Source organism: Linepithema humile, chromosome 4, assembly GCF_040581485.1.
Source record: "Linepithema humile isolate Giens D197 chromosome 4, Lhum_UNIL_v1.0, whole genome shotgun sequence".
NCBI classification, from domain to species: Eukaryota; Metazoa; Arthropoda; class Insecta; order Hymenoptera; family Formicidae; genus Linepithema; species Linepithema humile.
The window spans coordinates 12,817,599-12,889,687 of NC_090131.1; the positions used below are offsets into that span (position 1 = coordinate 12,817,599).

General features: G+C 32.5%; 7 protein-coding genes and 1 long non-coding RNA gene across 11 annotated transcripts in view; 3 read left to right on the plus strand and 5 right to left on the minus strand.

Annotated features, from left to right (window-relative positions):
- Positions 1-1,592, minus strand: part of LOC136999342 (tetra-peptide repeat homeobox protein 1-like) — a 4,488-nt gene extending 2,896 nt beyond the window's left edge. The window contains exons 1-2 of the mRNA XM_067353050.1: positions 286-1,592; positions 1-199 (exon numbers count right to left, since the gene is read on the minus strand). The exon at positions 1-199 is cut by the window's left edge and continues 271 nt beyond it. Of these exons, the coding sequence (XP_067209151.1) occupies positions 1-199; positions 286-307 (221 nt within the window). The 5' untranslated portion in view covers positions 308-1,592. The remainder of the gene's footprint in view (positions 200-285) is intronic.
- A 3,032-nt stretch (positions 1,593-4,624) lies between these two features.
- Positions 4,625-9,306, plus strand: LOC136999534 (uncharacterized). The gene has a single exon (XM_067353875.1). It carries the CDS (start codon positions 4,625-4,627, stop codon positions 7,931-7,933), a length of 3,309 nt encoding a protein of 1,102 aa, XP_067209976.1. The 3' UTR covers positions 7,934-9,306.
- An 11,374-nt stretch (positions 9,307-20,680) lies between these two features.
- On the minus strand, positions 20,681-26,027 carry LOC136999254 (uncharacterized). Its single transcript, XM_067352828.1, has 2 exons — positions 21,598-26,027; positions 20,681-21,522 (listed from the first exon to the last, which is right to left on the minus strand). Exons 1-2 carry the CDS (start codon positions 22,316-22,318, stop codon positions 21,299-21,301), a joined length of 945 nt encoding a protein of 314 aa, XP_067208929.1. The 5' UTR covers positions 22,319-26,027; the 3' UTR covers positions 20,681-21,298.
- Positions 26,028-26,042: 15 nt separating this feature from the next.
- LOC136999255 (uncharacterized) lies at positions 26,043-27,756 on the minus strand. The gene is made up of 2 exons (XR_010889607.1): positions 27,026-27,756; positions 26,043-26,271 (listed from the first exon to the last, which is right to left on the minus strand). It is a non-coding gene; the product is annotated as an uncharacterized lncRNA (long non-coding RNA).
- A 2,313-nt stretch (positions 27,757-30,069) lies between these two features.
- Positions 30,070-35,432, plus strand: LOC136999252 (uncharacterized). The gene is made up of 2 exons (XM_067352827.1): positions 30,070-34,515; positions 34,591-35,432. The coding sequence occupies exons 1-2, from the start codon at positions 33,795-33,797 to the stop codon at positions 34,812-34,814; spliced, it is 945 nt and encodes a 314-aa protein (XP_067208928.1). The 5' UTR covers positions 30,070-33,794; the 3' UTR covers positions 34,815-35,432.
- Positions 35,433-43,499: 8,067 nt separating this feature from the next.
- Positions 43,500-43,988, minus strand: LOC136999535 (protein FAM200A-like). Its single transcript, XM_067353876.1, has one exon. The coding sequence runs from the start codon at positions 43,986-43,988 to the stop codon at positions 43,500-43,502; it is 489 nt and encodes a 162-aa protein (XP_067209977.1).
- An 8,216-nt stretch (positions 43,989-52,204) lies between these two features.
- Positions 52,205-53,774, plus strand: LOC136999536 (uncharacterized). The gene is made up of 2 exons (XM_067353877.1): positions 52,205-52,344; positions 52,856-53,774. The coding sequence occupies exons 1-2, from the start codon at positions 52,205-52,207 to the stop codon at positions 53,772-53,774; spliced, it is 1,059 nt and encodes a 352-aa protein (XP_067209978.1).
- Positions 53,775-55,349: 1,575 nt separating this feature from the next.
- Positions 55,350-57,817, minus strand: LOC105676931 (odorant receptor 13a-like). Of its 4 annotated transcripts, none has more exons than XM_067353366.1 (9): positions 57,686-57,817; positions 57,410-57,532; positions 57,067-57,184; positions 56,725-56,986; positions 56,507-56,626; positions 56,341-56,431; positions 56,134-56,270; positions 55,855-55,949; positions 55,350-55,750 (listed from the first exon to the last, which is right to left on the minus strand). In XM_067353366.1, the coding sequence occupies exons 2-9, from the start codon at positions 57,476-57,478 to the stop codon at positions 55,539-55,541; spliced, it is 1,104 nt and encodes a 367-aa protein (XP_067209467.1). In that variant the 5' UTR covers positions 57,479-57,532; positions 57,686-57,817; the 3' UTR covers positions 55,350-55,538. The 4 variants fall into 4 exon arrangements, with proteins under 4 accessions (XP_067209467.1, XP_067209466.1, XP_067209464.1 ...); XM_067353365.1 differs by having other exon boundaries at positions 56,725-56,797; positions 57,600-57,787; XM_067353363.1 differs by having other exon boundaries at positions 57,600-57,787.
- Positions 57,818-72,089: the final 14,272 nt, after the last annotated feature.

The window sequence follows — 72,089 nt, forward strand, 5'->3', positions numbered from 1 at the left end:
GCTTGGACGGGCGCCTGGACGGGCGCTTGGACGGGCGCCTGGACGGGCGCGTGGACGGGCGCGTGGACTGGCGCCTGGACGGGCGCTTGGACGGGCGCCTGAACGGGCGCGTGGACAGGCACGTGGCCGGGCACGTAGTTCGGTACCGATGAACGTACCGAACTACGTGCCGGCGATGGTACTTGGCCTTCACTTCTGACTGCAACAATAAAAAAGATATATTAATAATTTCACTTATTACAATTATGTTATACATAATATAAATACAGATATAAGAATACTTACTTTTGCGAGTTCGTTTCTCCATAGCGTCGTCACAGAAAGCACAGAAAGAACTGACAATGAGCGGGAAGACCACGCTAGCAGCACCGTGGTAGGGGAAGCACGCAACAAGCGAGAATCGCTGACGTCACACGTCCGTGTGCGTCCGACCGACGGGTGTGTAGAAGCGAGCATACATCTATCTCGCTTCCACCGAAGCTTCTAAACACGAGCCGACAACAGCGTACGATAAATGCTAAAAAGCAAGCGTATCTAAGGTGAGTGGGCCGAGTAGCTAGAATATTAGAGATCCCGTATTTTATATCTTCTTTTGAAATGTTACAAACAAATGCGAAAAAAAGTTGCAAGAAGCACGTTTCGGACACGGAATCTCTAATATTGTACCTACTCTGCCCACTCACCTTAGAAACGCTTGCTTCTTAGCATTTATCGCTGTTGTCGGCTCGTGTTTAGAAGCTTCGATGGAAACGAGACAGATGTATGCTCGCTTCTACACACCCGTCGGCTGAGCGCACACGGACGCGTGACGTAAGCGATTCTCGCCTGTGTGCGTGCCTTTCCTACCGCGAACGGTACTCTCGATGCTCTCGATGTAGTACTTGAGATCACTGCATTGATTTTGATGATTGCATTATTGTTACATACACACGACTTCAATAAATGTCTGTGTATAAATTAATTTCACAAATTCACAACACTGACGTTCCGCGTAGGCTGTTTGATTTTTAATAAATTGAAAATAATATATAATAATTGTACATTATTTTGCATATTGGCTGCTAATTGCAAGTACTTCGTAGAAGCGAATTAATTTGAATAGCTTAGCAAAAGTAAATTTTCTGTATTACAATCAAGCAAAAATGAGATTAAAAAATGAAGTACATAACATTTTTTAGCGTAATTATCTGCTCGCGATCTTACTTGCAACATCTTTTATAATTTTTTACTCGCTCGCTCTCATTCTTTTTTCTTTCGCATGTTTACTCTTGCACGTTTATTAAATAATTCTTGTTCTTTCGCTTCTTCGCATTATTTTACCCGACGTTTAGATAAATACTTGCCATAGTAATATAAGAGAAATAACGGGAGCGAACATGTAAAAAAATATAAAATATGTGTGGATAGAGCAAAGGAGATGACCACGCAAAAGAAATGTTAGGTACATAATTTTTTAAACTCACCATTTATTTATTGAAACAAAAAAATTTAATAATGAATATTGCAAAGCTATTAAAAAAATTTGTATTAACAGAAGTACTTGCAATCAATTAGCAACTAATTTACAATATATCGTATAATATAATTATTTCATATTATTATTAAATTTGTAGCGTTTTTTAAACAAATTAAATGACAATGTTTTCTTGCGTAAAAATATGAGAGCAAGTAACATTTGAGTCGCGTTTTCATTTTTGGGGCACGGCACAATCCTGTACACTACTGAATTTAAAAACAGTAGAACGGATAAACATGTGTTGTGCTTGCACAGCGTGAGTGGTCGCAACCGATTATCTTTACGCTGTCGAAAGTGTATATCTTGCGATACAGATATCTTCTGTGTGTGTGATTTGTGATTTGACATTTAACAAATATACAAGATGGGAAGATATTTGCAGAGAGGCAAATTATTTCTTTCCTCGCACAGACACTCATCAAAGAAAATAAATAGAAAAAGGTAACGTTATTATGTATTATGATTTATAAGAATTGCTTCAGCATCAATTAATACTTCATATCAATGACTACAAAGTTTGAAAGAAACAAAAAAAATTTTATTAATTATTTATTTTTCAATTTTTATGAAAAAACGATTCTGGAGCAATTTCGAAATTTATATTGCAAATATGTTTGTTATTACAATGTGTCAAAGCTTCAGAGTTAAAATTTATGTGATTTTTGTTTTATAAATTTTGAAACATACATATATATTTAACAGCTGCTTGAGGCTATCTTCAATGAGATAGATAATAGTAAAAATACAATGTTCATATAATAAATTAAGAGAAAGCCAACTCTACCTTCAAACATGTCAGTTGACAGGCAAATAATTACAAAATAATATATAAAATTTTTTGTTATAATATGATATCAATTTTACTATTGTTCATGAAATAGAAGATGAATAACAAGTTTTGCCTCTGAAGTCTTGAAATACTGTTACTAACATTATTAATTTTTTCAGCCATAATTGCATTTTTAGTGCATGTTCTTCTAACAGATATTGAATTATTTTCGAAATGGTATATCATTTTTATGAATCCAATTTTTCTGCAATATTTAGCGCGGAATTATTGTTTTCTGTCCTGAAATGTATATGTGTAAACATAAACATGTAAGATTAGAAAAGTAAAATCATTGAAAACTTTTCTGAATTAGAATTGATATAATAAAATATCTAATAATTTTATTATACCATTTTAAACATGTCTCAATATCGGTTACAAAAACATGCAGTAATTAATGTATTTCAAAATTGAATTTACAGGATGTCTCATTAGAATTATTGCATGGAAATATCTTGTACATGACACATTTTCGTGGAAAAATGTTTTATATAAAAGTTGTTTGGTTCGAGGGGGGAAAAAAGATGGTGATATTAATTTAAGCTTTTATGGAGGCGCTTCGGGGAGATTTATCTTGATTTTTTTTTAATGGAACCACAAAAATTTTGTAGACTATGAAGTATGTCATTAAATATTCATTTTTCAATAATCTTACCCAAACAATTTTATGTAAAAAAAAAGGAGATAAATCAATTGGTGTAGAAAAAACAGTTCTGTAAAAAAAAATTTGTAACAGAAATAAAAATTAAAAAAAAAAATTTTTTTTTTACATTAATTGATCTCTCTTTTTATTTTGTGCATAAGTGTTTAGGTAAGATTATTGAAAAATAAATATTGAACGACATATTTCATAGTTTATGTAAAATTATGTCAAATTAAGATAAAAATATATGAATTATTCAATTTTTAGCCATCCTTTCCTTCAAACTTTTTACATCGAATTTTGCAAGGATTCTATTAATATTAACAAATTTGAGTGGTTCCATTACAAAAAAATAAAAATGACCTTCAAATATCCAAAGCGCATTTATCCAAAGCTAAATTATTATCTCTTTTTTCCTCCTTGCAATGAAACGTCTTTTATATGAAACTTTTTTTACGAAAATGTGTCTACATGATATTTCGACGCAAACTTTTACATATGACACCCTGTATTAAACAACTTTAAAAAAATAAAAAGAATTCAATATGACTGAATATTTAAATTACTTATACAAATTTCGACTTATATTTGAAAATAAAGTTTTTTCATGTTCATATTTAAAGTTTTATAAATGTAATATTATTTTATCTTACAAATTAATGTTTTATTAAGATGTACAGTTTTGTTATGTTTATATTACTGAAAATATTTTTTATATAGCTATTAAAAAATAGGATGTGTAATATACATGAAAGCAATCTTTTCTTTTATATTTTTTAGAACAGAAAAATTTACACATACACATAGATTGACTTGCGTTGTGTAAATAATTTTTTTCAGTACTTTGTAGTATTTTGTAGTGTTAATTAAAATATGTATAGCCAGAGGCGGTTTTCTCGTGGACTGGCATTAGAGAATTCTTATTCTTGTCTTCAAGTCAGAGGCGGTTTTCTCGTGGACTGGCAATATGGAATAAGACAAGCCAGAGGCGGTTTTCTCGTGGACTGGCAATATGGAATAAGACAAGCCAGAGGCGGTTTTCTCGTGGACTGGCAATATGGAATAAGACAAGCCAGAGGCGGTTTTCTCGTGGACTGGCAATAGAAAATAAGACAAGCCAGAGGCGGTTTTCTCGTGGACTGGCAATATGGAATAAGACAAGCCAGAGGCGGTTTTCTCGTGGACTGGCAATAGAAAATAAGACAAGCCAGAGGCGGTTTTCTCGTGGACTGGCAATATGGAATAAGACAAGCCAGAGGCGGTTTTCTCGTGGACTGGCAATAGAAAATAAGACAAGCCAGAGGCGGTTTTCTCGTGGACTGGCTGTATTATAAATATAATTTATTACATAATATATTATATAATGTATAAAAATGGAAAAGTGATTGTTTGCATGCTTATAATTAGAAAAAATATATTAAGTTACAGATGCCTATCTGACTATATATATAGGTACTATGTGTTATTATATTAAAAAAAAGAAAAGACTGCTTTCATTATTTTAACAATAATATTACAAGATATATCTTTTTAAAGTATATTTGCGTGTAGTATTAGATTGATTTATTAAAAATTTATGTTTTATATATATATATATTTATGATTAATTTTATTTTGCAGGCGTGAAATGCTGAAAATGCAGAAAAACGCACAAAAAGAAGAAGGCACGCTTACTACTGGTATTGACGAATCATCACGTGAGGAATTACACGTGACAGATTCAAAAGTCAGTACCGAAGTAGTGCAGTGCCTGGAAAAAGAAAAAGGTACGTATAATCAAAATGTCGATTTATGCGAAGATGACAGTTTTGTTATCGACGACAAGGGTGTTTCTGATGCATATGCTATCAAAGAAAGCATGCCCGAAGGTCGTCGCATTGTCGACATTTCTTTTATGTGGAATGAAATCCACAGAGTATTTGATAATCATGCGCGAGGAATTGAGTGCCAATTTAAAGATTGGAAACTCATAAATTCTCGTCGCCGTGGATTACTGACGCAATTGTTCTTCAAGTGCCAAATGTGCAACTATGAAGCCAACATATGGTCAGAACCCACAGAACCTGAAAAGTTGGATATAAATAAAGCTGCTGTAGCTTCAACTATAACAGTTGGGAATGGTTATGCCCAACTGGAAGAGTTCTGTGCGGGTATAAATATTTCTTGCATGTCTGAAAAGACTTATATAAAATATCGAGAAAATCTAGTCGATGATTTTCAAAAAACAGCCATGGAAAGTATGAAAATGGCAGGCGAGCTTGAAAAACAACTCGCTCTGGAAAGGAATGAAACAATAAATGGCATTCCGTACATAACAGTTGTAGCGGATGGTAGTTGGTTAAAGAGATCGTACGGCAACGCCTACGATTCACTTTCCGGTGTTGGTGCTATAATTGGTTATCGCACAAGGAAAGTCCTCTTTATTGGTATCCGCAATAAATTTTGTACGGTGTGTGACATGGCGGAGCGAAATGGTCTGAAGCCAAATAATCATAAATGCTACAAAAATTTTGACCGTAATGCTAGCTCTACACGTATGGAAAGCGACGCCATTGTAGAGGGTTTTCAAAGTAGCTTTGAAATGCATGGATTGATATACCAAACAGTTATTGCTGATGGCGACAGCAGTGTATATCACTCCATAAAAAATAATGCACCGTATCGCGAACAAATGGTGACTGTAAAAAAAATAGAATGCACCAATCATTTGCTTCGCAATTTATGCAAAAAGCTGAAAGCTGTTGCAGAGACAGTTCAGCCAAAACAGCAAAGAAAACGTGGCTTTGTTGAGCTACGAAATGTTGTAAAAAACAACATTTTAAAAATACGGAAAGAAGTATTACAGGCAGCTACTCTGCGAAGGGCAGAAAAAGTACCTCACCATAGCAAAGCTACGGAATTACAAAAAGATATTTTGAACATTCCTAGCCATATTTTTGGTGAGCATAAAAGATGTAAAGAACGCGGCCGTATATGCGACGAAAACCGTGAGAAAATACAAAATTATGTACCGCATTTGAAATTCCACGGTTTATATCAGAAAATTGAGAGTGCTGTTATGTACTTGAGCGCTTATTCAGATAGTTTGTTGTTAAATTTAACAAACAATCCTGCAGAATCGTTTAATTCTATAATCTGCAAAGAAATAGGTGGAAAGCGCATAAATTTTGGCCTACGAGGTTCTTACAATGCTAGAATTGCGGGTGCTGTTGTACAGCATAATACTCGAGAAGTACTAACGCAAGTGTATGAAAGCATGAAAAAGGATGTTCCTCTAGTTGTTGAAAATTTAGAAAAACGACGACAAATTAAAGTTTCGAAAACTAGAGAGTCTAGAGAAATGCATGACAAGCCCAAAAAATTTAAACGAGAGGCTGGGACAGATTGTTATTATGGCCCACAATCTCAAAAGCCAGATCTTCCGTCTGACCTATACCAACAACTTGAAGAAAATTATATAGAAAAGTTGGTAGAAAACGCGGAAAGGAGGCAAGAAATTGAACTAGAGACAAGAGAGCAAAGTGAATGTCAACTATGGCATTCATTGAGGCGTGATATGCTAACAGCATCCAATTTTGGAACCGTGTGTCGCATGAGACCAACAACGTCTTGTGCATCAACTATAAAAAGCATTTTGTATCCTCCACACATTGACACTGCAGCCATGAAATATGGTCGCGATAGGGAGGAAATCGCCAGAATAGAGTTGGCTGCAAAATTGAATAAAAAAATTGAACCATGCGGATTATTCATTGATTATGAAAATCCATGCTTGGGCGCTACTCCCGATGGACTTATTGATGAAGATGGTCTGGTGGAGATTAAATGTCCTCAATCAGCTGAGAATTTAACAGCTGATGAGGCTGTACAAAAATTGCCTCTATTAAAAGCTATATTTGAAAAAAAAGATAATGATAAAATGAATCGGAATCACCGATTCTTTTATCAAGTTCAAGGGCAATTAAACATAACACAGCGAAACTATTGCATATTTGCAATATGGACCCCCAAAAGCTTAAAAATTGTCGTTGTTAATAGAGACAATGACTTTTGGGAAACTAAAATGCTGCCTTTCCTGACACGTTTCTATTATGACTGTATGCTTCCAGAAATCTTGGATAGCCGTCATAACAGGCATATGCCTATTAGAAACCCACAATATATTATAGATGCTCAAGAGAAAGCATTTAAAACAAAAGTCTGCTACGAACTAAGTGTACAACAAAATAAAGTGCAAGACAGAAAAATTGTACAAGATAAAAAACTGAACGTTTTGTCAACAGACGCGACAAACGTTACTGCTGTTCTGAATGCAGAACAAGATAGCGATTGCATCATAGTCAGTTGTTCAAAACAGAAAAGAAATTTGACTAAAGATGAAATAGCAAAACGTAAAAAAGTTTTAGATGATACAATTGTTCCTCTTTCTTTGGTGAGAGAGAATGTTCTGCCTGTACAGAATCAATTAAACGATGAATCGTTAGATACATTCTTACGCATCGTTACAGAAACTTCTTCTTTCGAAACGCAAAGCGTTCAGTACTTGCAATTCCCAGATATAATAACAGCCAGTGATAGCGATAAAAGCTTACAAATTATTGGAGGGAATTGCACTAATCATTGGCGATGTATTTTCTTTGACGGGTCCAAACTGCATGTGTATGACAGCTTACCCGGTTGCACATACGAAAAATTGGCAAAGATGGAGAAAGATTATATTCGCAAACGTTATCCAAGAATAAACGTAAGCGATATAATATTCGAAAAAGTCCAATCACAACCGGACGGCACAAGTTGCGGAATTTATGCAGCTGCTTTCGCTACAGCTGTAGCCTTAGGAAGAAATCCTACTGAGGAAAAATATTCTAATGACGTTCAGCGCATGAGACGTCATTTTATTACTATAATAGAAAGTAATAAATTGTTTCTATTTCCGCAACAATAAACGGTTTTTTGCGCCTACAGCCATTTAAAAAAATTTATTTTAAAATAAATGACTTTGATTTCGCTAATACTTTATGTATGCTTTCATCGTTATCACTCGCACTTTTTCTTTTCACAAAAGAAGTGCATAATTATTCACACGCTACGTGTGCAAAATCGGAGAGACAAAAAGCATTTATTGGTTGTGTCTCACGAGAATGGGCGGTGGACGGGGCCCATTCTATATTATTAACATTTATGACAAATATTAATAAAGCCAGAGGCGATGTAACGTGAACTGACTTTTTTTTATAAATACGTATTTCGTAATTCATTTGCTACACTGATCTATAAGTGATGTGGAGTAATTTGTAAACAAATATTCGCACATATTTTTCTTGGACTCAAATTCCATCACAAGGCTCCAATGTACGAAACGAAATAGACATATACAATGTGTAATAAATATAAAGTAAAAATGAAAATATAACATTTGACACATATAATAATATAGACTATATATTATATATAATTAATGTCGCTTTCCTTATTTTTATCCTTATATAATTAATTCAAAGTTAATTATTATTTATTGAGTATACAGATATTGAACATAATTATCTTTATTTTGTATTTTATAGAATAATGATAAAAGTGTTTTACATATCTTATATTTTATATATATACTGAATACATTTTTTGAATATTGTAATATGCATTTATCGTTTCAGTCATTATGCTATGAAATCCAAAATAAAGATAATTACATATTTGTGCAATATGTGTGTATACGTTTAAATTAATTAATTATTTAATTAATTTATATACTTATTTATTTTGTACTTATTACATAAGGAAAAAAGGAAAGAATAACTTTCTTTTTTTAGTGATATGTACAGTATTATGTGTGTGTACTGTACATATAACTAAAAAAAGAAAGTTATTTCCTTTTTTTCCTTATGTAATAAGTACAAAATAAATAAGTATATAAATTAATTAAATAATTAATTAATTTAAACGTATACACACATATTGCACAAATATGTAGTTATCTTTATTTTGGATTTCATAGCATAATGACTGAAACGATAAATGCATATTACAATATTCAAAAAATGTATTCAGTATATATATAAAATATAAGATATGTAAAACACTTTTATCATTATTCTATAAAATACAAAATAAAGATAATTATGTTCAATATCTGTATACTCAATAAATAATAATTAACTTTGTATTAATTATATAAGGATAAAAATAAGAAAAGTATAAGACATTTTTCTTCAGTGATATATATAGTATTATATGTATATTTTTCATTTATTATTTTGTCATATTTAGTTTGTATTTATTTGACACCTTGTATACGCCTATGTTTTCTCGGACATTATATTGCAGCCTTGCGACGAAATTTCAGTCGAGGAAACAAGCGCAAGCATCGTTTGTTTACAAACTTCCGATGACACACGTACACAGACCACACGTCAGTGTAGTGAGTTACCACTACAAACAAATGCGTACACACGGACCTACGCGGCGTAGGCTACGCCGATAATGTCGCTTCATTTTTAGTACCATCGAAATGATGGCGCTTTCGCGTCGGAGTTCGGCTGCCACTCCAGCATCCCCTTAATACCGTAACGAAAAAATGTAGACGGGTATTCTAAACATTCATCTTTCTTAAAATAAACAAATTTCTTTCCACGTTGACTATCTATCACGTTGGCTATCTTTAATAAAATTTAAATAATATGATATTTATTTCTGCATAGTAAAAGAAATCGTAGTATCGAAAAAAAGCAGATTGCTATAATTGTATTTATTTAATAATCTTTTTAAATTTTTAAATTCTTTCTCTCTCTCTCTCTCTCTCTCTCTTAATTGTTTTGCGGTTTTTAATAAATGTCCAACGAAAAGAGATTTGGTCGCCTTGAAAAGGGCGGATTTGTCTTATTTTTATAACAAATGTTCGAAATGGCCTCCGTCCATCTCAATGCAAGCTCTCAAGCGCCGTATTATATTATGTTGCACATTCTCCAACATATCTTCATCAATACTCCAAATTGCTTCGTGCAATTTTGCGTCCAATTCTTCCATATTTTCGGGAAGTTTCCTATACACAATCTCCTTACAATAACCCCATAGGAAAAAATCCAGAGGGTTGAGGTCCGGAGATCTTGCGGGCCAATTTATTGGACCATACCGGCCCATCCAACGCCCAGGAAATTGTCTATTTAAGAAATTGGTCACAATTCTTGCGTTGTGTGGCCCGGCACCATCTTGTTGGAAAACAATATTGTTCCTCTCGAGTAAAGGAACTTCTTCCAAAAAATCGGGCATTGTGTTTTCCAGGAAGTGAAAATAATTTGCGCCATTTAAATTGTCCGGAAGGTAAACGGGACCGAATATTTGTGTTCCCATTATTCCAGCCCAAACATTTCTCTTCCAACGAGTTTGGAAGCTCCTGAGACGGGTGCATCGTGGATTTTTATCGTTCCAACAATGATTATTGTGCGAATTCAAGATTCCTTCTCGTGTGAATAACGATTCATCGCTAAATATCACACGAGAAAGAAATCTTGGATCTCGATCCACCTTCCTCAGGAAATCTTCGCAAAAATTTCATCTTCGAGGATAATCTTCTGGTCGCAAATGTTGCACACGAGTGTAGTGAAATGCGTGCAACTTTTCTTCCTTAAGTATTCTTTGCACTGTGGAATACGATAAATCATGATCGCGAGCAATAACTCTGATACTAGTATCAGGTTCTTGCTCGATAGCATGAATTACCGTTTCCACATTTTGCATTGTTCTTGCCGTCCGATTCCTTCCAACATCATGCTTGTTTGACAATACGCTGCCAGTTTCATACAATCTGAATTGTAATAAATACTAACGTTAATGATAAATAATTACATTATCATTCTTATTTGTTAAAATGCTGTCAGTTTTATACAACCTCTGAGCTGCGGCGAGTATCACATTCGGCGGAGGATGTCGTGCTCGGTTTGGATTTAATTCGGCGTATCTTCTAGCAGCCACATGATACTGCCCTTGACACTCACCGAGTGCCATCAGCATATCATAATATTCTTGCGTTGAATATGCCATTTTTTTCTTGTGTCTTAATCGATGGAGGATGATTGACACAGATATCGATTTTGTCACATTATTTATATGATCGTTGCTTTGCAACCGCAACATAATGCAACAAACTTCAGCGAGCAATTTAAATAATTGAATAAAACATAAAAATTTAAATATTTACAATATACAATTTACAATATTTACAATATACAATATACAATTATGGTTCTTTACTCGCCGGTTGCATGCAACCTGAATGTTAAATAATAATGTTACTATTCTTATTTGTTCAGACGCTGCCAGTTTCATTCAACCTCTGAACTGCGGCGAGTAAAAAATCATAAAAAATAAGAATAGTAACATTATTATTTATCATTCGGGCTGCATGCAACCAGCGAGTAAAAAACTATAATTATATGAAAATATTTACATTTTTATGTTTTATTCAATTATCCAAATTGCTCGCTGAAGTTTTTTGCATTATGTTGCGGTTGCAAAGAAATGATCATACAAATAATATGACAAAATCGATATCTGTGTTAATCATCCTCCATCAATTAAGACAATAAAAAAATGGCATATTCAACTGAAGAATATTACGATATGCTGATGGCACTCGGTGAGTGTCAAAGGCAATATCATGTGGCTGCAAAAAAATACGCCGAGTTATATTCAAACCGACATCCTCCGCCGATTGTGATACTCGCTGCAGCTCATAGGTTGTATAAAACTGACTGCATCTTAATAAATAAGAATGATAACGTAATTATTTATCATTAACATTATTTATTACAATTCAGATTGTATGAAACTGGCAGCGTATTGTCAAATAAACATGATGTTGGCAGGAACTGGACCACAAGAAATTTGCAAAATGTTATCGAGCAAGAATTTGATACTAGTATTAGAGTTATTGCTCGCTATCATGATTTCTCGTATTCCACGTTGCAAAGAATACTTAAGGAAGAAAAGTTGCACGCATTTCACTACACTCGTGTGCAAAAATTATGATTGGAAAATTAAACTTAAAAACGAAATTTTTGCGAAGATTTCCTGAGAAAGATGGATCGAAATCCAAGATTTCTTTCTCGTGTCATATTTAGCGATGAATCGTTATTCACACGAGAAAGAATCTTGAATTCGCACAACAATCATTGTTGGAGCGATAAAAATTCACGATGCACCCATCCCAGGAGCTTCAAAAACTAGTTGGAAGAGGAATGTTTGGGCTGGAATAATGGGAACACAAATATTCGGTTCCGTTTACCTTCCGAACAATTTAAATGGCGCAAATTATCTTCACTTCCTGGAAAACACAATGCCCGATTTTTTGGAAGAAGTTCCTTTACTCGAGAGGAACAATATTGTTTTCCAACAAGATGGTGCCGGGCCACACAACGCAAGAATTGTGACCAATTTCTTAAATAGACAGTTTCCTGGGCGTTGGATGGGCCGGTATGGTCCAATAAATTGGCCCGCAAGATCTCCGGACCTCAACCCTTTGGATTTTTTCCTATGGGATTATTGTAAGGAGATTGTGTATAGGAAACTTCCCGAAAATATGGAAGAATTGGACGCAAAATTGCACGAAGCAATTTGGAGTATTGATGAAGATATGTTGGAGAATATGCAACATAATATAATACGACGCTTGAGAGCTTGCATTGAGATGGACGGAGGCCATTTCGAACATTTATTATAAAAATAAGACAAATCCGCCCTTTTCAGGGCGACCAAATCTCTTTCGTTGGACATTTATTAAAAACCGCAAAACAATTAAGAGAGAGAGAGAGAGAGAGAAAGAATTTAAAAATTTTAAAAGATTATTAAATAAATACAATTATAGCAATCTGCTTTTTTTCGATACTACGATTTCTTTTACTATGCAGAAATAAATATCATATTATTTAAATTTTATTAAAGATAGCCAACGTGATAGATAGTCAACGTGGAAAGAAATTTGTTTATTCTAAGAAAGATAAATGTTTAGAATACCCGTCTACATTTTTTCGTTACAGTATTAAATTGCCTAAAAATGAAAATAAGACACTCTCATATCTCGCGCCAAGCGCGTTCGCAAAGCAACGTACGCCATAGCAAGATCGATAATGTTATGATCACGTTATGATCAATCAACGCTGAGAATCCGCATCCGCTCTTTTCATGCAATTACTCTACCGATACTTACATCAGTGCTATCTCGTGAGTGTGCAGTAGAACTACGTATGCGACGGTTAAAAAGTAAACAAACAATAACCTTTATAAATAATAATAGTAAATCGGTCGTATTTTACCGGTCGTAAATCGGTGGGATTTTGTGCCTTAAAGCCATCGTACAAACTTTTCCGTAACGCGTTAAGTTGCGTTAAGTATTTCAACGCACAGAAAAAATCGTAACGTAGCGTGTATACACGCTTATGCTACATTATGACTTTCTCTGTGCGATAAAGTACTTAACTCAACGTAACACGTTACGGAAAAGCGGTGGCCCTTAATCTGTGCGGGAATTGATATTTACGAGTGTAACTCGTAACGAGTGTTTAATCACAGTACTTTACTTGTATAATACAGTGATGTTTTGAAATAAATTGTAAAGTGTCAAGTAAAATTAAGAAGCTGTTATTTTCAAGACGGACAATCGTCACAAAAAATACAAACTCGTCAATTCTCTCCAAGGTAAGAATATTTAATCAAACTGCAATTATTACTTCGTCTTCGCTTTATATTTTTAGTTAATTTGTCACTTATGTAAAACTCGCGTCATCAAATATTTCACTTTGAAGCATTACGTTATAGCCCCCCTAAACGATCAATAATAATTGTACAATATTGTATAGGAAATACACGAATAATCTAAACTTCAATGTAAAATCAAAATTATCAATAATATTATGCAATATAAAATATTATATAATAACATTGACCGTGTAGGGGGGCGCTTGTCTTATGACGCGTCCCTGCCTGCCCGTTGTATCGGACTCGTAAGTAGCGAACTATTTTTCGTTATAACTCGAAAACTAAGCTTCGGACAAAATTTTGCAAAAGGAAAAATCGTCTTAGAATTCGTTCAAAAATATGACATTTCAAGGACATCAGGTTATTTCGAATCACCCTGTATATATATATATATATATATATATATATATATATATATGTTTGTAAAAGGGCAGATTTCAGGACATTTTCAAACCTTATGTTTTTTTCTTCGTATTTTGTAGTACTTTCTTTAATAATACATATCCAACTTGAATTTTTTTGATATTGCTGATAGTATCGAAAATATACTTATTAATATATTTTATCGCACTTTTCAGGACTTTTGGATTGAATGGTATTTTTCAAGACTTTTGATATGTATATAGGCAGTTTTCGGGACTATATGAAAGGTCTTGAAAAACACCATTAATCCAAAAGGGTTATTGATATATATATAAGCAGTTTTCAGGACACAATGTATTCCATTAGTCCTGAGAACTGCCTATATTAATAGTCTTGAAAAACACCATAAGTTCAAAAATCCTAAAAATTGCCAGGAAATACACCCAGAAATGTATTAATTATTGTCATAGAGTAACAGCTATTATATGATGATAATTTGCATAAAAAATGAAAAACTGTGTTGATCAATTAAAACAAAGGTTTGTATATCAAGCTTGGTTGCATTTAGTACATAAAGTATACTCATACTGCTTCAATTATTTAACAGACGTAGAGCTAATCGTAAATCGAGACTGAAGATTGACTGAAGACTGAAGATTGAAATCGAGATTGAAGATTTTCAATCTCATACAGGCATTAAGATAAGAAAAGACTCAGTGTTCGGACATGTCCTAATGTTCGGACAGTCAGTGAAATATTAATAATTTCTACAATATAAACAATAAAAATAAATCTGTCCGAACACTGGGTCTTTTACCTTAATAAAAATATGCACAAAGAACTATATAAATTATTATAATCAGCTCTGCAAAAGGTAATAAAAGTTATAATTCTATTGCAGAAATTGAAAAAAATTTATTTATTTAATACTTAGTTACAAATAGATTATTTGCTTAAGAAACATATATTGCAAAATATCTGATAAATTTTAAAGAATTTTATTTGTATACAAATTTATTAACTAAAGAAGAAAATGAGAATATTAATGTTGACAGTGATAATAATGATGAAAATACTGAAAATTCTAACGCTGAATTTAATGTCAAAAATGAGGAAAAAAACAGATAACACTTACTTTCAAAGTGACATATCACAGGAAAATATAACACATACATGCTATCTTTTAACATCATCAACATCCAAACTATTTGGCATACATTATAAAATTAAGAAATTTTTCAACTAATAAATTTACAAAAAATTATACTTGAAGACAGAAACGTACATATTTTCATCATTATATTCATGTATGCTTACTGTATGTTGATTATTATTACTTTTATTTTGTTTATCATTCTTTTCTTCAATGTTATAATTTGTTATATCACTATCGGAACTTGGATAACAATGACTATTATCCTTTTTATATTCTTTCTAGATCGGTAATATTACAGTCAACATAATAAATTATCAGTACTAATATTATCACAATTAAAATTTGCTAATTGAGTTAATTAAATAAAATTTTTTTATTACATTTTGTTGTGTAGAAAACAAATTAAAAATATTATATATTCTTAAAAATAATTTACTTAAGTTTAAAATTTAATTAAGATTTAATTCATTAATTCTGTGAGATCTTACATATAGTGATAAAAAATAATTTTTAAAATATTTATTCAAATTTTTTCAATATCTTTAATATTTTATTCAAAAACATTGTTTTAATTTTTTTTTAAATTTATAATTATGAATATATAAAGAAACTTCATGTTTTACATTTTTAATATTTGTCATTTCTTATAATATCAGAATTTCTCTCAATATCACTGCTGCTGTTATCTTTTTATATGTGCATTTGATATTATCAAGAAGTAATAACCTAAATATTTTGTTTATCTACAAAATAATAATTCTTAAAAAAACTATTTTTAAACTTATTTTCGTTATCAATATCATCCATAAACTAAAATTATTCTTGGTCATTTTTTAACTCTTATTCCTTTTCATACTTTTATTTGTACGCTTATTTTTATTTGCATTGTCCTCTTTACCAATAGAATTTTTTGTAATATTATAAATTAGATCAAAGGTTTGACCGCGCGCGCGCGAATATAACTGGAATCTTATTATAATAGATTTATATATAGAATCTTATAATAAACTTATAATAGACTTATAATAGAATCTTATAATAAACTTATAATAGACTTATAATAGAATCTTATAATTATAATAGACTTATATCAATAGAGTTAATTTTTCCATCAAAAATAAGTACATCACATAAAATTGTATCATTATTATCATTTTTAGCATATGTATTATTTCTATTAGCAATCTTGTCAGTGCAAGATGTATCACAAATGCAAGTTAATTCCTGTCTATAACTAAATAATTGCTTGTAACACAGCACTTTTTTACATCTGGAGAATCATTAAATGTAACATCAGTTATTATATTATTATTTTGCTCATTATATATACTCTCCTTTATGATAGCAAAATTTAACATGGCATATTCATCATTATTCTCTATATGACTTGGATTCTCCGCATTATCAGTTTTCGACATTGTTCGTTGAATAATTGTTATCTCAAAGTATATTTTTTTCAGCAATATTGTTTATCATCGTACATAGAGCTGTAAAAAAATTATTAGATAATTATGAAAAATAAACATTATTATATAATACTAAAAAAAGTTCAAGATCTAAAAACTTATTCTCAATTTTGAAATAGAGTAAATATGTAACATTGCATCGAGTATATTATTAAAACATATATTTATTTGTGCATACTTTACCTTCATTACTATTGTTGTTCATTATATTATAAGAATTATGTATTAAATTTGTTTATTCATCATCAGTATTATTTTTTTCTTCAGTATCACATCTATTTAACTTGTTTTAATCATTGCAGGATTGCTATTTAAACACATCTTAGACACTATTACCTATTAAACTTTTCACCTCTGCTATCTTTTTCAAATATATTAAATAATATCTCATAATTATTATTATTATTCATATGTATATTACCTTCTGCAATATATCAACATAAAAAAATATATAACATCGTTAATGTATGTCATAAATCATGTAACTATTTATTCATCCATAATTTTTTGATGTGCTCAATATACCTAGAAGTATGCTTAACTGTATAGCCAGCTGACATAATTTTAATTGCAAATCTACATCACAATACTACATATACAAAAAATTTTGTTTATTACTATAATATTTTACCCAAATAAATATTCTTTAATTTTACTTGAGATACGGTATTTAATTTGCTGCAACATCCAAAAGACATTTTTTGTCATCTGAAAATTAATAAACATTGTAAAATCTTACATACAGTTTATTATTAACCTTCCGTTAGTCGCAATAGATATATGTTGAAATTATTTTTGTGTTTATTTATTTTAAGTCACAGTAACATTTTTTTAATCCATTCTAATACTTGTCAATTTGTTCTCCATGTACTATTTCTTTATGCACTTTAGACTATAGTCTATTAAACCAAGTGCAAATGAAAGAAAAATTGTTTCAAGAAGCAGTGGAAAATTATAGAAAAATTATATCTGTGAGAAGCATTGCGATCATTCATAGATAAAAAATATTGCGACTAACAAAGGGTTTAATATTGCTTACGTAAAAATTATGTAAAAAGCTAAAATCTTTTTTCAAAATAAATAAAAGAATTAAAGAATTATTTGGGATGTAAAAATCAAATGTTCAAAGAAAATCTTTGCCTTCTTATATTTTTATATAAAAATAAGACTCGCACAAACCGGATTATTTCCTGGTATAAATGACAAGGTTAGATGTACATAAATATATTGTACATATATATAAATATTTAACGGACACATAATATCGATTATATATAAAAGTGTGTTAATGATGTAAATATGTATATTAATAATGTCAATGGATATATACACAAACATTGAAATTAAAAAAGTGTCACCAAAGTATACAATAAAAATGGTGCCGAAAAGCTTTGTGATTTTAATTGTTTAATCGATAGCTCTTCAATATTATTTACTTATTGCTACGAACTATTAGACGGCCTCCTCGTTTGGCACAAATGTTTTTCACATAAAATTTACCATTACCATACAACAATAGTGCAAACATCTTTATATTAATATAATATTGCACAATATCACAATTTGCGCACTATTGCCGCAAGATTGAAGTAAACAGAAATTCGTTTCCAAGGTAGATGACATCAAGAGTTCGAAGTCCTTTTCCAAAAGTAAAACGTTCACCGTTTTCACCGAACAGAAAGAATCTCTAATTCTTATGGAAAATTAGAGATTAACGGACACGTTTCTTGCCACGTGTCAGTGCGTTAAGATTGGTTTATAATAGCCGTCACCATTAACTTAGGCCGGTGCCGTAAAAGTTGAAAGATAGGAAACCCGCACTATCGTTTATAATCAAATTATAAACGATCAAATTATAAACGATAGTACGGGTTTCCTATCTTTCAACTTTTACGACACCAGTCTAAGTTAATGGTTACAGCTATTATAAATCAACTTTTACCCGCATCCTATATAAACAACAGGCTTAAGGCTGGTATTACATTTACGAGATAAAAAGACATAAGATTGCAGCATTATACATATCCACAGATATAAGCTATGCACATGAGTATATATTTATGTTTGCATCAAATTGAACGCATTGAAGAAATTTAACTAATTAGGACAAAAGAGTCGAAAAATTATTTTCATTATCTTCATACGTATACATATTACCTTCTACATTAAATTTCCATTTTCAATCTCAATATACAACGCATAGTCTGATATGAACTTTATTCACTCTATACGCAGCAAGTACGCGTGCATTTGTACTTTATCCGTAAATAATATAATTATATATATGATTCAGCTATATAGCGTACACTTTAATTGATAATGTTGATGTGAATCGAGATCAAAATTGTTATTTTCCTTCAATATTTGCAACAATATAATTTGCAAAACAAATATATGTGCGCTGAAATGGATCTGACAAAAGTATCAAATTATAACAGCATAAAAATCGCTCGTACTTCATAAATAATCATTTTAATGCTAATTGCGTAAATTTTGTAAATTACAATATATTCTCGAAATAGCGCGCAATGTCTCTTTTATATAGATTAAATTACTGTCAAAAGTAACGTGAGTGAAGGTAATTATTCAATCAAGCAACAACGCGTAGATATCTTTGCGCACAATGTTTTCTCCCGACAGCACACGCACATACTTAAAATAACATGTTAATGCAAGTTCCCGCGTGACACGGTCAAAGCAGTGAATTTGACGAAGATAGAGATAACCTTGTTAAAGTATGTCAGAGCTTCGCACAGTGCGCTATTTCGAGGTTCCACTGTACATTATTTTTTTTTTTTTTAACAGTATTGCTTACTATCACATTGTATTTTTTATTATAAAGCTACGAATATAAAAAACGAAAAAAAGTCACACACACACACACGCGCGCGCGGCCCGCGACCTCGTTGATAGTAATATTACGTATAATTGTCCTCCTTGTTATTGGCTCTAAATTGATATACGTAAAGGCTTATTCAGACACAAGACACATTTGAAGCGGAATGCCTATTTGCAGAAAATTCAACCACAATTTTTCTATACGCAGATTGATACGGACTTAACGCATTGATATATGCATTATATATGCTGGACCCATAATACATTATTATCAGTACAGGTTATAATTTTTTTTTGTTTTTGATGTGTTGAAAATTGTGATAGATTTTTCTGCGGACAAGCATTCTGTTTCGAATTTGCCTGAATAAGCCCTTACGTATACCAATTTAGGGTCAATAACAAAGAGGACAACAATACGTAACATTATTATAAGCGAAATTGTATGAATTTTTTTCGTTTTTATTTATTTATTTTTTTTCTATTTTTTTATGTCCATAGCTTTAAAATGAAAAGTGGAACGCGATAGCAAGCAATGTTGTTAAAAAATAATTTTACAGTAGAATCTCGATACAGCGGCTTTGCCGAGTTCTGACACACTGTAATGAGGTTATCCAGATTTCCGTCAAATTCATCGCTATGGTCTCGCGCATGACTTGTATGAACACGTTCTTTCAAGTAAGTTGCAAAGAGAGAACATGCGCTCACAAGTATCTACATGTTGTTGCGTGATTAAATAACTACATTCATTCACGTTATTTTTGAGTGTCTAGCTGTGTGAAAGAGATGTGCGCTATTTCGAGAATACATTGTAATCAAAATTTACGTAATCGGCATCAAAATGATTATTAACGAAATACGAGCGATTTTTATGGTGCTAGAAAGCATGATATTAAATATTTTTATTTTATTCTAATAATATTAATGCTTGGAATAATAAGAATATATTTCCATGCTATTGACATATTAAATCATATTAAATCCAAATTGATATAAGAATATACGGAAAGATGATTTAGACTTCTGAGTACTCGCCGCTGCTGATTATGCAATTTGCGATGTTGGATTGTGACATCAGCAAAGTGACACGTTAGAATTGTTGCGTGCCATGTTTAAGTAAAAAAATATTTTGAAAATAACACTACTTATAGATTCCTTTAGCACACTTGTGTTATAAATTATACATTCATTTTACGGTTATTAACTGTCAAAAGAAAAGTTTTTAAGGATAATTTTACAAAAGTGCTAAAGTGATCTATAGTGTCCTTTCATCAAAATATCTTTTTATTTAACAATTTGCCATTTTCTTTTTTTAAAAATAAAATAACAATGTATTCTGGCAAACTAAAATTTATTTTTTTGTTATTACACACGTTATTTTGTTATTACACACGTTATTACACATGTTATTTATATCGTTAAAGTAAAAAGGTCAATATTAAAAATTTAATTTGATGTTAAATCCTAATCACATATATTGGAATTACATTGGAGTTACATCAGAGAAACTCAGAATAAAAATTATTTTTTTTAAATCTATTTTTTAATTTTTATATAAATATTTTATGAAATAATTTTTAAAAAATACTGTTTTTTTATATTCTCTTATTAAAATACTCAATAGCATACGTACCATATATATGTGTATATATATATATTGACCTTTTCTTCATAATACAAATATATATCTCATAAAAATATTGGAAAAATACAAGAAAGAAAGAAAAATAATAAAATAATATTATAATGTATGTTTTTTAGTTTTTCCAGATATATGATTATGTATCCATGTTCGAATTTGAGCAACACTTCTATTTTGTAAAACTGGATTGTTTAATTTAACGCGCAGAATATCTTTTGAAGATGGCAGTTTTGAATTAGATAAAAAAGTATTAAATTCTTTATAGACAATATCACGTTCATTTATGGTCCATCTTGTCCTTTTTGTTCGACCATAAGGTGACGCTGAAAAATACAGTGAGATTTTTTTATATGTTATCTGCATAATAAATATATTGTTTCATAAATTATTGTACTTACTACTACGTCGTTTCCTATTCTCATTTATTGACATGTCTTCTTCTGTAGAAGAAAAATCTGCTTTTAAATTTTTATGTTTTTTTGTAAATTTATTAGTTGAAAAATTTCTTAATTTTATAACGTTATGGCAAATAGTTTGAGGTGTCGACGATGGCAGAAGATCGCATGTGTGTATTATATTATTCCGTGATAATATGTTATTTTGTAAGGAAGTATTATCTATATTTCTTTCCTCACTTTCGACATTAACTTCATTATTTTCATATTTATCATCATTATTATCATCACTATCATCATTAAAATTCTCATTTTCTTCTTCAGTGCCTCCTTGTGCTGCTTCTAAGAATTGTGTGATGCGTATTATCTCTAGTTCAGGTATTGGTTGCCGGTAATGACTTTTGTGTATATTTTTATCATGCCCCATAAAATTTGCCAAATCAGTGACTTGATCTTCAGATAAATTCAAAGTTATACAACATGTGGCAATATGTTTACGCAGTTGCGTACCTCTCAAAGAACTAGGTAATTTTGCACCACAATCTTCAGAAAATGTACGTAATAAAACACATGCTCGTAAATACTTAAAGCGCTTCTTATTATCACTTGGAATGCCAAACAAAAATGGATTTTGCGGTGGTACTTTGGCGTCATCTCGATGTTTCAGGATCATTTGTAAACATTCCAGTAATTGAGAATGTAAAATCACTGGTACAGTACGCATTAGTTTACCACGAATTGAAAATATTACATATTTTTTTACAAGCTGAAAAAATTGACATTAGCTGCATTCAGCAGAACAAACCGCTTAGTAGCAATCGAACGTGATTGGCTCTTACTTTTATAACCAACAAATCAACAGTCGAGATTCAACGGAAAGTCTACAACTGTTGAGTCTGCTGAACGCAGTCATTGTCTCTTAAATACACATTTATATACACATATATTCTATAGTGATTATTATTATTATAAAATAAGTCACTCTAAAATAGTAAATAAAAAAAATTATCATAAAATTTAAAGTGTGTAATGTAAATTATAAATACAAACATAAATATAAAAAATATATAAAAAAATCTTTATACATAATTTTGTAAATAGTCTGTATAAATGAAATTCTTTAAAACTCATCAGAGATTTTATATATATTTTTTAAACAAAGAATCTATTTGTAGCTAAGTATCAATTTTTTTAAAATTTTTATAATAGGATTATAACATTTATTACCTTTTGCGAGGCTGATGATAATGATTTATATAATTCTCTGTGCGTATTTTCATTAATGCCTGTATGAGATTGAAAATCTTCAATAAGAACTCGCTCGATTTCACCAGCTCTACGTCTGTTAAATAATTGAAGCAATATAAGCATACTTTGTGCTAAATTCAACCAAGCTTGATATACAAATTCTTGTTTTAATTGATCATATGCTGTTTTTCGCTTTTGATGTAAATAATTATATAATTTTTTAATATCACTTATGCTTGGCAATATAATTTTCTTTTGTCTTCTTTTCTGTGCCTGAGTTTCCTCAACTACTTTATTGATAGTTGTACCATAGTCTTCTTGTAGAATTTTTAAAAAATTCTCAGCATTTTCTTTTCGTTTGTAATCATGAATTTTTATACATTCTGTAATAAATAAATTACCAACTTGTTTTAATAACGTGCCTAAAGAAGAGGCTGTTGCCGGTGCTTTGTAGATGTTGCAATCTTTATCTAATTGTGCAATTTCTTGAACAGATTTAATACAGTCATCGTAATGTAATGGATCATAAATAGAACTAAACTGCTCTAGATCTTTGTTAAACTTTTTCATTGTAAGCCAAAATCTTCCAAGTAATCGAAGACGCGAACAAATCATATCATGTTGATGTAAATGTTTATATTTTACCGCTAATTTATTTCCATATGTTATTAATAATTGATCATATCTTATTGAGCGTGTAACCAAATCATCTCGAAGTACAGGAAATATGATGTTTTTTAACACATGGCTTGCATTATTATGAATTCGACCAGTAATTTTTCTGCCCAAAACTTGTACTGCTCTAAATGCTTTCTTGCCACTGCATTGTGCAAAGTGATGTCTAATATTATTTTTTGTAAAAAATCCTTTGCATTTAATACAACATGTAAAATCAGCTGCTTTACGGTTTAGTTTGTTTTGTGGTCTTCTGCAAACGATAAGTTCACCATTATTTAATAATGGATCAGTATTGAATAAGAAATTGCCATTTCTTCGGATAGTCTCTATAATCTTTTTCCGTTCTAAAGTACCTATATATAATAAAAAATATATTCAAATACATCTCTCATGCTTATATCAACAGAATTAAAGAATGATAACATTTTATATGTATGTATACATGATTAATAAAATAATACAAATAATAAAATTAATATAAAATATCAGATAATATAAGGAACATTTACAACAAAATTATTATGTAAATTATATTTTCTTTTTTTACCTTTTGATAATACAGAAAATTTTTGTACTTCTTCTTCATTACGATGAACTATCTCTAAATGTCTAGCAATTTTACTTTGAAATTTTTTACAAAAAAAGCAAAAATTCTTTTTTTGTGCTCCTTTAGGTTTGGAAACAGAAACATACATATTTTCATCATCACATCCACGTACGCTTACTGCTGATATATTAATACTATCGCTTGTTTCATTTCTATTATTATTACTTTCATTTTGTTTATCACTCTTTTCTTCAATGTTATAATTTGTTATATCACTATCTGAACTTGGTTCATAATTACTATCGTTATCATCCTTTTCGTATTCTGGGTCAGTATTATCACAATTATCAGTACTAATATTATTGCAATTAAAATTTGCTAATTGAGCTAATTAAATAAACAATTTTCTTATTAATATTTTGCTGTGTAGAAAAATTAAATATTAGACATTCTTAAAAATAATATTCCACTTACCATCAATAGTATCATTAATATTGCTTTTCAAATTAGTATTAATATTAGCAGTATTTTCAACATTATGTTCTTCAGTACATTCAACGTCATTTACAATACAAGTAATATCACCATTGATATCACCATAGTCGATACCACTATCATTTATATCACAGATATTAGTCGAGTTGTCACAGATATTATTATTATCACATATGAGAATAACATTATTTAAATCTGTGAATGTAATATTTTCAAATTAATATAATATAATTAATAAAAAGAAACAAGATTATCAATCTTTTCAATAAATCTTTCTTATAGTAGCAGAATTTTTCCCAATATTATTTTGGCTTTCCTTTCTTTTATATACATAATTGATATTATCAGTAATAATTAAATCTTTTGCTTATCTACAATATAATAATTCTTAAAAACTGCTTCAATAACACATATCCTACAAAAATGATATTACTATAATAAACTTACTTTCATTATCAATATCGTCCATGAAATTAAAATAATTTTTGGTTATTTTTTCATTTTCATTCTCTCTCATATTTTTATTTGTATCTTTATTTTCATTTGTATTGTTTTCTTTATTGAGATCAATAGAATTTTCTGTGATATCACAAATTAAATCCAAGGTTTGATTGAGTTTAACTGGAAACTTATTATTAATCGTGTAAGTTTCATTGAAAATAAATGTATCATATAAAGTTTTATCGTTATTTTCATTTTTAGTATATGTATTATTTTCATTGGCAATCTTGTCAGTGCAAGATGTATCACAAATGCAGGTACTATGACTAAAATCATTGCTTGTAGTACAGCAGTTCCTTATATCTGGAGAATCATTAAATGTAATATCGGTTATTGTATTACTATTTTGTTCATTATGTGTAGTATCTTTTATAATAGCAAAATTTAATGTTATATTCATCATTACTCTCTAGACTAGGATTCTCAGTATTATCACAGTTTTCGACATTGCTCGTTGAACAATTTTTATCCTTAAGCATATTTTTTTTAACAATATTGTTTATCACTGTACATAGAGCTGTAAAAAATAATTAGATAATTGTGAAAAATGAACATCAATATATAATCTCAATATATCATCAATATATTATCTCTTTTGAAATCGAATAAATAAGTAACATTGCAATTAAAACATATATATATATATATATATTTTATTAATATTATCAATATTGCATGTTTTACCTTCGATATTACTGTTGTTCATTGTGTTATGAGAATTATATATTAAATTTGTTTGTTCGTCATCAGCGTTATTCTTTTCTTTAGTATCACATCTATTTAACTTGTTGCAATTAGGATTGCTATTTAAATATTTCCTAGACACTATTGCTTCATTGAACTTTTCACCTCTGCTATCGAGAACATCTTTTTCAAATATATTAGATATTTCATTATTATTATTACTATTATTACTATTATTATTACTATGAATATTATTCTCTGTAAACAATATATCAACAATATCAAACAATATATAATATTAATGTATGTCATAAATATAGATCATAAAACTATTCATCGTAACTTTTCGATGCGCTCAATACTTAGAAGTATTAATCGACCTAATTTTAATTAAATCTACATCATATATACAAAAAACTTGACTTATTATTATAATAACTTACCCAAATTAATGTTCTTTAATTTAACTTGAGGTACATTGGAATTTAAATTTGTCGCAACATCCAAAAGACATTTCTTATTATCTGAAAATTAATAAATCTTGTGAAATCTTACATAGTTTAAGTACATATTAACTTTTCATTAATCATAATATCCAATAAATATACGAAATTATTTTTGTGTTTATTTATTTTTAATCATATTACTAAAATTTTTTATCCATCCTAATACTTGTCAATTTGTTTTTCACTGTTTCTTTATGTTCATATTACTTCAGATTTATGTATCTTTATGTATCTAATCTATTAACCCAGGTATAAATAAAAGAAAAATTGTTTCAAGAAGCAGTAGAAAAATATGGGAAAATTATATCTGAGAAACATTGCGACTATTCATAAATGAAAAATATTACAATTGACGAAGGATTAACTGCTTTACGTAAAAATTAAAAAAAGGCTAAAATCCCTTTCCGAAATAAATAAAAAAATTATAGAATGATTGGAATGTATAAATCAAATATTCAAAGGAAATCTTGGCCTCCTTATATTTTTATATAAAAATAAAACTCGCACAAACCGGATTATTTCCTGGTATAAATGACAAGGTTAGATGTACATAAATATATTGTACATATATATAAATATTTAACGGACACATAATATCGATTATATATAAAAGTGTATTAATGATGTAAATATGTATATTAATAATGTTGATGAATACATACACAAACATTGAGATTAAAAAGGTGTCAGCAAAGAATACAATAAAAATAGTGTCGAAAAGCTTTGTGATTTTAATTGTTTAATCGATAACTCTTCAATGTTATTTACTTACTGCTACGAACTATTAGACGGCCTCCACGTTTGGCACGAATGTTTTTCACATAAAATTTACCATTACCATACAACAATAGAGCAAACATCTTTATATTAATGTAATATTGCACAATATTACAATTTACGCACTATTGCCGCAAGATTGAAGTAAACAGAAATTCGTTTCCAAGGTAGATGACATCAAGAGTTTGAAGTCCTTTTCCAAAAGTAAAACGTTCACCGTTTTCACCGAACAGAAAGAATCTCTAATTCTTATGGAAAATTAGAGGTTAACGGACACGTTTCTTGCCACGTGTCAGTGCGTTAAGATTGGTTTATAATAGCCGTCACCATTAACTTAGATCGGTGCCGTAAAAGTTGAAAGATAGGAAACTCGCACTACCGTTTATAATCAAATTATAAACGATCAAATTATAAACGATAGTACGGGTTTCCTATCTTTCAACTTTTACGACACCAGTCTAAGTTAATGGTTACAGCTATTATAAATCAACTTTTACCCGCATCCTATATAAACAACAGGCTTAAGGCTGGTATTACATTTACGAGATAAAAAGACATAAGATTGCAGCATTATACATATCCACAGATTTAAGCGCGCGCGCGCGCGCGCGTGTGTGTGTGTGTGTGTGACATTTTTTCGTTTTTTATATTCGTAGCTTTATAATAAAAAATACAATGTGATAGTAAGCAATACTGTTAAAAAAAAAAAAAATAATGTACAGTGGAACCTCGAAATAGCGCACTGTGCGAAGCTCTGACATACTTTAACAAGGTTATCTCTATCTTCGTCAAATTCACTGCTTTGACCGTGTCACGCGGGAACTTGCATTAACATGTTATTTTAAGTATGTGCGTGTGCTGTCGGGAGAAAACATTGTGCGCAAAGATATCTACGCGTTGTTGCTTGATTGAATAATTACCTTCACTCACGTTACTTTTGACAGTAATTTAATCTATATAAAAGAGACATTGCGCGCTATTTCGAGAATATATTGTAATTTACAAAATTTACGCAATTAGCATTAAAATGATTATTTATGAAGTACGAGCGATTTTTATGCTGTTATAATTTGATACTTTTGTCAGATCCATTTCAGCGCACATATATTTGTTTTGCAAATTATATTGTTGCAAATATTGAAGGAAAATAACAATTTTGATCTCGATTCACATCAACATTATCAATTAAAGTGTACGCTATATAGCTGAATCATATATATAATTATATTATTTACGGATAAAGTACAAATGCACGCGTACTTGCTGCGTATAGAGTGAATAAAGTTCATATCAGACTATGCGTTGTATATTGAGATTGAAAATGGAAATTTAATGTAGAAGGTAATATGTATACGTATGAAGATAATGAAAATAATTTTTCGACTCTTTTGTCCTAATTAGTTAAATTTCTTCAATGCGTTCAATTTGATGCAAACATAAATATATACTCATCTGCATAGCTTATATCTGTGGATATGTATAATGCTGCAATCTTATGTCTTTTTATCTCGTAAATGTAATACCAGCCTTAAGCCTGTTGTTTATATAGGATGCGGGTAAAAGTTGATTTATAATAGCTATAACCATTAACTTAGACTGGTGTCGTAAAAGTTGAAAGATAGGAAACCCGTACTATCGTTTATAATTTGATCGTTTATAATTTGATTATAAACGGTAGTGCGAGTTTCCTATCTTTCAACTTTTACGGCACCGATCTAAGTTAATGGTGACGGCTATTATAAACCAATCTTAACGCACTGACACGTGGCAAGAAACGTGTCCGTTAACCTCTAATTTTCCATAAGAATTAGAGATTCTTTCTGTTCGGTGAAAACGGTGAACGTTTTACTTTTGGAAAAGGACTTCAAACTCTTGATGTCATCTACCTTGGAAACGAATTTCTGTTTACTTCAATCTTGCGGCAATAGTGCGTAAATTGTAATATTGTGCAATATTACATTAATATAAAGATGTTTGCTCTATTGTTGTATGGTAATGGTAAATTTTATGTGAAAAACATTCGTGCCAAACGTGGAGGCCGTCTAATAGTTCGTAGCAGTAAGTAAATAACATTGAAGAGTTATCGATTAAACAATTAAAATCACAAAGCTTTTCGACACTATTTTTATTGTATTCTTTGCTGACACCTTTTTAATCTCAATGTTTGTGTATGTATTCATCAACATTATTAATATACATATTTACATCATTAATACACTTTTATATATAATCGATATTATGTGTCCGTTAAATATTTATATATATGTACAATATATTTATGTACATCTAACCTTGTCATTTATACCAGGAAATAATCCGGTTTGTGCGAGTTTTATTTTTATATAAAAATATAAGGAGGCCAAGATTTCCTTTGAATATTTGATTTATACATTCCAATCATTCTATAATTTTTTTATTTATTTCGGAAAGGGATTTTAGCCTTTTTTTAATTTTTACGTAAAGCAGTTAATCCTTCGTCAATTGTAATATTTTTCATTTATGAATAGTCGCAATGTTTCTCAGATATAATTTTCCCATATTTTTCTACTGCTTCTTGAAACAATTTTTCTTTTATTTATACCTGGGTTAATAGATTAGATACATAAAGATACATAAATCTGAAGTAATATGAACATAAAGAAACAGTGAAAAACAAATTGACAAGTATTAGGATGGATAAAAAATTTTAGTAATATGATTAAAAATAAATAAACACAAAAATAATTTCGTATATTTATTGGATATTATGATTAATGAAAAGTTAATATGTACTTAAACTATGTAAGATTTCACAAGATTTATTAATTTTCAGATAATAAGAAATGTCTTTTGGATGTTGCGACAAATTTAAATTCCAATGTACCTCAAGTTAAATTAAAGAACATTAATTTGGGTAAGTTATTATAATAATAAGTCAAGTTTTTTGTATATATGATGTAGATTTAATTAAAATTAGGTCGATTAATACTTCTAAGTATTGAGCGCATCGAAAAGTTACGATGAATAGTTTTATGATCTATATTTATGACATACATTAATATTATATATTGTTTGATATTGTTGATATATTGTTTACAGAGAATAATATTCATAGTAATAATAATAGTAATAATAGTAATAATAATAATGAAATATCTAATATATTTGAAAAAGATGTTCTCGATAGCAGAGGTGAAAAGTTCAATGAAGCAATAGTGTCTAGGAAATATTTAAATAGCAATCCTAATTGCAACAAGTTAAATAGATGTGATACTAAAGAAAAGAATAACGCTGATGACGAACAAACAAATTTAATATATAATTCTCATAACACAATGAACAACAGTAATATCGAAGGTAAAACATGCAATATTGATAATATTAATAAATATATATATATATATATATGTTTTAATTGCAATGTTACTTATTTATTCGATTTCAAAAGAGATAATATATTGATGATATATTGAGATTATATATTGATGTTCATTTTTCACAATTATCTAATTATTTTTTACAGCTCTATGTACAGTGATAAACAATATTGTTAAAAAAAATATGCTTAAGGATAAAAATTGTTCAACGAGCAATGTCGAAAACTGTGATAATACTGAGAATCCTAGTCTAGAGAGTAATGATGAATATAACATTAAATTTTGCTATTATAAAAGATACTACACATAATGAACAAAATAGTAATACAATAACCGATATTACATTTAATGATTCTCCAGATATAAGGAACTGCTGTACTACAAGCAATGATTTTAGTCATAGTACCTGCATTTGTGATACATCTTGCACTGACAAGATTGCCAATGAAAATAATACATATACTAAAAATGAAAATAACGATAAAACTTTATATGATACATTTATTTTCAATGAAACTTACACGATTAATAATAAGTTTCCAGTTAAACTCAATCAAACCTTGGATTTAATTTGTGATATCACAGAAAATTCTATTGATCTCAATAAAGAAAACAATACAAATGAAAATAAAGATACAAATAAAAATATGAGAGAGAATGAAAATGAAAAAATAACCAAAAATTATTTTAATTTCATGGACGATATTGATAATGAAAGTAAGTTTATTATAGTAATATCATTTTTGTAGGATATGTGTTATTGAAGCAGTTTTTAAGAATTATTATATTGTAGATAAGCAAAAGATTTAATTATTACTGATAATATCAATTATGTATATAAAAGAAAGGAAAGCCAAAATAATATTGGGAAAAATTCTGCTACTATAAGAAAGATTTATTGAAAAGATTGATAATCTTGTTTCTTTTTATTAATTATATTATATTAATTTGAAAATATTACATTCACAGATTTAAATAATGTTATTCTCATATGTGATAATAATAATATCTGTGACAACTCGACTAATATCTGTGATATAAATGATAGTGGTATCGACTATGGTGATATCAATGGTGATATTACTTGTATTGTAAATGACGTTGAATGTACTGAAGAACATAATGTTGAAAATACTGCTAATATTAATACTAATTTGAAAAGCAATATTAATGATACTATTGATGGTAAGTGGAATATTATTTTTAAGAATGTCTAATATTTAATTTTTCTACACAGCAAAATATTAATAAGAAAATTGTTTATTTAATTAGCTCAATTAGCAAATTTTAATTGCAATAATATTAGTACTGATAATTGTGATAATACTGACCCAGAATACGAAAAGGATGATAACGATAGTAATTATGAACCAAGTTCAGATAGTGATATAACAAATTATAACATTGAAGAAAAGAGTGATAAACAAAATGAAAGTAATAATAATAGAAATGAAACAAGCGATAGTATTAATATATCAGCAGTAAGCGTACGTGGATGTGATGATGAAAATATGTATGTTTCTGTTTCCAAACCTAAAGGAGCACAAAAAAAGAATTTTTGCTTTTTTTGTAAAAAATTTCAAAGTAAAATTGCTAGACATTTAGAGATAGTTCATCGTAATGAAGAAGAAGTACAAAAATTTTCTGTATTATCAAAAGGTAAAAAAAGAAAATATAATTTACATAATAATTTTGTTGTAAATGTTCCTTATATTATCTGATATTTTATATTAATTTTATTATTTGTATTATTTTATTAATCATGTATACATACATATAAAATGTTATCATTCTTTAATTCTGTTGATATAAGCATGAGAGATGTATTTGAATATATTTTTTATTATATATAGGTACTTTAGAACGGAAAAAGATTATAGAGACTATCCGAAGAAATGGCAATTTCTTATTCAATACTGATCCATTATTAAATAATGGTGAACTTATCGTTTGCAGAAGACCACAAAACAAACTAAACCGTAAAGCAGCTGATTTTACATGTTGTATTAAATGCAAAGGATTTTTTACAAAAAATAATATTAGACATCACTTTGCACAATGCAGTGGCAAGAAAGCATTTAGAGCAGTACAAGTTTTGGGCAGAAAAATTACTGGTCGAATTCATAATAATGCAAGCCATGTGTTAAAAAACATCATATTTCCTGTACTTCGAGATGATTTGGTTACACGCTCAATAAGATATGATCAATTATTAATAACATATGGAAATAAATTAGCGGTAAAATATAAACATTTACATCAACATGATATGATTTGTTCGCGTCTTCGATTACTTGGAAGATTTTGGCTTACAATGAAAAAGTTTAACAAAGATCTAGAGCAGTTTAGTTCTATTTATGATCCATTACATTACGATGACTGTATTAAATCTGTTCAAGAAATTGCACAATTAGATAAAGATTGCAACATCTACAAAGCACCGGCAACAGCCTCTTCTTTAGGCACGTTATTAAAACAAGTTGGTAATTTATTTATTACAGAATGTATAAAAATTCATGATTACAAACGAAAAGAAAATGCTGAGAATTTTTTAAAAATTCTACAAGAAGACTATGGTACAACTATCAATAAAGTAGTTGAGGAAACTCAGGCACAGAAAAGAAGACAAAAGAAAATTATATTGCCAAGCATAAGTGATATTAAAAAATTATATAATTATTTACATCAAAAGCGAAAAACAGCATATGATCAATTAAAACAAGAATTTGTATATCAAGCTTGGTTGAATTTAGCACAAAGTATGCTTATATTGCTTCAATTATTTAACAGACGTAGAGCTGGTGAAATCGAGCGAGTTCTTATTGAAGATTTTCAATCTCATACAGGCATTAATGAAAATACGCACAGAGAATTATATAAATCATTATCATCAGCCTCGCAAAAGGTAATAAATGTTATAATCCTATTATAAAAATTTTAAAAAAATTGATACTTAGCTACAAATAGATTCTTTGTTTAAAAAATATATATAAAATCTCTGATGAGTTTTAAAGAATTTCATTTATACAGACTATTTACAAAATTATGTATAAAGATTTTTTTATATATTTTTTATATTTATGTTTGTATTTATAATTTACATTACACACTTTAAATTTTATGATAATTTTTTTTATTTACTATTTTAGAGTGACTTATTTTATAATAATAATAATCACTATAGAATATATGTGTATATAAATGTGTATTTAAGAGACAATGACTGCGTTCAGCAGACTCAACAGTTGTAGACTTTCCGTTGAATCTCGACTGTTGATTTGTTGGTTATAAAAGTAAGAGCCAATCACGTTCGATTGCTACTAAGCGGTTTGTTCTGCTGAATGCAGCTAATGTCAATTTTTTCAGCTTGTAAAAAAATATGTAATATTTTCAATTCGTGGTAAACTAATGCGTACTGTACCAGTGATTTTACATTCTCAATTACTGGAATGTTTACAAATGATCCTGAAACATCGAGATGACGCCAAAGTACCACCGCAAAATCCATTTTTGTTTGGCATTCCAAGTGATAATAAGAAGCGCTTTAAGTATTTACGAGCATGTGTTTTATTACGTACATTTTCTGAAGATTGTGGTGCAAAATTACCTAGTTCTTTGAGAGGTACGCAACTGCGTAAACATATTGCCACATGTTGTATAACTTTGAATTTATCTGAAGATCAAGTCACTGATTTGGCAAATTTTATGGGGCATGATAAAAATATACACAAAAGTCATTACCGGCAACCAATACCTGAACTAGAGATAATACGCATCACACAATTCTTAGAAGCAGCACAAGGAGGCACTGAAGAAGAAAATGAGAATTTTAATGATGATAGTGATGATAATAATGATGATAAATATGAAAATAATGAAGTTAATGTCGAAAGTGAGGAAAGAAATATAGATAATACTTCCTTACAAAATAACATATTATCACGGAATAATATAATACACACATGCGATCTTCTGCCATCGTCGACACCTCAAACTATTTGCCATAACGTTATAAAATTAAGAAATTTTTCAACTAATAAATTTACAAAAAAACATAAAAATTTAAAAGCAGATTTTTCTTCTACAGAAGAAGACATGTCAATAAATGAGAATAGGAAACGACGTAGTAGTAAGTACAATAATTTATGAAACAATATATTTATTATGCAGATAACATATAAAAAAATCTCACTGTATTTTTCAGCGTCACCTTATGGTCGAACAAAAAGGACAAGATGGACCATAAATGAACGTGATATTGTCTATAAAGAATTTAATACTTTTTTATCTAATTCAAAACTGCCATCTTCAAAAGATATTCTGCGCGTTAAATTAAACAATCCAGTTTTACAAAATAGAAGTGTTGCTCAAATTCGAACATGGATACATAATCATATATCTGGAAAAACTAAAAAACATACATTATAATATTATTTTATTATTTTTCTTTCTTTCTTGTATTTTTCCAATATTTTTATGAGATATATATTTGTATTATGAAGAAAAGGTCAATATATATATATACACATATATATGGTACGTATGCTATTGAGTATTTTAATAAGAGAATATAAAAAAACAGTATTTTTTAAAAATTATTTCATAAAATATTTATATAAAAATTAAAAAATAGATTTAAAAAAAATAATTTTTATTCTGAGTTTCTCTGATGTAACTCCAATGTAATTCCAATATATGTGATTAGGATTTAACATCAAATTAAATTTTTAATATTGACCTTTTTACTTTAACGATATAAATAACATGTGTAATAACGTGTGTAATAACAAAATAACGTGTGTAATAACAAAAAAATAAATTTTAGTTTGCCAGAATACATTGTTATTTTATTTTTAAAAAAAGAAAATGGCAAATTGTTAAATAAAAAGATATTTTGATGAAAGGACACTATAGATCACTTTAGCACTTTTGTAAAATTATCCTTAAAAACTTTTCTTTTGACAGTTAATAACCGTAAAATGAATGTATAATTTATAACACAAGTGTGCTAAAGGAATCTATAAGTAGTGTTATTTTCAAAATATTTTTTTACTTAAACATGGCACGCAACAATTCTAACGTGTCACTTTGCTGATGTCACAATCCAACATCGCAAATTGCATAATCAGCAGCGGCGAGTACTCAGAAGTCTAAATCATCTTTCCGTATATTCTTATATCAATTTGGATTTAATATGATTTAATATGTCAATAGCATGGAAATATATTCTTATTATTCCAAGCATTAATATTATTAGAATAAAATAAAAATATTTAATATCATGCTTTCTAGCACCATAAAAATCGCTCGTATTTCGTTAATAATCATTTTGATGCCGATTACGTAAATTTTGATTACAATGTATTCTCGAAATAGCGCACATCTCTTTCACACAGCTAGACACTCAAAAATAACGTGAATGAATGTAGTTATTTAATCACGCAACAACATGTAGATACTTGTGAGCGCATGTTCTCTCTTTGCAACTTACTTGAAAGAACGTGTTCATACAAGTCATGCGCGAGACCATAGCGATGAATTTGACGGAAATCTGGATAACCTCATTACAGTGTGTCAGAACTCGGCAAAGCCGCTGTATCGAGATTCTACTGTAAAATTATTTTTTAACAACATTGCTTGCTATCGCGTTCCACTTTTCATTTTAAAGCTATGGACATAAAAAAATAGAAAAAAAATAAATAAATAAAAACGAAAAAAATTCATACAATTTCGCTTATAATAATGTTACGTATTGTTGTCCTCTTTGTTATTGACCCTAAATTGGTATACGTAAGGGCTTATTCAGGCAAATTCGAAACAGAATGCTTGTCCGCAGAAAAATCTATCACAATTTTCAACACATCAAAAACAAAAAAAAATTATAACCTGTACTGATAATAATGTATTATGGGTCCAGCATATATAATGCATATATCAATGCGTTAAGTCCGTATCAATCTGCGTATAGAAAAATTGTGGTTGAATTTTCTGCAAATAGGCATTCCGCTTCAAATGTGTCTTGTGTCTGAATAAGCCTTTACGTATATCAATTTAGAGCCAATAACAAGGAGGACAATTATACGTAATATTACTATCAACGAGGTCGCGGGCCGCGCGCGCGTGTGTGTGTGTGTGACTTTTTTTCGTTTTTTATATTCGTAGCTTTATAATAAAAAATACAATGTGATAGTAAGCAATACTGTTAAAAAAAAAAAAATAATGTACAGTGGAACCTCGAAATAGCGCACTGTGCGAAGCTCTGACATACTTTAACAAGGTTATCTCTATCTTCGTCAAATTCACTGCTTTGACCGTGTCACGCGGGAACTTGCATTAACATGTTATTTTAAGTATGTGCGTGTGCTGTCGGGAGAAAACATTGTGCGCAAAGATATCTACGCGTTGTTGCTTGATTGAATAATTACCTTCACTCACGTTACTTTTGACAGTAATTTAATCTATATAAAAGAGACATTGCGCGCTATTTCGAGAATATATTGTAATTTACAAAATTTACGCAATTAGCATTAAAATGATTATTTATGAAGTACGAGCGATTTTTATGCTGTTATAATTTGATACTTTTGTCAGATCCATTTCAGCGCACATATATTTGTTTTGCAAATTATATTGTTGCAAATATTGAAGGAAAATAACAATTTTGATCTCGATTCACATCAACATTATCAATTAAAGTGTACGCTATATAGCTGAATCATATATATAATTATATTATTTACGGATAAAGTACAAATGCACGCGTACTTGCTGCGTATAGAGTGAATAAAGTTCATATCAGACTATGCGTTGTATATTGAGATTGAAAATGGAAATTTAATGTAGAAGGTAATATGTATACGTATGAAGATAATGAAAATAATTTTTCGACTCTTTTGTCCTAATTAGTTAAATTTCTTCAATGCGTTCAATTTGATGCAAACATAAATATATACTCATGTGCATAGCTTATATCTGTGGATATGTATAATGCTGCAATCTTATGTCTTTTTATCTCGTAAATGTAATACCAGCCTTAAGCCTGTTGTTTATATAGGATGCGGGTAAAAGTTGATTTATAATAGCTGTAACCATTAACTTAGACTGGTGTCGTAAAAGTTGAAAGATAGGAAACCCGTACTATCGTTTATAATTTGATCGTTTATAATTTGATTATAAACGATAGTGCGGGTTTCCTATCTTTCAACTTTTACGGCACCGGCCTAAGTTAATGGTGACGGCTATTATAAACCAATCTTAACGCACTGACACGTGGCAAGAAACGTGTCCGTTAATCTCTAATTTTCCATAAGAATTAGAGATTCTTTCTGTTCGGTGAAAACGGTGAACGTTTTACTTTTGGAAAAGGACTTCGAACTCTTGATGTCATCTACCTTGGAAACGAATTTCTGTTTACTTCAATCTTGCGGCAATAGTGCGCAAATTGTGATATTGTGCAATATTATATTAATATAAAGATGTTTGCACTATTGTTGTATGGTAATGGTAAATTTTATGTGAAAAACATTTGTGCCAAACGAGGAGGCCGTCTAATAGTTCGTAGCAATAAGTAAATAATATTGAAGAGCTATCGATTAAACAATTAAAATCACAAAGCTTTTCGGCACCATTTTTATTGTATACTTTGGTGACACTTTTTTAATTTCAATGTTTGTGTATATATCCATTGACATTATTAATATACATATTTACATCATTAACACACTTTTATATATAATCGATATTATGTGTCCGTTAAATATTTATATATATGTACAATATATTTATGTACATCTAACCTTGTCATTTATACCAGGAAATAATCCGGTTTGTGCGAGTCTTATTTTTATATAAAAATATAAGAAGGCAAAGATTTTCTTTGAACATTTGATTTTTACATCCCAAATAATTCTTTAATTCTTTTATTTATTTTGAAAAAAGATTTTAGCTTTTTACATAATTTTTACGTAAGCAATATTAAACCCTTTGTTAGTCGCAATATTTTTTATCTATGAATGATCGCAATGCTTCTCACAGATATAATTTTTCTATAATTTTCCACTGCTTCTTGAAACAATTTTTCTTTCATTTGCACTTGGTTTAATAGACTATAGTCTAAAGTGCATAAAGAAATAGTACATGGAGAACAAATTGACAAGTATTAGAATGGATTAAAAAAATGTTACTGTGACTTAAAATAAATAAACACAAAAATAATTTCAACATATATCTATTGCGACTAACGGAAGGTTAATAATAAACTGTATGTAAGATTTTACAATGTTTATTAATTTTCAGATGACAAAAAATGTCTTTTGGATGTTGCAGCAAATTAAATACCGTATCTCAAGTAAAATTAAAGAATATTTATTTGGGTAAAATATTATAGTAATAAACAAAATTTTTTGTATATGTAGTATTGTGATGTAGATTTGCAATTAAAATTATGTCAGCTGGCTATACAGTTAAGCATACTTCTAGGTATATTGAGCACATCAAAAAATTATGGATGAATAAATAGTTACATGATTTATGACATACATTAACGATGTTATATATTTTTTTATGTTGATATATTGCAGAAGGTAATATACATATGAATAATAATAATAATTATGAGATATTATTTAATATATTTGAAAAAGATAGCAGAGGTGAAAAGTTTAATAGGTAATAGTGTCTAAGATGTGTTTAAATAGCAATCCTGCAATGATTAAAACAAGTTAAATAGATGTGATACTGAAGAAAAAAATAATACTGATGATGAATAAACAAATTTAATACATAATTCTTATAATATAATGAACAACAATAGTAATGAAGGTAAAGTATGCACAAATAAATATATGTTTTAATAATATACTCGATGCAATGTTACATATTTACTCTATTTCAAAATTGAGAATAAGTTTTTAGATCTTGAACTTTTTTTTAGTATTATATAATAATGTTTATTTTTCATAATTATCTAATAATTTTTTTACAGCTCTATGTACGATGATAAACAATATTGCTGAAAAAAATATACTTTGAGATAACAATTATTCAACGAACAATGTCGAAAACTGATAATGCGGAGAATCCAAGTCATATAGAGAATAATGATGAATATGCCATGTTAAATTTTGCTATCATAAAGGAGAGTATATATAATGAGCAAAATAATAATATAATAACTGATGTTACATTTAATGATTCTCCAGATGTAAAAAAGTGCTGTGTTACAAGCAATTATTTAGTTATAGACAGGAATTAACTTGCATTTGTGATACATCTTGCACTGACAAGATTGCTAATAGAAATAATACATATGCTAAAAATGATAATAATGATACAATTTTATGTGATGTACTTATTTTTGATGGAAAAATTAACTCTATTGATATAAGTCTATTATAATTATAAGATTCTATTATAAGTCTATTATAAGTTTATTATAAGATTCTATTATAAGTCTATTATAAGTTTATTATAAGATTCTATATATAAATCTATTATAATAAGATTCCAGTTATATTCGCGCGCGCGCGGTCAAACCTTTGATCTAATTTATAATATTACAAAAAATTCTATTGGTAAAGAGGACAATGCAAATAAAAATAAGCGTACAAATAAAAGTATGAAAAGGAATAAGAGTTAAAAAATGACCAAGAATAATTTTAGTTTATGGATGATATTGATAACGAAAATAAGTTTAAAAATAGTTTTTTTAAGAATTATTATTTTGTAGATAAACAAAATATTTAGGTTATTACTTCTTGATAATATCAAATGCACATATAAAAAGATAACAGCAGCAGTGATATTGAGAGAAATTCTGATATTATAAGAAATGACAAATATTAAAAATGTAAAACATGAAGTTTCTTTATATATTCATAATTATAAATTTAAAAAAAAATTAAAACAATGTTTTTGAATAAAATATTAAAGATATTGAAAAAATTTGAATAAATATTTTAAAAATTATTTTTTATCACTATATGTAAGATCTCACAGAATTAATGAATTAAATCTTAATTAAATTTTAAACTTAAGTAAATTATTTTTAAGAATATATAATATTTTTAATTTGTTTTCTACACAACAAAATGTAATAAAAAAATTTTATTTAATTAACTCAATTAGCAAATTTTAATTGTGATAATATTAGTACTGATAATTTATTATGTTGACTGTAATATTACCGATCTAGAAAGAATATAAAAAGGATAATAGTCATTGTTATCCAAGTTCCGATAGTGATATAACAAATTATAACATTGAAGAAAAGAATGATAAACAAAATAAAAGTAATAATAATCAACATACAGTAAGCATACATGAATATAATGATGAAAATATGTACGTTTCTGTCTTCAAGTATAATTTTTTGTAAATTTATTAGTTGAAAAATTTCTTAATTTTATAATGTATGCCAAATAGTTTGGATGTTGATGATGTTAAAAGATAGCATGTATGTGTTATATTTTCCTGTGATATGTCACTTTGAAAGTAAGTGTTATCTGTTTTTTTCCTCATTTTTGACATTAAATTCAGCGTTAGAATTTTCAGTATTTTCATCATTATTATCACTGTCAACATTAATATTCTCATTTTCTTCTTTAGTTAATAAATTTGTATACAAATAAAATTCTTTAAAATTTATCAGATATTTTGCAATATATGTTTCTTAAGCAAATAATCTATTTGTAACTAAGTATTAAATAAATAAATTTTTTTCAATTTCTGCAATAGAATTATAACTTTTATTACCTTTTGCAGAGCTGATTATAATAATTTATATAGTTCTTTGTGCATATTTTTATTAAGGTAAAAGACCCAGTGTTCGGACAGATTTATTTTTATTGTTTATATTGTAGAAATTATTAATATTTCACTGACTGTCCGAACATTAGGACATGTCCGAACACTGAGTCTTTTCTTATCTTAATGCCTGTATGAGATTGAAAATCTTCAATAAGAACTCACTCGATTTACGTCTCGATTTACGATTAGCTCTACGTCTGTTAAATAATTGAAGCAGTATGAGTATACTTTATGTACTAAATGCAACCGAGCTTGATATACAAATCTTTGTTTTAATATACAAATTGAAATGATATACAAATCTTTGTTTTAATTGATCAACGCAGTCTGGAAAAGTGTCTAGTAATATATAAAATAATATATAACACAATTTTTTAATTATTATAATATTTAATTTAGTAAAACATAATTTTTACTGAATTATTATATTGCTGGAGTATTAATCAATATTACTTTTGTTTATATAATTAATATATAGACAATATATTCATATATAGGCAGATTACGGGACTGTCCCGATAACTATTATTTTATGGCTATCATTTTCAGGACTGACCTGAAAGCTGCCAGAAGTCTTGAAAACTGCCATAATACTTATGTTTTAGTCCCGAAATCTGCCCTTTTACAAACATATATATATATATATATATATATATATATATATGTATATCGTATATATATATCGTATATATGAGTCGTCAGATCCAAAATACAGGACATTTTCCCAAGGCCGCAGAATATTCAGAACTTTTTCTGACGTTCTCGATGCCATTTTTTCAAAAAACTACATAAAAAAATTTTTTCAATTTTTTTTTGCGTAGGCAGACCTTTTTTTACGATTTTTTGATGATATTAAACGCATAAAAACGAAAAGTAGAAAAAAATTTATCTGCTGATTTGGACAACGTAATCCCGACTCATGGGTCGTTTGCGTCCGCGGTGAGATTGTTATGCTCACTGTGACGACCTGAGGGGGACTGGCGCGCTGCTATTCCGTAGGCGAGTCCTCGGGGGGCATAACTTTTTTTAGGTACGGGATATGGCGCGTTCCGTACCCGTTTTCAAAAATTACAGCACTTTGAAATTTCGCTTGGGTCGAAAACGACCCATGAGTCGGGATTAAGGGTTAATGTGGGAGAGGGTGGCGTCATTTTTAGCTAATAAGATTAGGTTTAGGTAATTAAGTTACTTGGGATGGGGGTAGGAAGGAAGGGGTTTTAACGAATAAGGAATAGCGTCGTTTCGGGTCCATAAGCGATGGGGGTAGGTTTTTGAGGTGGCGTAACCCGGTTGGTGTTAATTAGTATAGGTGGGATGCATCTCAGTGTCTTAAGATCTAGGTGGGCGTAGTCTTTAGACCGTACGACGGAACGAAGGGTGGTCTATAGAGGTGCTTGCCCCGATTCCCGGCTTTCGGATTGGAGGGTTGAGAATCGGTATATGAGTTCGCGAGACCTTGGGTCACTGATCTAATAAATTTGACAGTTTACGACTGTCGCGTGGCCCTGGAGTCGCGTGGAGAGTGCGATTAATGCATCTCGGTTTCCCAAACCTACTGAACACGTGCATCGTATCAGGTGTCATGCCTTCTAGGCGTGCGACTGTGGTCATTGCCCGATCGTCACTCGGTAAAACCCTATCTACTAGGGTTCCCGTAGGCGGAATCCAAATATATGGCTAGCTGGTGCCAGTTTTTATTTCTTACTTTAAACATCTGGAGTCGACTAAAGACTCCGGTTACCGCGAGTTTTGACTTTTATGATTTTTCTGACGACGATAGGCACGCTGACTGACCAAAGTATTTTCAAATATCTATCCCCCTTGCTATTTTTCTCTGTGAGAAAGTTCGAGCTCATGATGTCTCGTGAGAAAAACAGCTCTAGCGTTATACTATTCTTTAAGAATTTTTGTTGGTCCCGTGTTTACTAGGTCTGGTATTTAATAAAAAGAAAAAAATCGTGAAGTCTGATCAGGACGTAACAGTAGGTTTAACTCGTTTAAGTGTGCGGTAATGTCTGTTAAAAACGCTAGTTCGCAAAGAAAAGAGGAACTTCTCAATTTTTCTTGTAATGTTAAAAAATCTTTAACATAATTTTCTAGAAAAGTTGCAAGTTTTTTTCGTAATGAGAAAAAGCGAACAAGACATTTACCGGCACTTAACCAGCGAATTTCGCTATGTAATAACAAATCGCCGTAGTCGGTGTTTAACTCTTGTAAAAATGTTTTAAATTTTCGATGAGAAAGTGCTCTATTACCTCCTCTAATTAGGTTCGTTACTCGCACAACCACTTTCATTGTCGACGATAATCAAAGAAATTTACCGCACAAAGCTTCTTGATGTACGATACAATGCAAGGTTGGACAATTGATACCATTTTCTTTTAATAAGCCAACGAAACCATTGACCTTACCCGTCATCGCTGGAGCACCATCGGTAACTATACATGAGCACTTTTTTAATAAATTAGTACCATAATCATTTACTGCAGCCATAAAAGCTGCATAAATATCGACACCTTTGGTTGTGTCATGAAGCGGTTTCAAAGCCAGTAATTCCTCGTTCGTCGTAAAATCATCTTGTACTGTTCGAACATAGATGAGTAATTGACTGATATCGGATATATCAGTACTTTCGTCCAAACATAAAGAAAAATAACGACAGTTATTAATCATAATTCGTAATTTTTCTTTGTTGTTGGAAGATAAGACGCTTACTCTTCGTGAGACACTTTGCCTCGATAGTCGAACAGATTTGAATTGTTCAACCATCTTTTCATTATTGAACGCCTTAGCCATTTTTATAGCGCATGATTTGATATAATTTCCGTCAGTGTAACTTTTGCCATTTCGCGCAATTTCCAACGACACCTCGAATGAAGCTTCAAGACACGAAGAAGAAAATGAAGCGTTTGAAGTTGAAGGAAGTTCAACATCATTTGTATGTGTTGGCAAATTCAATTTAAAATTATTAATTAAAGCAATCTTTTTGTCTTGAGAGTAAAGATCATAAGTCGACTTATGACGTCGCTCGTAGTGTCGTTTTACGTTTGAATGTTTCGGTGCATTAAAAATAAAACTGCACACAGCGCACTGTGGTTTTTCAAAATTATTTTTAATCACTAAAAATTTAAGCTCCCATTTATTTTTAAATTGGGAAATATCTTTTTTACTTAAAGCTAATTTTTTTGACATTATGAAAGAAAAAGAAACAAAAATATTATAGTAAAAAAAAAAGTCGATAATCCTGAAAAAAAATTAAGAAAATTACAAAAATGATGATATTTAAAATAATGATATTTAAAAAATAAAATATAAAAGAAATAGTTATGTTTATTAACAGATTATCCAATTTAATACAAAGGTCGTAAGAACAGTTTCGGGTTATACTATCTATACTCCTTCACTGTTCGATCAGGCTTTTCACTTGTTAGTGAAGTGCAAGGAAGGAACACGAGACTTCGAAGAAGTAGGGATAGTAGGGATCGGCGGCTCTTTTCCCCGCACTGCACCTCACGCTGACAGTCGAGCGGCAAGCATCTGGAGAGGGGGAAATTCTCGCTCTCCACTTTGGCTCCGGAGTCGGCGTTTGGACATGTCTGGTCTAAAGCTAAAACGAGAATAGTAGAATTACTTGGGTATTCGTATCGAGATTATGAAATTAATTATCAATTGAATTATGTGATCGTACTATTCTCGTTTTAGCTTTAGACTATATTTTAAGTCCGAAAGTAATGGTGCGTTATTTTACAAAGCAAGAATTGTACCTCAAATTCACGCAAAAAATATTATTAGACGAAAAAATCCAGCCTGACCGTATTTGGCAGTTCTTCATAAAATTGATTGGTACTTTCTTTCTTAACGAGTCACTTTCTTCTAGGAATCCCTAATGTAGAGACACTGTCCACTTGTGCCTCAGATAGCGTTCCTTTCAGGAATGAAATACTTGGTTTGTAATTTTTTTAGTACTTTTTAAAAACTTTACTTTTTTTTTTAACTGTAATACATAATATTTTTATACATATTTTATATTTTATACATAAAAACATGCATCTTTTTGCAGGTGTTGAAACTGACATTGCAGCGTCTTCTTCAACATCCTTGGCCTATTTACCTATAGATATTGAAGAAAACTACAGAACTACAGAAACTAGTTCACACATGGACAAAGAATTAGTGGATAGTAAGTAAATTTTTGATATTGTTTGCAGTCACATTTCATGAATCTAACATCATATATTATAATATCTTCGTTTACAAAGACTTGGGGACAACAAACTTTAGATGGCCTCATGAAGCAGTTATGCTTTTACTAGAAGAATATAGAAAGCAGGAACAGAACAAGGAAAAATCAGCCATAAAAAAGCATGGGATCAAATTGCTCAGATGATGCATAGTTAAGGATATATGGTTACAAGCAGACAATGCACCACTCGAGTAAATATAATGAAAAAGATGTACAAAGCTGTAAGAGACCATAACAGAAAGTCGGGCAATGATAAGCGATCGTGGAAATATTTAGAGGTAAGTATATAATGTATAGAATAGACCACCTTTTATTACGACGAAGTTTATGATATTGTATAAACTTCAGGTGATGAAAAGATTTCTTGGTGAGAAGCCGTATATGATGCCTTTAGCGACAATTTCTTCAACTAGTGCAGAAACATCAAAGTCTAAACCGGCAAGTTTAAGCTCCATGTCAAGCTTATCTAGCAGCAGTGGTACATGTGACAACGCTTTAGACGTGGATAATAGCGTATCTTGTAAGTCAACATGTAATTTACTCATTGTAATTTGAATTAGTGCTTTTGTTACTCAAATCCGAGTTCTTACAAAAGACACAAACCTTTAAATAGTAAATTCTAAAAAATGTGAGTACATTTGTAATTTGCAAGTAAATGTAAGACCATGAAAGTTGCAGACGCAATATTAGAAATTCGAAAAATTGAAGAAGAGAGAAAGAAAAGACATATTGAGAGAATGGAGGCGAAAGAAAAGTTATTAGAGAAACTTGATAAATTTCTAGATAAACTGTAAGATGTCAAGTTTGTTATTACGTTTTAATTATGGCGCTCAAATATTTTAAACAATTAATAATATATGTATTAGATAAGAGTTATAAATGAGATATAGCATATAAGAGATATAGTTTTATATAAGATTATATAGTATTATATGTGCCGGTGATTATGAAAATGAGCTAAGTCAAACATTTTTTAAAATTGATTTATCACTTATTTTGTGTTATATCGATCTATAAAGTCGAAATATCTCAAAATAAAAAATCATCAAAATTTTTGATTTAGTCCACTTTCATAATCACCACCACATATAAGAGATATTTAAAATATATTTAAAAATTATTATGAGTTATATAGGAATAATGAATAAGACGTTTATTTAAAATAAAATATATTTTTTATAAAGTGTAATTGTTTACATTTTTTTTAATAAAAGAAAACAGTAAAAGTAATTTACATTTGTCAAATTTTTTTAGTAACACATGTCTAATTCGTAATGTTTCGCATATCAAATCTCTTTTGGTAGCACCTACATTATGAACATTTTCAGCATTGTGCACCGCATTAATCACATCTTCTACATCTTCCTTTATTTTAATATTTAAGTCGTCACCTCTCATTAAACAAATGTTATGTAATATGCAACAAGCAAGAATGTGAATTGGAATTAAATTGACTCGATTCATTGCAAATATAGTTAAAAGACTTCGGAATCTTCCTTTTAGCAATCCAAATGCTCTCTCGATAACCACTCTTGTTGAAGCGTAACAGAAGTTATAATTTCGTTGGCGTGGTGTCAAGTGGCTATTATCTCGATATGGTACCAGTAAATGTTGATGTAATTTATAAGCCAAGTCACCGACTAAATGACTATCTTGTGGAAATTTTGTTTCATCTTCAAAATAACTTTGTACTTCAGATTGATGGAATACTCGTTGATCATAAACGGATTCAACATGCCCAATATAACAATGAATAAATCTACACTTATGATCACAAATAGCCTACGCAAAAAAAAAAAAAACATAAACAAGATTATGTAAAGAAAATTTGGAAAAGGCTTGAGTACAACAAAATTAGGTGTCATTATTTCCAACTAGTTTAATATTGGACAAAAGATTTATAATTGGACTGGATCTTTTGTCCAGCGTTTAACGTGTTGAAAATAATAACACGTAAATTTGTTACAAACATTCATCTGATAATTCAACGGAAAATGTGAGAAATGCCGATATTTTAATTTTTAATATTGAGACTGAAGATGATTCAAAGTAGAGCTGAAACATACTTATTGTGATTAATTTTTAATAAACTTATTTTACATTTACTCATGCACCACTAACCGCGTTGTACTTTCAAGCCCTTTTCAAATTTTCTTTATATAATATTGAGTGTACAAGTATGACTACGGATTTTTGGATAAAAAAACACATTGATTTGGAACATAAAAATCATTTTTATTTTATTCAAAGTATGCTCCATCAGAAGCTACAATCTTGATCCATCTTTTGGGCAATAAACGGATTCCACGCTGGTAGAAGTCTGGTTATTTTGAAGCGGTCCAGTTATCAAGGCAATTTTTGATTTCTTCATAAGAATTGAACCGCTCTCCAGAAAGAGCTAACGCCATGGACCAAAACAAATAGTAATTTGAACGAACAATGTCTGGTGAATACGGCGGGTGAGGTAGAATCTCCCAGTTCACTCCTTCTAGATAATTCTTGACGGATACATGAACATGTGGTCTGGCGTTGTCATGCTGTAAAATCACCTTGTCATGTCTATTCTCCCATTCCGGTCGTTATTCCTTCAGAGTTCGATTGCGAGCATTCTTTCAAAGGAAATTTTTCTTTGTTTTGAGGTCCTAAATACGTATTTCAAGTTTGGCCATTTAACCCGGGAACACTCTGTATAAAAGGCCATTGCACGTTAAAGAGTTTATTTAGTCGTAACCGTAAATCCGTATCAGACTACCGACTGCAAAGGCTGACCCGACTGTCAATCGCTACTGCTGATTCTCATCTGTCACAGTGAAACATAGTGAATCACAGTGAAACACCGACTGACTGATTGGCCTTAAAGAAACGCGTTGCCTTCAAGCGGATATCCGTAGGACATTCTGAAAATATCTCGCATTGAATATTATTTTTAAGATATTCCGGGGATATCCAGAAAATATATGGAACAAAATATTATTTTTCGGATATTCGTGAGATATTCTGAGAATATGCCGTATATTCTTCGAATATATCGTAGATTGTCAGAATATTCAGATTATATCATGTGATGTCTGGGAGTGTAGGAAAATTTTTTCAATTTTAGAACTTTTTATGTTATTCAGTAAAACTTTACATTTACATGATATCATTTAATATCACGCTTAATGTTATTGACAATAATAGTTATTTACTTTTACTGATAAACTGTTTGACCAATTGGTTACACAATTTATTTATGCGGTAAGTTGGCTGGGTAAGTTGGACTGGGTTCTTATTCCTACCGCAACTATGTCGCCACCGTCAACGCGGAGTTTTCGGCTACAGCAACATGAGCCTTAAGTTATGTGTATAATTGTTAGTATAACTTTCCCGGAGGTTGAGCTACCCACCGGGCGCGTCTCCAGGTGGCGGATAGAAGGATGCCCAGTAGGTGTGAGTTTTCTGAGGGGACTTAGTGCTGCTGGATAGTGGCGATTATAACCTAGCCTCACGGAAGTAAAACCCTGTGGAGGGTAAAGGAAGACCGTTGCCGCGGACCAGCTCCCCAAGCCAAGTTGTAAGCCATCGTGGCGATGGCTGCATGTCACTGGGGGAGCAGTGTCGCGAACGATGCCTCTGGGGAACCCGGCGAAACCCCAGAGTATCCAGCCTTACCCACGCATGCGGGGCTCTGCGTGGGCGGACCGTGTAGTTCCTTAGCTACTCGTGGGACCACTATGGATTCGAATTTAAAATTAAACGTAGAGAACGAAGTGGGAAGTCGGAAGAGCTCGCGTGACGGGTCTCCGAGGGAAGGAGCTAGGACGGTGACGGACGGGACCCTTAAGGGCTCCGGAAGTGAGGCCGGCCCGGCTGCGCGGCAGGAGGTTTCACCTCCAGCGAGGAAGAATCGGTGCGGGGCCGAAAGAAGGAGGGCGAAGCGGATGAGAGCAGCGGCTCTGGAAGGGGCTCGCTCTCTTCCTGTGGCTTCCCCCTGTACGCCGGTGGAAGTGGTGAAGGGGCACGCCGACGGTAAACGTCGGAAGGGTTCCAAGGATACCCCTCCATCGGGCGGCCGTCCGCTGAAAAAGCAAAGGACTCGTGACGGGCAACATGCTTACTCGGACGCTGCTGACCCTCTGGCGAGGGTGATTGTGGCGGAAAACTACCCCGAGACAGGGATCACTGCTGAGCAGTTGACTCTGTTGAGGGGTGCGGTCTTGGAGGAGATCGACGGGATCCAGGAGGGTCCGGTTCCCAGATTCCACGGCACTTCTCTAAGGAGTGGTGCGGCGGTGGTAAGATGCGCGGATGGGGCGTCGCTGGATTGGCTCGTGGGGCGGATCGGCGACATCACTCTGTGGGAGGGCGCCAGGCTCAAGGTGATGGGCTTGGACACGCTTCAAAAGCAGCACAGGGCGGTGGTTTGGGTCCCGGAACTTCCCAAGGGCGCGGCCACGGTCCTGAAGCGGCTGGAGAAGCAGAACCTGGGTCTCATCACCGGGAGCTGGAAAGTGTTCGCGGAAAGGGTAGGGGCCACCAGGGAGGGTGGGAACCTGGTCCTCGGTGTCCCGGGGTCCAGTGTCCTCAAATTGAAGACACTGGACTTCAGACCATTCTTTGGGCTTGACAGGGTTGTCTTTCGGGTAAGTGGAGCCCAGGGGGGGGGGTAAAGGGGGATAAGGAGGACCCCCCTAAAACGGTCTCGCAGCCAAATGGCGGGATCAAGAGGGATAACCTTCACCCAGGTTAATCTGCATCACAGCAAAGGGGCCTCGGCTGTTTTGGCCAGGCAACAAGCTGGGAGACAAACATGCATATCACTGATGCAAGAACCCTGGGTAATCCGAGGTTGCATCAGGGGTTTGCCGGCCTGCGGTAGGCTCTTTAGGGCTCCATCAGTGGACCGGCCCAGGGCCTGCGTGGCCGTCAAGAACATGGAAGCCCAGCTGATACCTCACCTGTGTTCCAGGGACGTTGCGGCTGTAGAAGTGAATTTCACTGATGACTCCGGTGACAGGAAGAAAATGGTTATTTGCTCGGCCTACTTCTCTCATGACAAAGGGGAGGCGGTGCCGCCTGTACCGGTGATAAAACTGGCAGAATACTGCCAGGAGAAACGGCTTCCCCTGATCATGGGATGTGACGCTAACGCGCATCACACCGTGTGGGGAAGCTCGGACACCAATAAAAGAGGGAGGAAAGTGTTGGAGTTTCTAGCATCTACGGATCTGGAGATCCTCAACACAGGAGACGAACCCACCTTCTGCACTATAGCGAGAAGAGAAGTGCTCGACATCACTGTCTGTTCCAGGCAGTTGATACAGGAGGTAGTGGAGTGGAGGGTCTCGACGGAGCCCTCGCTCTCTGACCATAGGCAGATCTCCTTCAGGATAGCTAAGGCTAGGGGGAAGGAGGTCAAATTCAGGAATCCGAAGAAAACCAAGTGGGACTCCTATAGGGAAGACCTGGCCAACAGTCTCAAAGGCTTCCCTAAGAGGCACGGGATAGAAGACGAACTGCAGACCTGTGTGGACTACTTGCAGAGGTCTCTGGTAAACTGCTACAAAAGTGACTGCCCCGAAAGGGCGATTACAAATAGTAGAGGAACTTCCTGGTGGACCCCTGGACTGCAGGGTCTCAGAGTAGCGGCTCGTAGGGCCTGGAACAGAGCCAGGAACACGGGCCGCCAATCCGACTGGGAGCTCTCTAGGAGGGCACAGAAAGAATATAGAGACTCTGTGGTTAGGGCGAAACTGGAAAGCTGGAGAAAGTTTTGCGAGGAAGTAGAGGGAATGCCTGAAACGGCAAGAATCTGCAGGATCCTCGCTAGGAACCCGGATGCGGCTCTGGAAGCCATCGCACTCCCTGATGGGACGGTGATGACTGGAGAGTAATGTCTGGAGCATCTACTGGAAGTGAGCTTTCCGGGCTTCCATAGGGAGCAGGGAGAGCTATTTGCATATAAGGAGCCGGGCTCACTCAGAAGAGCCCGACAAGCGGACTGGCGAATGGCGGCCAAGATTGTCATGCCCGAGAAGGTCAAGTGGGCAATTAACACCTTTAAGCCCTACAAGTCAGCGGGACCGGATGGTATATTTCCGGCTCTTCTACAAGAGGGACTGGAACAGATCGTGGGCCCACTGACCCGAACCTTAAGGGTTTGTATCGCGATGGGCTACACACCCAGCGCATGGAAACTGGCCAGGGTAGTTTTCATTCCGAAGGCGGGAAGAACGAGCTACACCAAGGCAAAGGATTTCAGGCCAATTAGCCTAACATTGTTTCTCCTTAAAACATTGGAGAAGCTGGTGGACGCGTATCTGAGGGAGACAACTCTGTGGAGTCACCCTCTCCACAAGAATCAGCACGCGTATCGTTCGGGCTATTCCACCGAGACTGCTCTACATCAGACGGTAGCGTTTATTGAGGAGCAGCTGGAAAGGAAGGGCTACGCGGTGGGTGCCTTCTTGGACATAGAGGGCGCCTTTAACAACACACCGCACGAGGTAGTGTGTGAGGAAGCCGCCAGAAGGGGTGTCCCGATAAAGCTCGTTGAGTGGATCCGGGGCATGCTAGGGAGGCGTGTGATGACTTCGCTGGGAACTGCAAAAGTCTGTGGGTGGGTGGGAAGAGGCTGCCCGCAGGGCGGAGTACTTTCCCCACTTTTATGGTGCCTGGTAGCAGACGGTTTATTAAGGGCACTGGACGATAGAGGTCTCACTGCACAAGGCTACACGGACACGTGGCAATACTTGTGCGAGGCCCGTTCCTAAAGACGCTTCTAGAGCTCATGCAGGGGGCACTGGAAGTTGTAGAAGAGTGGTGTCAGAGGACAGGTTTAGCGGTGAATCCACTGAAAACCGGTCTTACTGTCTTCACTCGCAAATACAAGGTGGGCACCATTGTAGGACCCACTCTTGGAGGAGTAAGGTTAGTTCCGACCGAATCGGTGAAATATTTGGGAGTTATCCTGGATAAGAAACTGCTTTGGGAGGAGCACCTTCGTAATCAGTGCAAAAGCTTGTGCCAGTATTTTTGGACGTGTAGAAGGACCTTTGGCCAGACTTGGGGCTTGAAACCGAGTATGATACACTGGATCTACACAGCCATACTTCGCCCCAGACTCACATACGCAGCCGTAGTATGGTGGACTAGGGTGCAAAAGAAAACAGCCAAAGTTGCGCTGGAGCATGTCAGGGCTCTGATTTTGAGAGGGGCCCTGGGTGCTATGGTTACGACACCAGTGGCGGCGATGGGCGTAATGTTCAGCATCGAACCATTTCATCAGGTGGTGGTGGCTGCTGCAGCAATGGCGGCATACCGTCTGAGATGCAAACTAAAATAGAAGAAGGGAGCCCGGCATACGAGGCTGCCGGAAGACGTTCTGCTGGATCCAATATTCGAGATGCGACAGAATACCTATTATTCGGGCTTCTGATAGGCGCTTCAAAGTGCATATACCGAGGCCGGAGGAGTGGGAAAAGGAAGGTGGAAACTTAGGGGCTCGAGTGCGTGGAGGAAATGTCTGGTATACGGACGGCTCCAAGACGGACACGGGCTCCGGGGCCGGCTTCTTTGGCAGTCGAGAGGGATGGAAGGAGAGCATTTCTTTTGACAGTTATGCCACGGTATTCCAAGCGGAGATTGTGGCTATCCTAAGCTGTGCTCAGACCGTACGGAGTAGGGTAGAAGCGGGAGAGCACATCAGAATTTGTACGGACAGCCAGGCAGCCATCAAGGCGCTGGGGGCTCCGACAGTAACGTCGCGGTTGGTTCGGGAGTGCAGGTGCGTTCTGAACGAACTGGCGAGAGAGAGAGAAGTTACCGTTACCTGGGTGCCGGGTCACTCGGGCATCCAGGGTAATGAATGTGCGGACCAGCTGGCAAAAGCGGGTTCAGAATTAACGATGGTAGGACCGGGGCCGGCCCTGGGAATCCCCTTTTGTTTAGGAAAGGGGAGGATCAAAGAATGGCTCCGCAGAGAACATCTAAGACACTGGAGAGTGGAATCTGAGTCCAAATGCAGACAGGCTAGAGCCCTGATGGGAGATACTCCTAATAGGGAACTGACTTGGAGCATAAGGGCTCTGAGTAGGAAAGATGCCAGGACAGCGGTACACATACTGACGGGTCATGGCACCTTAAACTACCACATGTACAAGCTTGGGCGTAGCGATACATCCAAGTGCAGGGCATGTGGAGACGACGAGGAAACAAGCCTTCATGTGCTCAGCGACTGTCCTGCACAGGCAGGGTTGAGACACAAGATGCTGGGCTCAGCACTACTTGGGCTCGAGCAGATCAGAAAACTGCCGGTGAGGGATCTGATTCTCTTTTGGAGAAAAACAGGTCTCTCATAAGTAAGTTTATGAGGGGAGGCACAATGGACAATGTCTGGGTGCCGCGGGCGGTGCTTCGAAAGAGGAACGCCCCTCCGTTACAATATTATTATTATTATTATTAGTATAACTTTATAATACTTAAAGTTACTTAAAATAACTTCAAAAATTGTAAATAGATTTTTTAAGGGAGAGAACGATTTTATTTCGATATTTATTTTTATCAATATGACATTATCATGGAGTACACCGCAGAAGAATATTTTGAAATGTTAATAGTTTACGAAGAGTGTGATGCTGCAGAACATGATTTGAACCCGCAGCACGAGTTAAAATCTTATATATTAAGGATCAGTTAATTAAGTGGTTCGCGTTAGCACACTCAATTAATAATAATTTTTAATTTTATAAAAATAAAAGCAAATGTTATAGCACATAATTGTTTCAAATTTCAAAATATTCTTTTGCGGTGTACTCTATGATAATGTCATATTGATAAAAATAAATATCGAAATCGCCTCCTTATACAGAGAGAATGACAGTTGACCGTCTGGAAATTCGACAATCAACAGCGACGCAACATGAACTTGATAATACTTGTCACGACCCACACGGAACAAAAACCTCTAATGGATATCCACTAAATGTTCATCATGGAGATTCGAAACCTCTATTAGATATCTATGTAATCTCCTATAGATGTCTACTAGACATCCACAGTTCCGCATTACATACCTCCATTCGACATCCATTAAATATATTCTTAGATATCATATGGAGCAATCATAGATGTTCCATAGATATTTCATAGAGCTTTGATGGATTGTAGTTTTAATTCGTCATTAATAAAATTATTTGGAAGTAAAGTCACAAATATGATTGCGAGATAGTCTTGTTTATGTAGGTGTTAACAGAATGTCACGACTGTGAGACAGTCGAGAACTGTGAGACAGTCGAGAACATGGTGATATTCTGTTAACACCTACATAAACAAGACTATCTCGCAATCACATTTGTGACTTTACTTCCAAATAATTTTATTAATGACGAATTGAAACCACAATCTTTCTACTAAACAGATTTATAACGTTAGCACTGAAAATGGATGAATGATCAGCCGAAACGTTTGACATCGACGATGCTCTAACAATATTCGTTACTAAGGATACTGATGCTTCTATCAAACATCGATAACAGATGTCTAATAGACATTTATGATGGATTTATATCGTCATTTGTCATGGAAATAATATGGATTTCTAATAGAAACCTATCTAATATCCATCGTAGAGATAGATGTAGTATGGAGTTATGGAGATTATATGGACGTCCATTGGATATTACGTTCCGTGTGGGGAGCATTTACTAAATTTACTAAATTACTAAAATAAAAGCGTCACGTTTCATGCTCTCTTATTGGTCACTTTCAACCTTTAATTACTCCTACAATTTTATAGCCTAAGCATTAATTTTTGTGTATTATGAATCTATTCTTCATAGGAATATGCCCCTTTCCGCTGTTACGGGAGTTGGGATAACCGGTATATGTATGATATGTATTAAAAGCACGCTAAATACGAATTAAACTAATAGAGGAATTACATATTCATATATTATTCATAAGTATTCAACATATTTAGTACAAATTAATTTTTTTTTGTTTTTTTTCAAAGAACAGATATGAAGATATAAAGTGCGTTATAAATAGTTGCGGTTTTAAATAATAAGTAGAGATTTTCTGTAAAGATCCTTCTTCTTCAAAACTTAACGATACTAGTGGCTATATTAAAGAAAAGTTAAAACTATGATTAACAATGATAATTTGACGTTCAAAAGGGCTTCATAAGCTACTAAATATTTTAGACAAACTATTTGAATCATCAAATTTAATGATGTACTAGATAAATTAGATATATTGGATAAACCAGATGTAGGAACAACGTGAGCTACTGAAAGGACGCGAGAACCGTAAAGTATGACATTGAAGTTTGCAGGACCTGTAAAACAAAAATGTATGCTATTAAGAAATCTTTAAAATAAGCTTGTGATAATCTGTGTTTTACCATGGTGAAGCTCTCTAAAGAGAAAATGTAAATTGTACCGGCGCTCAAGAAAGTAGGTTGAAGACTCTTCAACATTATCAATACGAGTAGTTTTTGTGATCTCATGGATGCTTCGTACCAGCAGCTGTTATATCTACAACGTTTCAAAGATACGCGAACCAATTGCGAAAATAACACATATAGAAAAATGTATATATATTTTTTAGGTGAATGATATAAGAATCTATTATCTAGATAATTAGGATGTTGGTTACATGTATTGTGATTTACCTAAAAGATATATATTTTTAGATAAATTATAAGTGATTGTCTCTTACATCCTGTCGCGCATCTGCATACTGTGATCGATCAATTTTTGTCCCTCAAAACTGAGAAAGAACAAATGGATCAATTGACCCACTATATACAGCACATACCTTATTGATTTCACGACATCGCTATTCTGTTGTGTGACCTACAGGTCGAAAAATATAATATTTCTATTCTTTGTAGATCGTGCATAATTTAAAACAAAAAATACGCACTTGTAACAAAGTAATACTTATTCCTATTGTTGCTATTAACATTTGTATAGCGAAAGGTATAGTAAAAATATTTTCAAGAAGCTGCGCAAACCTAAAGAGCAGAAATATGATACTAATTGTGAATTAAACTTTGTATCTTTGAATATTCTTTCGACGATGCACTTACTTTAAAGCTTCACGGTGTTTATGTACGATGAATGCAATTTTCTTGCGATATATGTCATAAGAATTAATTTTAAAAATTTCCATTTCTTTATCCTTGTAAAATAAATGTTCAAAGCGGAATCTGCAAACAATGCATGATATCGAGTCTGCTGACATTTCTCAATCAAATTATAAAGACCTATTTTAATATGACTTTTATATCACAAATCATTTTCTTACCCGACCACAGCAAACTTGCTGCAAATGTGCTCAACATACATTACGAACATGCAATCATGGGCAACTATTCCAGCTATGAGGATTTCCCAGGCGATGATGGCGTGCCAGAGAATTTGAAAAAAATATTCTCGAATGTTCACAAAGTAATATCCCGGATATGGTGGCAATGTGGGACGGGATTCATTGAGAGGCGATGTGATATCGAGTACAAATGGTACAAGAGACATTGACATAAATATAGGTGATGCCGACAAGCAATACACTGCAATGTGCAGTTTATGAAAAATAATAAAATTAATGTATATATATAAAGATATCATTTTTCGTTAGTTTCACTTTTACCTGAATATATCAAAGAGAATCGCCTACTATTTGTGGCATATGACTTCATAATTTCGTACTCTTCGGGATTTTTTAATTCTTCCCAGTCGAGGAATAAACGTTGGGTGAAACTTCTAATCTAACAAAGTATCAAATAATTGCGAACTGCTTTTTTTCGATTTGGCTAACTAATGGCGTTTATAAAATATAAAAATATAAAAAAATTATTTACAAAATTAAATTAGAAATTTACAAAACTAAATATTTACAAAACTAAACTAAATTAACTATATTACAATTTTTTTTTATTTAAATTGCTATTTGTAAAATTAAATGTGTTAAAGTATTTAATTGCAAAACATACTGCGCGAATGTTTAATTGAAATGTGTAAATCTTCACCAAAATGACGACCGAAAGTAGATATGATGTCATCGACTCACAAATGCATGATATGTCACTTTTGTGGCATCTAAGTTGATACGCTATCTGAAAATATTATTTTTTACTATTTTTGCAATATATTTCTCTCAATGATTACAGTATATTAATTTACCTGCGGGACGAGAACAGTTAATGTAATTAAAGTCAGCAGAGTAACGCGAAATATTTTTATTCTCGATTTTAAAAATGGCCACATACCAGTGAGCGATGCTACTTTATATATAATATCATAATAATGAAGCCAGGTGATCTCCATAGTTTTCATAGGACCATTATTTATGTCACTCTTTGGCCAACTAAATTTAAACTTTCGCACAACTGGTTGTTTACCTTCCGACACGAAAGACGAATTAAAGCTACAGACACATCTCAGAATAAAACTACAATGTATGTATTTTCGCAAAACAACATGTGTCATGTCAGCGACTGACACATGCCAATTGATTCTATAGGTGAAAGTAGTAATTTATTTCCTTGATATTAAGTATAACGTAGAGAAAAACAAGCTCTATTAAGGTGTCAGAAACAAACCGATCGGAATAAAATAGTATGAAAACATCACGGTGAAAACTTTTTTCTGTTCGTAACGAGTACTTGACATATGTCATATTGTTTAAAATAGAAGGAAAGCGACTCCCGAGAAGAAAAACGTGATCTGCATATAGTGCTCAATTTTTCAATCAATCTGTTGCAAGTTTTTTTAGCTTTTTAAGGGGATGCTGGACTGATAACCAAACGCAAAAGCGCCATCATTTCGATGGAACTAAAAATGAGATTGATATTATCGGCGTAATATCGTGTATATGTATTTGTTTGCACTGGTAATTTACTACACTGACATGTGATCTGTATATATGTGTCGAATGTTTTGTAAACAAACGACACTTGCGCTTCTTTTCTCGACCGAAATTCCGTTGCAAGACTGTAATATAATGTGCGGGACGAAATAGGCATGTACAAGGTGTCAAATAAAAATGAACTAAATATGACAAAATGATAATTCAAAAATATACATATAATACTACCCAGATAGCACATGAATGTCTTCTGGACATCCAAAAAACATCCAATATGGATAAAACATATCCTGTGGATATCCTATTTTAATCCCAGGATCTCCTCCAGATGTCTTGAAGAAGAACAAATGATAAGTCATTTTAATCTCTCTGAATCATCCCGAGGATATTGTGTGGGACATCTCAAAGACTTTCACAGGATATGAAAAGGATGTTCTTTTAAACTGATATTTTTCGGAAAAATTTTTTATTACAATTAAATCACAGGAGTCATTGTAAATAAATTACATAAACTTGTAAATGAAGAATATATATATATATTTATATAAAGGGTGTCCCAGACCTACCGTCAAACCTCTTGAGGGTAGATTCCTGATGTTATTCTGAGGCGAAAGTTCTTCTTGCAAAATGTCGTGGGTGTCCTAGTTTTCGAGTTATGATAGGTTAAAGTTCACCAATAGATGTGTTAAATTTTCGCGCGCTCAGGGACGTCACACATCAAAAAACTTCGTGTATTGTATAACGATTGATTTGATCGAGCGCGTTTCTCGTGATTATTTATTATTCACTGTTCACTGTTTTACAGTACTCCACAGAAAAACTGGAGGAAGATCCGAAGATCTCGCCGGTCGATACGGAGCAATCGATATAAGATACAATGTTTAAAAAAAAAAAATAAAATAAAATTTACATTTTTATTAAAAGTTAAATTATTTTTTATTAATTTTAACTTATTTATTTTTATTAATTAGTAATTATTTATTAATATTAATTATTTAATTTTAATATTTACAATATTTACATTAATATTATAAGTATAATATTATAACAGTATTATAACATACATTAATATTTACAATATTTACAATTAGTTTAATTTTTATTTTCCGGAACGCAAATAATTTACAGCGTCATCTTACGACTGCTGTATCACGCGTAAGAAACGGTTTGATTCCAAATAAACATCTCAATATCGTCGTGGAACGTCGCGCTTGTACGGTGAACAACGAGGAGAGGATCTTGGATACGGTGAACGATGTTCCAGAAATGAGCGTACAAGAGATGAGTCGCAAGGTCGCTATCTCGCGTAGCACTGTTCACCGTGTACTGCGTGATAACAGATTACGCTGCACAAATTTGAAAATACAAAGTAACTCATATACTTATCGCATGTTTACCGTAAGCATACCGTTTATCGTACAAAATAACATTGTTGTTGTCGTACCTATTTTACAATAGGTGTTCGAATTGGCCACCATCGCATTCGACGCAGAATCTTGTCCGTCGCAGCAGATTCCGTTGTGCGTTGTTCACCATTTCCGGTGTTACGTTTGCGAATGCCTCAACAATCTTGTCTCTCAATTCTTCACGATTGTTGACGCGTTCACGGTATACGTAACTTTTCACCGTACCCCAGAGAAAATAATCTAACGGGGTCAGGTCTGGAGATCTCGCTGGCCAATGCACGGGACCTAGGCGTCCGATCCATCGATCTTCAAAATTTTCATCTAACACTTGACGCGCCATTCTATAAGTGTGCGGCGGGGCTCCATACGGCTGGAATAACATACGTCTTCGTTGTTCCAGCGGCACGTCTTCTAGCAGTCCCGGCAAGTCGTTTCGCAAAAATTGCGCATACAACTGACCCGTCATTCGCGCGGACAGTTCGAACGGACAGATCTAAAAAGGTAAGAAGATGAATTCTCGAAACTTCGCTCGACCAATGAAAATGTACTTACAATCGCGTTGTTCAGCACACCAGCCCACAGATTTATGCTGAACCAATGTTGGAAGTTACGAATCCTGTATTCTCTTGGATTTTCGTCCGCCCATAAATGTGTATTTCGCACGTTGAATATATCATCGCGCGTAAAATATGATTCATCTGTGAATAAAATTTCACGCGCAAAACCAGATTGATCATGCTCTTGGTCTAATAGCTACGTGCAAAAACGCAGTCTCGCAACAAAATCTATTGGCAACAAATGTTGCACTCGCGTAAAATGATATACGCGCGGAATCTATTATCACGTAGCACGCGGTGGACAGTGCTACGTGAGATCGCGAGCTCGCGGCTAATCTCGCGTATTTTTGGAGCATCGTTCACCGTATGCAAGATCCTCTCTTCGTTGTTTACCGTACAAGCGCGACGTTTAGTGACGACATTGAGACGTCTATCTGGAATTAAACGGCCCGTTTCTCGCGCGTGATGCAACAGTCGCAAAATGACATGTGGATAAATCTGTCTGCGTTCCGGAAAACGAGCGTTATATTCTCTCGCGGTAAGGAGAGCGTTCTGACCGCACTTTCCGTAAATAATTAAAATGTCACAATATTCTGCTGCGGTGTACTCCATGTTTTATAAACGTTTTATGGCATTAGCGTGAAGTGCGGCGCGAGTATGATAATTATTTTTTTTTATTCAGTACATTATTTGTTTGCATAACTCGCACCGTACTTTACGCTAATGCTATAAAACTTTTATAAAACATGGAGTACACCGCAGCAGAATATTGTGACATTTTAATTATTTACGGAGAGTGTTAGCTGATTGTAGCAGGCGTCTCACGTAAACACCCGCGTGTAACGGTGAGTTGCGACGCCCCTGCTTGTTTTTTGTACTCGATTCACGATACGTTAACTATTTTCTTTTATAATTTGAAAATTAAGCTCCGCACAAACTTTTGCCAAAGGAAAAGTTGTCAGAATACGCTCAGGAATATGTCTCTTTAAGGACATACGGTTATTTTGAATCACCCTGTATGCATGTTGATTTTTACAATTTGAATATAAAAGGAATTACTAAAATAATATAAAAAGAATTCTACATTACTAAGTTAATAAAGGAAAGAAATAACACTAAATTATGCTAAAGTAATAATACTTCAAAATAATAACATGTAAAAGACATTGTTAATCGATAATTTGTACGAACGCGATATATTCCACTCATAAACTTTTGCAAAAAAAACTTTTAAAAATAAAATAATTAGGTAAAATTATATATAAAATAAACAGGGTGTGCCTCTGGGCGCGAGCACGTCTTCAACTGGGCCCGGTCCATGGCCGCCAACGCCACCTCGATGGCGGTTTGGAAGGAAGCCACGTTGAAATGTCTGGACTTGTTGGTAACCTTTTCGACTACGCCCCACACATAGTAGTCGAGAGGGTTTAGGTCGGAACTATTGATAGGCCAGAAGTCCGGAGTCCGAAATCCTTGTCGCCTTCTCCCTTACTTGAATCTTTCTTGCCAGGGTGGAGAAACCCTCCTCGGACTCCTTTGAGGCTGCGTATCTCTGGGTAACATTGTACACCGTCGACCTGGGGTACCCAAAGAACCTTATTATTTCGCTTGGCATCCTTCCGACGCGAAGACTTTCAATAATCGCCATCCTCTGGTTATATTCTGGGCTTAACCTGACCACTCGTCCATTTCGAGGTTATGAATGTCTCACCCACGTATCTGGTATACCTTAACGCCAAGTGGCACCTATAGTTGAATTCTAACAGCGGAAATTTCAAATTCAATTTTGTCCGGATTCTAACGGCGCACCCTGTATATAAAATATATTTATATTATCAACATTTGTATATTGTAGCTATATACGTAGCAACTAGATAATACAAATTAAAAAAAAAATTTTTTTAAAGAAATTTATACGTACAATCGTTTTTCGTATTAATAACTAAAAAATGAACCATAAAATTGGCTTAAAAGCAAGTTATACTTTTTATAATGTAAGGAACTTATTTTATTTGTTATTTTTCATTCCAAGGTTAGTTTTAACTCTTTTGCTGCAAATAAAAATAATAACAAACTTATTACATTAATATATTATATATATTTGTGTTCCAAAATATTTCAAAATTTACTCCTTTTTCTTTAAATAACATTTATTTTAAATTTATACAGGATGTTTTATTTTAAATTATGCACCTGAATATCTTGTCAGGGGAGCCACCAATCCGAAAATAACCCTTACATAAGTTGTTGGGTTCAAAGGGGGACATCAAATGGTGATTTTTAATTTCACCTTGATCTTCAAGATCATTTGAAGGTCAAATCAAATTTTTTAAATAGAAACCCCTATTTTTTATTCCAAAATCTAATAGCTGGTGTGGCAAGAGCTTTTCAAAATGAAGTTATAATTAACTATAATGAAGTTAACTATAATGAAGTTATTTTTTATTAAGTACTTTTCGAGTTATGAGGCTTGTAAATTACAGTATTTTGACATAAAATATAAAATATCTTGTAAAACATTCAGTTTTTGAGAATGTTAACTTAATACTTTTATGCACAAAATAATGAGACAAATAAATTGGTATAAAAAAAACACATTAGTTTTAAAAAAAAGTATGCAGTTGCATGTTGCAAATTACATATTTTTTCTTGAAAGCAACTATGTGTTTTCTTTATACCAATCGATTCGTTTCATTATTTTGTGCATAAAAGTATTAAGGTAAGATTTTCAAAAACTGAATGTTTTACAAGATATTTTATATTTTATGTCAAAATACTGTAATTTACAAGCCTCATAACTCGAAAAGTACTTAATAAAAAATAACTTCATTATAGTGTTTTGAAAAGCTCTTGACACTAGCTATTAGATTTTGAAATCAAAAATAGGGGTTTCTATTAAAAAAATTCGATTTGACCTTTAAATGACCTTGAAGGTCAAGTTCAAGGTAAAATTGAAAATCACCATCCGATGTCCCCTTCCGAACCCAACAACTTTTGTAAGGGTTATTTTCGGATTGGTGGCTCCTCTGACGAGATATTCAGATGCGTAATTTAAAATGGAACATGCTGTATATATTAATTTTATTATTTTACAGTTTAATTTATATATTTATATAAAAGTATAGAATATATTTAGTTCTAACACAACTTACCTATATCTACTTTATCCAAATTCTAATGTTGAAGGAGCCTAGAAATAAAAAACTCTTCCCACATAGCAAAATTTCATCCTACGGATGTCCGTGGGATGTAATGTAAAGGATTTTCAGATATCCCTGGGATGTACAAAGCCGTAGGATATTCGTAGGGCATCCGTGGGATATCTAAATGTCCGCTTTTCAGATATCCGTAAAATTTCCAAAGATATCCAAAAATAAATCCCTGGGATATCCTACATATAATTAAATTAGATCCCAACAATGTCCCCTGGATATCTTTTTTTATCCAGATAAAATCCAAATAAAATTATTAAATATAGGATGGTGTTCATAATCCGATCTTATATTCGAAATCATTTTAAAACCTCATTCAATCAACAAAATGGTTGCGCAACATTATTTCATTAGTTGAATAAAATCATAAGACGATTCTAAATATAAAATCGAACTATAAATACCACCCAGAAAAATATCTATTTTAAATATTTATTTAAAATGTCTTTAAAAAATATATTTTTTAAAAAGATTTAAACAGAAATTGTTTAATTAATAGAATCAATCTAGGCTTAGCGTAAAATTAACAGTTATGGAGTGAGAGGATCAAAGGCCGCAGCAGGATCTTGATTGCCAAACAAAAAAATTTTTTTCATTTATTTAATCAGGAATGAAATTAAACGTTTCGATCGGCATTTCCGATCATCTTCAGTATAAATCTATAATACATAAATTGAGACAAATTAAAAAACAGTTACATATGTCGGTTGAACGGAGTCGATACAGTGTTTGTTGATTTTAATGAATATAAAATTATACCTAATTCCGCGTGCTGGGATTCATTGGTGAGACATGAATTATCATTAGTACAAATTGGTCAACGGTAACACTATACAAATAAATATAAATATAAAGTTGACTTGTGGATATCGTAAGTACTTATATAAAATTTATAATAATCTAGTTAACAATGTGTACTCATTTATGAGGCTGTGCAAAGAACTGCTATGTGAGAAATCAAAGTACCGGTCATCTCAAATTCGAACATGAGTCTGTGCGAGGTGTTAATCGGTAGGAAGGAAAAGGGTGAGGAGAGGAAGGGAGGGGGGGACCGGGACGAGTAGGTAGGGAGTAAGAAGGGGGGAGGAGGGGGAGGGTTAATCCAGAGTGAAGTCAATAATTATTTGATTTTAAATAGGTGGCAGCATGTTGAGAATAGGAACGGACGAATCGCATAGGAGTTCTGTATCACTTTGTTTGTTAAGCCCAAATTTTTGTCTTTTAATATAAGTCATTTCCGAGATTAATCTCTTCTTGTAACAAGCCTTTTCATCAAGAATGGTAACACAATCTCAATCAAATTGGTGATTGTAATCTAAACGGTGTTCCAATATGACAGAGCGCGCAGAAGATTTCTTTATGTCGTTTTTGTATTCAGAAATTCTAGTTTTTAGCTGTCGTTTACTTTGTCCAATGTAAGTGGCTGCGCAATCTTTGCAAGAAATTCTGTATACAATATTATTATGGGAAAAATTGTTCATTATGTCTTTGTGATTCTTGATGAAGAACTTTAAATTTTTGGGTATGAAACAAGATAATCTCATGCCGTGATCTTTAGCCATGAAAGAGAACTTTTCTGATTCACTTCTAATGAAAGGAATAGTAAAATATCTTATGTTCTCGTCATCTTCTCCTATGTTAGTAACATCTCGTACTCCGTCCTTTTTGTGTATATAAAATTTAATTCTATGTCTTATAAGATTGAAAATGTACGGGAGAGGAAAACTATTGTATAATAGTATTTTTATTACCTCATCTAAATATTTTTGATGGAATTCAGGATGCGATAAGAAAAGAGCCCTATCAACCAGTCCCATTACAATACCCCTCTTATGTGCGTTCGGATGTTGAGAGAAAAAATTCAAGTATCGACCTGAGAATGTAGGTTTATGATACCAATCAAACTTGAAGTTCTTATCATTGATAATCATGGTGACGTCCAAAAAATTGATTCTTCCGCCTATGCCCAATTCTGCAGAAAATTGAATTTTCTCATGAATTAAATTAAAAAGATGTAGGATGTTCTCTACTGAGTTCTTGGGAACAGCAGTGACAACATCATCTACATAACGGAAATAAAAGGGCAGTCTGAACGGTAAGCTGTAGAAATTGTTTACTTTTAAGTTAAGGAAGCAATAAAACAGTAATCTTAATAAGTAACGTCTCTCTCTTTCTCTCTCGAAAAGTTTCATATTAATTATTATTTATATTTTAAAAAATTACGACAATCTCGCTTTAATGACACCACTATCAAGATATTGTTTTATTACTACCAGAGAGAAACCTGAGAGGGGCCACGCTGACGTTTTTCGTACGACGCTTTTACTAGGCCGTACACTAGCGGCGCGTACATCCATTTTTCAGCCTGCCTGGAACTACATGGCCACATCCATTTTCCGGTATGGTAAAAAAGCCCTGGTTGGTTCATGTCTGTGTTACATCTATTTTTCGGGATGGTAAAAGAGACATGGTTGGTTTATGTCCGCGTTACATCCACTTTCCGGGATGGTAAAAGAGAGATGCGAACTCGAGCTCCGTGCAGCAGGCAACGTGAGGGGCAGCGCCCCCACCATACGAGCACTACACAAGCGAGAACGTCACGCGTCCGTGTGTGTTCGGCTGTTCGGTCGACACAGCGTATGATAAATGTTAAGAATCAAGCGTTTCTAATCGAGTAAGGCGAGTCGCGCTAGAATATTAAACATCACGCGTTCGAGACCTGCTTCTTGCAACTTTTTTCCGCATTTCCGCTTTTCTTTCTAACTGCACAACAAATATGGTAAATGGATTAGATAAGGTTTTTTTGCTAAAAAATATTATTTTATATTTATTAAAAATATTCGCATATGTTAAATTAATAACTCTAGAAAGAAATACTGAATACTCGCTATTGTCAATAGAAAAATAAAAAATAATTTTACAATTTTGCAATAAAATGCAAGTTTGACATATATGAATATTATAAATAAATATAAAATAATATTTTTTGGTCGAAAATATTATTTAATAATTTAATCGATTACTGTTAGAAACTAATGTGTAAAAGCGGAAAAAAAATTGTAAGAAGCAATTTTCAAATACGATACCTTCAATATTTTAGCGGCTCGCCTTATTTGGAATTTACCTCTATCAACTGAAAAAAGAAAGATTTATGAATAATTAATTAGTAATAATTAATAGTGGTCTTCCACACTACCCATGAGGTGCCACTAATAGCGCGCTAGATTTTTTTTAAGTGGATCTTCGCCTGTAGCTCTATTATACCATATTTTATTATATTCTATGTTTACAAAAGAGAGATATATAAGATAGATACAAGGTGTAAGGATGAAAAAAAGTCTTATGAACGTGGCTCCGGAAATGCTTCCTTTCAAAGTGATAAACACTTTTTATTTAATAAAATTTCTGTTAACGTAGAACGCATGTTAAAAATAATTCACAATATTGTACTAACAATTTATATACTTATATACCTACATATTTTAGTTGGCATTTATACGAGCATGACGCAAAGATCGCAATCACAGTTGAAACAATTACATAAATCTCAAACTAGCAGGTCTTATCACGGGAAATCTATATAATATAGATTTTCTATTCATAACTGAAAGAATCAGTTATGTGCAGGGCCAGATTTAGATCGTAGAAGGCCTCTAAGCACTGGCTTTAAAAAGAGCCTTTTTAATTTTTTCCGTCCATTTAATATTTGTATGAAATTAGTTGTATGGAACCTTTGACGCCTTTACTGGCGCGGGGCCCTAAGCAATTTCTTATATTGCTTATATCAAAACCGGCCCTGATTATATGTATTTTGACGTCATTTTTACCAACTTATGTTATTTTTACGTTTGTGTTTTTACGTGTAGTGGGAAGGAAGGGGAACTTGTCGCAAGTCAGCGTTTATTTGTTGTCTTCTGGACGATCTTGCGAGAGAAGTACACGCTGTTTTCTTTTCGGCGTGCTTTGTGATTATTGTCCATAAAAGATTTTATACGCGATTATATCCGTAAAGGATTTTTTGTGTGCGGTGTTCAGTGTGTTATTTTTGCTTAGCAAAATTTTTCGTAGGTGTATTTGCGTACGTATTAAATTTAATATATATAAAAGAAAGATGTCTAATCAGTGCGGCACAGATAATTTTTACGATAAGTGCATGTATAAAGACTGCACGAGTTCAAGATCTCATGGAAAACGTTTATATAGATTCCCACTACAGACGGATCAAAGACATCATGTATGGATACGCAACAGTGGTAAGTTTTTATATATCATCTAATTATACATATATTCTGTTGTATTTTATACTTGTATGTTTTACTTGTGCATCGATCTTGTTTTATAATATAATCACTCAATATCAGAAAATTAAGTAATATAGAAAAAGTGTTATATGGAAAATTCTATATGGAGAAGCTTTATATATTTTTTTTATATTTTAATATTTAATTTGATATTTAATATTTCATTTCTTATCATTTTGTGATATAATTATTTCAAGTGCATTTATATATGTGCAAGTCGTAATATTTAATTTTTAAAAAGTTTTATTCGACAACATATTGTACTATTGTATTGATAAGTAAATAATGTTATATTATTATATGTAATTTGTATTTAATGTATTAGCAAGATTTATTTCACTTTTTACAACAACGATAATGTATTTATTCACGAATTTTTGCAACTTATACAGGGTGTCTTAGAGCTATTAGCACCTTGATATCTTCGAATCTATAAGGTTTAGAGAAAAATGTATATAACCAAAATTGCACGGTACAAAGAGGGCTATCATATGACGATAATAATTTTTGTCCAGGTGGAGGCGCTTCGGAGATTTCAAGGTCAACTTCGTGTTTTTAAATGGAATGATATGTTTTTTTTTTACATAATATGATTTCTCTAATTATTCTGCATATAAAAGTATTAAGGTAAAGATATCAAAAAATCAATAGTTTACGAGATATTTTACACTTTATTCTGAAATGAAGTGACAACGTTTATAAAAAATGTTCGAAATGATAGCCATTATTATCAATGCAACACTGTATTCTTCTGATTATTGACTGGTTTGCTCTTTTAATAGCATCGGGAGTTATTAACGCACAGGCTCTAATAATTCGTTGTTGCATGTCTTGAGATGTAGTTGGTTCATCTTTATAGACTATGTCCTTCAGGGTTCCCCATAAAAAAAAATCCAGTGGTGTCAAGTCTGGTGAACGAGCTGGCCATACTACAGGACCCCCACGTCCAATCCAGCGATTTGCAAATTTTTCATTGAGTTTGTCTCTCGCAACGTATTGATATCTCGTATTGATAGATATCTCGTATTGATAGATCAGTTAATCGTGCAAGATGTATTCATTTGAAGAACAAATTGACATGATCGTCATTTACTGTGAATGTCAAAAAATTCATTGCGAGCAAAAAATTTATACGCTGAACGATATCCTAATCGCACTCAGCCTGCGCGTCAAACATTTAAAAATGTGTACGATAAACTTAGACAAACCGGTAGCTTAGATACCCGTAAAAATGAACGTGAAAAGCGAATAACTCATGAAGGGAATAAAATTATGGTCCTCGCAATGGTGGCTCGAAATCCTCATACATACATACACACTAATATTAGTGTGCGACAAATTGACCAAGAATGTGATGTTAATCGGAATAGCGTATTCCGTATTTTGGATGCCCGGCTCATTTCAGAATAAAGTGTAAAATATCTCGTAACCTATTGATTTTTCGATACCTTTACCTTAATACTTTTATATGCAGAATAATTAGAGAAATCATATTATGTAAAAAAAAACATATTCCATTTAAAAACACGAAGTTGATCTTGAAATCTCCGAAGCGCCTCCACCTGGACAAAAATTATTATTGTCATATGATAGCCCCCTTTGTACCGTGCAATTTTGGTTATATACATTTTTCTCTAAACCTTATAGATTCGAAGATATTAAGGTGCTAATAGCTATTGAGACACTCTGTATATCAAGAATTATTATTATTAACAATAAAAAAATTAATGAGAGCATATACAACTTTCAATAAACTTGATTCTATACATATTTTATATTTTGTGTTTATGTATGTATGTATGTGTGCGTGTGCGTGCATATGAGCAATTTTTATTTATAACATATTTATACAAACATAAATGAAATAGACATTTCATGCACACACATCGTACATAAACATTATACAAAATGAATAAGTGAATATCAATTAATAGTTTGTTACTGAAAATTTTTTCTAATTTGTTCACAAAATTATGTTTTAAGATAAGTGCGATATAATTTTCGAATATAAATTGATTTTTATGTACATAAAATGTATGACGTTTTATGAAAATAGCATTTTAGTTTATACTATTTACTCATTTATACTATTAATTATTTCTCCTAAAATTTTTTAAATGTAAAATTAAGAACGAGAAAAGTGTTAGAGTCAATGCCGTGTTTATGTTGTGGCCGGTTTATCGGTCGCGATCTTTCGCTCGCGTTTGGATTGTTTACTACGCGTGCGTATTGGGAATATCGCTATGCAGCGTAGCGTGACCACGGACGCTTCAGTCCACTTCAGCCTACGTGAGTCGGTGAAGAAGATATAATTGCAGTGGTAAGTACAGCATACATTTAAAAAGTATATTTCTTTGTACAATATTTAAGATTATTCGCGTCGCGTGTTATCATCTAATGTAGTGTAACTTCATCACGTAACATTTTTTATTGTGTCATTATTTATATGATCGCTTCACGATTTTTGATTCGAGGATTATTATTATAATTCATCTCTTTATCTTTCGAGCGAGTGAGCCGAGTCTCAATGAGACTTATGCTTTATTTTGCGTTTTTTGATTGCGAGTAGTGTCTCTAACATCGAAACTTTAGCAATACATTTCGTTCGCGTTTTCTTGATCTCTCTCGTTTTCCGATGACTGGCATTATCCGTATTTTTGAGTAATTTATATATGGTACATGATTTTTTCTTATTTTTTTTCAGGAATTATTAAATGTCAAAAATAGAATCATCACCGATGTCACCGTTAACGCCGACGGCACCGGCATCAACGGTTACATCGGCGCCGGCGCCGGCATTGGCATCGGCGTCAGCCAAGGCACCGGCATCGGCGTCGGCGGAGGCATCGGCGTCGACGGAGGACCCGGCACCGGCGTCGGCGGAGGCACCAGAGTCGGCGGAGGCACGGGCACGGGCACGGGCACGGGCACCGGCACCGGCACCGGCACCGGCACCGGCACCGGCACCGGCACCGGCGTCGGAAGCATCATCAATTATAACAATTAATGTAAGTATTATATTTTATATAAAGATGCTATTGAAAGAATTTTATAATATTAAATTAATTACAGTTGTATTTTACAATATCAGTATTAGAAAACACGCGAAACAGTTCTTTTAAGTAATTTTTTTTTACGTCATATATTTTATCTTCTTCCGGTTTTAATTAATATAATTACTATGTTTAATTAATTAATTTGTTTCTTATATTTATTATTTACTATATGATATATACTTTTTATGTTTCAGAAAGAAGAACTGTCTGAAATGATTTGTACAGCTGTACAATCAGCACTCAGAGGACGGGGAGGATGGCGAGGACGCGGAATGCGAGGTGGCAGAGGAGGAAGAGGAAGACGAAGAGAAAGAGGAAAAGGAAAACAAGGCGGAAATAGAGGGGGGATAAACATTAATTATTATAATTGGGTGCAGTTCCGAATAGGTGAAACGCCCGATTGTTTTGAAACTCCACTATTTTATGTAGTTTGGTGCGCTGATTACGAATATGATAATGAAAATCGCCGACTAGGTCATTTTCAAGGTCAAAACAAGGTCAGAAAAAGTGAAAAAATATCACTTTTTAGATTATTTCGAGAAATATTGATGTAACAAAAAAAAGTTTCAAATAAAAGTTGTAGTTCTTGTAAAAATACATTATTTATGTCCTATGCATTTTTGTGTAAAACTGATAGTTTTCGAGAAAATTGACGTTAAAGATTAAAAACTTTGGTAAGTAGGATGAAACACGGGGGGTTAGGGGGGCGGAGCCCCCCGAAGGGGATATGGGTGCAGGCGGGGAGGGGGGTGCAGGGGGAGGGGCGGAGCCTCTTTCCCCGCCTATTACATAGCTAGTGTCTATTATAGAAGTTGAAAATAACTTTCAAACACAATATGCTCTCTATCTTGCGTAGGGGTCTTGCTAATCTTTTCAGTATCAAATATTTTTAGTATATTGTAGACTCATCATACCTTTAGTAAGGCGAAGATTTAATTTATATAAACTTTCTGCGCGCACACACCTTGCATTGGGGTCTTGCTAATCTTTCCTGTATTTAATATTTTTAGTATATTGTAGACTCATCATACCTTTAGTAAGGCGAAGATTTAATTCATATAAACTTTCTGCGCGCACACACCTTGCATTGGAATCTTACTAATCTTTCCTGTATTTAATATTTTTAGTATATCGTAGACTCATCATACCTTTAGTAAGGCGAAGATTTAATTGATAAATATAAACTTTCTGCGCACATACACTTTGCAACTTTTCGTGCAAAACAGGGCCTACTTCCTATCATCTGGTGCTTCGGATTAAGTCTATAATTATA

Coding starts and splice junctions, on each gene's coding strand:
- LOC136999534 (XM_067353875.1), top strand. CDS start 4,625: ATGCAGAAAAACGCACAAAAAGAAGAAGGCACGCTTACTACTGGTATT.
- LOC136999254 (XM_067352828.1), bottom strand. CDS start 22,318: ATGCGTACTGTACCAGTGATTTTACATTCTCAATTACTGGAATGTTTA. Junction 21,523..21,597: donor GAATAGGAAACGACGTAGTA/GTAAGTACAATA, acceptor TGTATTTTTCAG/CGTCACCTTATGGTCGAACA.
- LOC136999252 (XM_067352827.1), top strand. CDS start 33,795: ATGCGTACTGTACCAGTGATTTTACATTCTCAATTACTGGAATGTTTA. Junction 34,516..34,590: donor GAATAGGAAACGACGTAGTA/GTAAGTACAATA, acceptor TGTATTTTTCAG/CGTCACCTTATGGTCGAACA.
- LOC136999535 (XM_067353876.1), bottom strand. CDS start 43,988: ATGGCTAAGGCGTTCAATAATGAAAAGATGGTTGAACAATTCAAATCT.
- LOC136999536 (XM_067353877.1), top strand. CDS start 52,205: ATGCAGGGGGCACTGGAAGTTGTAGAAGAGTGGTGTCAGAGGACAGGT. Junction 52,345..52,855: donor CCCACTCTTGGAGGAGTAAG/GTTAGTTCCGAC, acceptor GGCTTCTGATAG/GCGCTTCAAAGTGCATATAC.
- LOC105676931 (XM_067353363.1), bottom strand. CDS start 57,752: ATGAAAACTATGGAGATCACCTGGCTTCATTATTATGATATTATATAT. Junction 56,432..56,506: donor AAACACCGTGAAGCTTTAAA/GTAAGTGCATCG, acceptor TCTGCTCTTTAG/GTTTGCGCAGCTTCTTGAAA. Junction 56,271..56,340: donor TAAGTATTACTTTGTTACAA/GTGCGTATTTTT, acceptor TTCGACCTGTAG/GTCACACAACAGAATAGCGA.